Source organism: Rhynchophorus ferrugineus, unplaced genomic scaffold (assembly GCF_030347505.1).
Source record: "Rhynchophorus ferrugineus isolate W39M unplaced genomic scaffold, kcgeb_rfMv2 rfM3, whole genome shotgun sequence".
NCBI lineage: Eukaryota > Metazoa > Arthropoda > Insecta > Coleoptera > Curculionidae > Rhynchophorus > Rhynchophorus ferrugineus.
In genome coordinates, this window is record NW_027472582.1 from 56,080,213 (window position 1) to 56,152,301 (window position 72,089).

General features: G+C 31.5%; 2 protein-coding genes across 3 annotated transcripts in view; both read right to left on the reverse strand.

Moving 5' to 3' along the window:
* Window positions 1-5,961: 5,961 nt before the first annotated feature.
* LOC143194222 (inter-alpha-trypsin inhibitor heavy chain H4-like) lies at window positions 5,962-32,170 on the reverse strand. Its single transcript, XM_076400834.1, is given in 21 exon segments — window positions 5,962-6,268; window positions 6,341-6,506; window positions 6,574-6,684; window positions 9,359-9,382; window positions 9,478-9,489; window positions 9,547-9,567; window positions 12,743-12,769; window positions 12,825-12,863; window positions 13,919-13,939; window positions 13,994-14,032; window positions 15,558-15,679; window positions 19,653-19,836; window positions 19,895-20,180; window positions 22,082-22,309; window positions 22,372-22,541; window positions 22,598-22,703; window positions 24,293-24,556; window positions 26,633-26,836; window positions 26,898-27,137; window positions 27,358-27,498; window positions 32,036-32,170. Coding segments are annotated over 20 exon segments (2,433 nt in total). The 5' UTR covers window positions 27,490-27,498; window positions 32,036-32,170; the 3' UTR covers window positions 5,962-6,231.
* A 7,557-nt stretch (window positions 32,171-39,727) lies between these two features.
* The window catches only part of LOC143194225 (inter-alpha-trypsin inhibitor heavy chain H1), a 52,375-nt gene continuing 20,013 nt past the window's right edge, over window positions 39,728-72,089 (reverse strand). For both annotated transcript variants that reach the window (XM_076400851.1, XM_076400850.1), the window contains 13 exons: window positions 70,648-70,933; window positions 64,058-64,238; window positions 63,883-63,995; window positions 60,300-60,329; window positions 57,658-57,935; window positions 57,398-57,601; window positions 53,959-54,159; window positions 51,101-51,203; window positions 50,897-51,051; window positions 50,597-50,818; window positions 50,317-50,539; window positions 44,298-44,430; window positions 39,728-39,889 (listed from right to left, as the gene is read on the reverse strand). In XM_076400851.1, coding sequence (XP_076256966.1) covers window positions 39,829-39,889; window positions 44,298-44,430; window positions 50,317-50,539; window positions 50,597-50,818; window positions 50,897-51,051; window positions 51,101-51,203; window positions 53,959-54,159; window positions 57,398-57,601; window positions 57,658-57,935; window positions 60,300-60,329; window positions 63,883-63,995; window positions 64,058-64,238; window positions 70,648-70,933 — 2,190 coding nt within the window. In that variant the 3' untranslated portion in view covers window positions 39,728-39,828. The remainder of the gene's footprint in view (window positions 39,890-44,297; window positions 44,431-50,316; window positions 50,540-50,596; window positions 50,819-50,896; window positions 51,052-51,100; window positions 51,204-53,958; window positions 54,160-57,397; window positions 57,602-57,657; window positions 57,936-60,299; window positions 60,330-63,882; window positions 63,996-64,057; window positions 64,239-70,647; window positions 70,934-72,089) is intronic.

The following is a 72,089-nucleotide window of genomic DNA, read 5'->3' on the forward strand; positions in this document are numbered from 1 at the left end:
TGAGTATTTTTAAGGAATATTAAGCTGTCGGAAGGCAGTTGGTGTCGCAATATAAACACAACATATGTTAAAAAGGCTCTCAAAATAACAGGTTAATTGAAAAGTCCCTAGCAGTTTCTTTAGCAAAATTAGTTATTTTTTATTCAACATAACTCTTTTCGACCCTCCGACTTTTCGACACCATTTTTGTAGTACCATATGTCCTCTGCTCCAAATTGGCCTCCGTTTCGGCGACCACCCCTTCGTTCGACGAAAATTTCTTTCCAGCGAGCATTCTTTTGAGATCTGAGAACAAGAAATAGTTGCTGGGGCCAGATCTGAAGAATAAGGTGGGTCAATGAAAATTATTCCATGCGCATCTCAAAATACAGACGCCATAACCTTGCCAGCCGACTGCGTTTTCCCACGCTTTAGAGCGAGTTCATCGTGTGCAGTGCACTCGGATGACTCTCGATTGGACTTCGGAACTGAAATGATGGAGCCATGTTTCGTCCATTGTCACATATTGACGCAGTGACTTCAAACACTGCTCGAGTCATCACCTCGTCGTTGCTTTTGGTTAAAAAGGAGCTCGCGCGGCACCCACTTTACACAGAATGTTCTCATACCCAAATATTCGCGAATGATATGATGTACACATCCAGTTCAAAATCATTTTGTGAATTTTTTAAATGTTTTCGACGGTAACAACCTTTTTTGGGCGTCCACTGCGTTCACAGTCTTCGGCGCTCATTTCACCACGTCTAAACTTAGCATACCAATCCTTGATGGTTGATTTTCCTGGGGCAGTATCCGGAAACTTGGCATCAAGCCAAGTTTTTGCTCAACTATATTTTTTCCCTTCAAAAAAACAATATTTAATCAACATACGAAATTCTTTTTTATCCATTTTTTTCACAGTAAGAAAAGTTGCCTCACTCAAGATGCTATAATTAACAAACTAATGATCCGACAGCTGTCAAATTTATACCCGCATCTTTTGAGGGTTAGGGCTAGCTAAAAAATATACGGATTTAATTCTAGTACCGCCATCTATGTGACAGGCCGGCGACCTTTCAATTATGTTAATACAGACCTGTTATAATAAAAAAGACCATAATAAGATAATATTGTTTTAAATATAAATTTTATTTACTTAAAAGAACTTCAAGAAAAACAAAACAACTAAGTTTATTAATTACTAGAATATATTATACACCTTTGAACATATTATTTTTAAAATTTGACAACTTAACTGCTCTTAACACATACTGTGTTAAATTAAAAAAAAACATTTTAGAATTTAAATTTTAAATTCTAAAACTCTTATGTAAAATGTTCGTAATGAACTCTTGACACTCTTCAACAGTTCATATTATTCCATGACAAACAATTCATATTATAATGTGATAGTAACGGCATCTTATTCGATAATCTGATAAAAAGCGATTGATATAAATATCATACTAATTAATTATAGTAAATACGGCCATGAAGTAATACAAAATAGTAAAATACGCGAGTAAGGTTTATCACTTATTTGTAAATTTGGTAGGATGTTTTGGCTAATCCACAATTTTTTCAAAATTTGAAAGTGGAAAAGTGATAAAAAGTGTTGTTCCTACACGCTGAAAGGAACAATTGATATTACACGAATATCAATGATCAATTGATACTACAAGGACCTCAATCACACTTCATTTAAAAATCAATCAAACGGGGAGCCGGTTCCTTATATCAAAATTCGCTATAATGTTCTACCTCATCTATCATTATAAAGCAAACATGATTATCATTACCCATATAAAGAATCTTTCATTTTTAATATAAGGAGGGTCTTACAAATAAGCCGATGATTTATTCTATTGTGGCTAAGAATCTTTCTTTCTACTTTCTACAAACTACGGTTTGTCCGACACGGATCTACTTAATGTTACTTATCGTAACGTTACCAATCACGTTCCTCAACGTTAGGCCCACAAATTGAGCAATGACCAACTTGGAAACTATCACAAGAGACATCAGGTTTTACCCAGCCTGATGTAATACGTCTTTAAATAGAAAAAAAATATTTTCATAATATATTCCGCCATGTTCTTAGAATTTTATTTCTGTGTTATACTGCATGTTCTTAGATTAGATAATTCTTATCAATAAATATTAATATTTAGCAAAATAAATATTTAATATTTTCGCTCTAAATATATATATGGTATAAACAAATATATTTTATAACTAACACTCTGGCGAAGAATGAGTACTGGATATCGTTAAGTTTTTTTTTAATCCGATATTTTAATTTTAATAACAGATATTAACAGTAATAATGAAAACCTGATAATAATTGTTTTAACACTAAAATTTGGACATTTTATATTTACAATGATTTTAGATAATACAAAATAAGCAAAAAAAAATTATTTATTTAATTAAAAAGCCAATATTACTTATTGTTTTCTACAAAAATAAAAAGATATATAAGGGGGGAATCCTGCAATATAATTTATAAATCATTATATCAATTTCATCTATATATGGTAATTCCAGTACAATGTACTGCTGAAAAATTAATAGTCATCTATTTGAAAAAAGACCAAACCCATCTCACTTGTTCACCATTCAGGTAGCCTTAAACAGATGGTGTTTGCACATGGCCAACAACCAATCAATAAAACAAATTAGGTCATCCATGCTTTGGAAAAATACCCCTAGAGCGCAGATTTCTCGCGCTAGTACGGCAATTCAGGGGGCAAGGCAAAAAAACTGTCAGATGTCAGATAATTAATGTCAGTTCAACATTAAAAAGTTTTCAATTAATGTAGTCTACTGGAACTTGGGCAAAAACTTATAGTTCAGAATGTATTGGAGATTGTAGATACCAGCATTTGGGAAACTATTACCTCCTGGGTATACCGTGGAATTAAGGTTAAAACAGTGTAATTTAGATTATTGAAGGAAACTAGGGAACGAGCGTACATTTTATACTACTCAAAACGAATTTTGCTAATAGTTTAGCTGCCTGCTCTGCCTGGAAGATGTTTATTAATTATATACTAATGAGAGATATGTAAGCTGCAATGAGTGAAGTGTTTACATTAAAAGGGTTTCTATTAGGTGAAAAAATTACTGGGGCAGCGTTATGTATTAAATTAAAAGTTTTTATTTTAAACATTTATACCTCATAACTTGATGATAAAAACAATATATCCAGGCCTTTTTCTACAAAGAGACAACAAATGAGTAACAAGAGCCCACAATATAAAAGAATAACAAAAAATCATACCTATATTCTACTAAATCACAATAATTAGCTAATATGGAACTTATTCATATTTCCTATATTTCCTATATTTAGAACCTATTCTTCGGCAATTTTATAGAGGAGAATGTAAAAACTTTATACCACGTTTTTCCATTCAATTACCCATTATCTTTGAATGGCAATATACAAAACAAATAGATAATTCTCAAGTAATTCGATCGACCAAATTAAATCAATAAAAACAATTCAATTTCTGAAATAAATATAATCTGTAAAAAATATAATATAATATAAATTATGTATGTATATATATATATATATATATATATATATATATATATATATATATATAAACTCTGACAGAGGTGTTAAGTCCATTCTTTTATTGTAGAATAAGTACATTGTGATGTTAAAAATGTAGCAAATTAGGATAAAAAGAAATAAATTGTTAGTGTTAATTTACCAGATCGTTATAATATATTTTTATATACCTCACAGACAACATCTTATTCTTTCAATTCAATTGTTGATTTCAACATCAACTAATCCTTATAGAAAAATAATTAACCATATGTGAAATATAATTACTGTCGTAACTAAAAAAATGTTATTAAGACATTCCGGAGTTCGAATATTACATAATAAGGTTAATGTGTCTTTTATGTATCTATTCAGTCAAATCTCTGATATGACACTACGAAAAAAATTAATAATAGGTATTTCAAGTGAAAAAAAAGCCTGGATGTTTCTGTAAAAAAAAAGTTCTTAGAGAGGGAAAAGATTCCACAGAGGAAAAAAGTTCAACAGAGGAAAAATTTAATATTCTTCGAAGTAATTCTATTTTCAAGCAAGTTTTGTCACTGCTCAAAACAGTTTTCAAAACAGCGATATATCACGAGTAAAATATCTTAACTCTTTTACAAGCCAATACTTTCCTGGTTGTTTCATAATTTAATCTCTAAATCATTTGCAATACGTTTAATTGTATTTCAAAGTCACTTTTTAATCAACCACGATTTATCTGAACTGCGCCTACTTCTTAACGTGGCCTGCGAACGACGGTCTTCGACATTAAGCCTACCTTGTGGGTACTGATTCATTGAGAGGCTATCACAGACGACATCCGGTGGTATTTAGCCTTGTTATTAGCGTTAAAGGGAAATTTATTTCTTATCGGATTTTACACTGTTCCCTAGAAAATACTTTCCTGGTTGTTTCATAATTTAATCTATAAATCATTTGCGTTTAATTATATTTCAAAGTCACTTTTTAATCAACCACGATTTATGTGAACTGTGCCTACTTCTTAACGTGTGCGAACGTTAGCGCCTGCGAACGACAGTCTTCGACATTAAGCCTACCTAGTGGGTACTGATTCATTGAGAGGCTATCACAGACGACATCCGGTGGTATTTAGCCTTGTTATTAGCGTTAGTGGAAATTTATTTCTTATCGGATTTTACACTGTTCCCTAGAGAATACTTTCCTGGTTGTTTCATAATTTAATCTCTAAATCATTTGCGTTTAATTATATTTCAAAGTCACTTTTTAATCAACCACGATTTATGTGAACTGTGCCTACTTCTTAACGTGGCCTGCGAACGACAGTCTTCGACATTAAGCCTACCTAGTGGGTAGGCTTAGCATTAATGGGAAATTTATTTCTTATCGGATTTTACACTGTTCCTTAGAGACATACACAATTTCAAGAGTAAACATAAAGTAAATCCATTTTTCAAGAAAATATCGATATTTTTGGCCGATATTTTTTTGGTCGATAATCTATATTTTTGTAAGCCGATGTTTTTCGATATTTTTTCAAAAAAATTAATTATATTACATCTATAAACCTTTTAAATTGATATTTAATTATAAAGGTTTATATCGATTCTTTTTTAAATATCAATATATTGAAATATCGATTTTTTTTTGGTTTTTGACACCCCTAATTCGAACTGCTGCGACTATCACAGCAGTGTTACACTATTTGTGTTGTTCAGCGTCATAGACAAAGTCAATTTGAACAGTTGAAATATTGATGACCGGTTTCTTCCAGTCATAAGGAAAAGTAACGAATTTAAACACATATTTTGAGAAAAACCTGAATTGAATTTGATATTGTAAATCATCGTTAGCCCCTATTACATTAAAATTAAGGCAAATAGATAATAACTAGTATATAACACCTAATTATAATAATCCATTATAACAATTAATTTTGATTTTATGATATTTTCTAAAAATTAGACCCTTTTGTCAAAATCAAATTTGTTTCTCCATTCATTCCATTCATTTTTTTGTTTTGGATACGAAATAAATTGCTCTGTTTTTTCATTTTTCTCATATATCTTAGGCAAATATAATAAATTTGCAATATTAGTAAATTTTCTTATTTGCGCAAAGGAGCCCAACATCAACATAATCCAAACTTATCAAAACTAGGTAGCGTTGTTAAAGACCCAAGGTACAAATAGTCAGCAAAGAAATATATCGTTTGCGTAAAAGCATCTCTTGGTATTGTGTCAGCAAACAAATGTCTAGGTACTACAGTAGCTCGACAGCAAGTGGGCATACTCGAAGGTGAAAGAGACAAAAACCGTTTAAACTAATACAGATATATTGTGTGAAAACTGTGTCTTGGTTTAAAACTATTTGGACTGCACCATAGAGGAGGAAAAATTACTGGATAGTAAGTTTCTTAGATTAAAAAACACCTAATATGTACATATTATAAATAGTAGAGTTGTATATTTTATTATTTTAAGTAGTATAAATTCAACTCTTAACACTAGAGTTCCTATCCTCAGAGGTACGTTACCTTATATTTAAATAATATGAATCACAAATATAACTTTAATATTTAGAATTATATAGCTTATGTAATAAATACTTCAACAAATATGTTATTTATATCATAGCAAAAACAATACAAAATTTCAGAATTCTTATATTATTTTTCATTTAAGTAGAACTTAACCAAGCATATAACTTTACTGCGTGGCAGATGAACAGCAAACACCTGCATAACTGAAAATAAAAATGCATATTTATATTTTGGACTCGTGTTAAATCGTACCATAATGTTCAATAAAAATGTACCTTTTTTGTTCGCAAAAATATTTCTTATACGTCTCTAAGTCTGTTAAATTGCCATGAACATTTGGGCACTCATGGAGTAATGTACAATGACCAGTAGAATTGTTCACAGAATTGGAACATTCCTGACCCTCTCCCAATGTTTTATTCAATCCTAATATATAATACTCTAAAATAAAAAATATACATACATAAATAAATAATTTTCAAAAAGAAGAATGTAAATTAAAACTTACTTCCATTTATAGAAAGAGTCTCGTTATTATTGAGGACGCTCTGAATCCATGACGGGGTTTCTGAAGTTGATGGTATAGAGGAAGTTGTACGAAATGATAAAAGACCGAAATCTAGTGAATAGATAATAAGTTTCAGATATTTTCTTTAATTAATTAAGAGCCGCAATTTTAGTATTATTATATAGGTTAGTGCAAGCGGAAACATAATATCTACAAATTACAAAGGACTAAGAACTGTCAAAAAATGTAATCTAACTAAAATATTCTCTATTGCCAAATATTACTACAATATCTATTCAACAAAGTACGTCCATGACTATCTATAACTTTCTCCATTTCTCTAGCAATATAGGCGATACCGTGTTTTTTTTCCAACAATATGTTAAAGTTAGTAGACACTTGCAGTAACAGTTTCATTAAGTTCTACTGATTCCCCCTCAGTGTATATGTGGATGACTCTCCATGGATGATCAACTCTTAAGCATCTTAAAAGTTCTTTGATAGTTTTAGTTGGTTGGAGTTAGAGTCTTCCAGGCCGTTGTTCAATCGTTGAAATCAAACCCAATAGTTGGGAAATGATGTGGCAGCATCACCATAAATTTATAAAAATATTTGATGTGGTTCAGCAGAAAATCTCATCAAATCAAACAAAAAAATTTCGAAAAAGTATTCAAAAAGTATTCAAATTAAAGTTTCAAACATCGAAAAAGCAACTCGAAAATATCAATGATATATTATTTCATAAAAATAAACATGTGTGTTATGCTTTTGAAAGGTCAATGTTGTCAATGTCAATGTGAAAGGCCTAACGGTTAATTGAAAAGTCTCCGGCCAGACACATAGATGGCGCTAATAGAATTAAATTCATATGTTTTTTAGTTAGCCCTAACCCTCAAAAGATGCGTATATAAATTTTACAGTTGTCAGATCATTAATTTATGAATTATAGCATTTTGGGTGAAGCAACTTTTGTTATTGTGAAAAAAATGGATAAAAAGGAATTTCGCGTGTTCATAAAATATTGCTTTTTGCAGGGAAAAAATACAGTTGAAGTAAAAACTTGGCTTGATGCTGAGTTTCCGGGCACTGCCCAAGGAAAATCAACCATCAACGATTGGTATGCTAAGTTAATAAGTTAGTAACCTGAAAATGATTCTGAATGACCGTAAATTCAAATTGAATGAAATAGCAGACACTCTAAAAATATATTTGATATTGTACATTTGAACGTGTACATCATATAATTCACGAATATTTGGGTATAAGAAAGCTCTGTGCAAAGTGGGTGCCACGCGAGCTTATTTTTGGCCAAAAACAACGACCAGTTGGTGATTCGGAAGAGTGTTTGAAGATGATCAACCGTAATAAACCCGAGTTTTTGCATCGATATGTGACAGCGGATGAAACCTTGCTGCATCATTTCACTCTGAAGTCCAATCGACAGTCATCCGAGTGGACTGCACACGATGAACCCGCTTCAAAGCTTGGTAAAACGAAACAGTCGGCTGGCAAGATTATGGCGTCTGTATTTTGGGATTCGTATGGAATAATTTTCATTGACTACCTCGAAAAAGGAAGGACCATCAACAGCGACTATTACATAGTTTTATTGGATCGTTTGAAGATCGAAAAACAGCCGCATTTGAAGAAAAAGAAAGTGCTGATTCACCAAGACAATGCACCGTGTCACAAATCAGTGAAAACTATGGCAAAAATCCATGAATTGGGCTTCGAATTGCTTCCTCATCCACAGTATTTTCCATATCTGGCCCCCAGTGACTATTTTCTGTTCTAAGATCTCAAAAGAATGCTCGCTGGGAAGACATTTTCGTCGAATAAAGAGGTGATTGCCGAAACTGAGGCCTATTTTGAAGCAAAGGACAAATCGTATTACAGAAATGGTATCGAAAATTTGAGGGTCGCTATAATCAGTGTCTCACCCTTATAGGAAATTGAATTAAGAAAAATAATTTTGCCAAAAAATGTGTTTCACAATGGTAGGCCGGAGACTTTTCAATTGAAATGTTACGTTAGGGTTAGCTAAACCATAAATTATTTTATAGGCAGCTCTTCTTCTCAGTGTGTACTCCTCTCTATTCGTAATATTCCTCTGACCATCAAGGCACATACTGATAAAATGCATCCAATACTGTCAGATGAGCACCTTATTTTCTGCATTATCGAAATGCCAACAATTTGTTCGTTCCCGTGCATATTCTATTTGTTTTCCTTTGCGTCAATTATTTTAACTTTCCGGAAACTTATTTCTGGACCAACCGCCTATTGATGCATTTTTAATATATCGTGTTTTATGCTAATATTCGATTATGTGCAAACTTTATAAACAATGTGCGTAGACTCTAAAAAGCCCGTAAAGCCAAAAAATTACATAATCGTTCAGAATAATACGATTTACACATAGTATCCTATACGAATTCCAAGAATGAAAAAATATTTCTAAAGCCCTCCGTTCTGAAACCTCTCACAAAGCCTAATCTAAAGCCGTTCACTTATTACCAGGTAACAATAAAGAACTTTGTGAAAAATAACTTGGAAACAGGAATGTTATATAGCTCGACTAATACGGCCCTGGCAACGGACTTTTAATGAATGAAATAAATCTGAGTAAAATGAATTAGAAATCGATCTGAATAAAATGATATCCATAGTATTATATATTCTATAAATTATGATGAATAAATAATTTAATTTTCAATAACCCATACTTTTGAACATACGTATATGATTTTTAATTTGTCACAAAAATCGATATCAAAATATTTACCTGTTTCATCAAAATCAAATGACTCTGAAAAAATAAAATAAAATTTTAATTGTTATAAGATTCCATAAAAATTAAACAATATTTTATATCAAAAATTAAATAAACGGTCGAGTATTTACCGGGCACAGCTTCTGAAAAGAATTAGAAATTATGAAAATCATTTTAAAAAAAGATACTACAACATTTACCTATCAAGTCTCTGGAACGGGCTGAAAATAAAAAATACTCATCAATAAATAACATCAATAATATTCAATATAAATAGAATTATTGATCAAATATAATTAAGATACGCTTATTTAGTAGTATGTCACCGTCTACCTTCTCCTTCTCTATGAATTCCTGCAGCCATTCCACGCTCTCCCTATTTTTAAAGTATCTGTTTGATGGAACAGAATAACTACAGCAAATAATAGACACAAAGGGTACAAGAATTAGAAGCTAAAGCTATCCAACAATAAAAATATTGGCACAAATATAAAAATACACATTTTTTAACTGGTACAGTATATATTAATTAAAGAATTTTCCATTATTTTCTACAGACTTTTCCCGTCTTTGATGCAATAACTATGATTTGGCAGCTATCCATTTTCGTCGACCTATACCACCTTTCCCACTTTGCACATGCGGGCTATGCTCCATCGGTCTGCATAAGAAGGATTTATGTCTGATGAGTAAGCTAAATACAGCAGACTTTCCCATTAAAGCTGCAATAGTGCATCTGCCGTTCTTACAAAGTGTTGTCGAGCATTTTCGTGTTATGGTGAGTACAGACTTGAACGAAGCGAATGTTGGCATAGATTCGGCGAAAATCGCTCCGTTCGCGGGTGGCGGTTTCCATCGTCATGCATCAAATTAATGTAATTATGGCCGCTAACATACTAAAGAAAGACTAAAGAAAGTTATAATAAAGAAGAAAATACGAATGATATTGAAATTCAACTCGTTTAAAGATTATGGTAAGAATATGTCATAAAACTCCTATGTTTATACGACTTTATTATTCTATATTTATATTCCTGCAGAGATTTGAAATATTTACAATTCTGTAATGATTACAAAATACTCCAAAATCACCAGAAGATATATTTAGCCCCAAGAGGGAAGAATGTATACGTGGAGTCATCAGGCAATTCATCCATCAATGATAGAGACAAGAATTATAAAAACAGGTATGAATTTGTATTTACTGTATAGTGTATGATTATATTCTAGAAATTTTATTACTGTTTTGAAGGTGAAATATGTGTTAACTATGTTTAAATTATTTCAGACACAACGGCTAAGTAGTATGAAAAAATAAAAGCTGACGAGTACAAGATAATTTGGACGGAACAGCCACAGTCCTTATAACAGGATCTTATGCTAGTATATTTTGAAATTATAAAGTAAAAAATAAACTTGCTAACAAGCACATTTGAAACATATCTTGGAAGAGATGAAGGGGTAACACCTTGACTTTTTAGGTAGAAAATATGGTAATCTCAAAAACCTCTTTGACTAAATGCCTTTATAACTAGAACAGATGGGAAAGAAGCTAAAAAGCAGTTGTTGAGTGCAATGACGTTAATAAGTGTTACTTTTATATATTGACGTGATATATTTTAAAATGGTAACACTTTTCTATAAAATAAATAAAATTAGTAGTAATACGACACTATTGTATTGTTCCAAACTTTTTTGGATTTATATTTATAATACTTACACAATTTTCAAATATGTTCCGACAATAATGAAGAATAACGTTGCAACAACCCTTGGCAAATTTAATGTGCTATGTTGTAAATAATTATTTTATATAAAAATATTATTGAACATCATTTCCTTCACTACTTGTGAAATGGTTTTTCCCTATTATTTAGCAAGTTTTGCACTACGAAGGATTACGAATAAAGGAATACGTATAAAGAATACAAATAATTTTTTATAAAAGTAATACCCTTCATATCAATGAAAAATAAGACACGCCTTATTAATATTTTGCTTATAAGATATTGCCTTATTTTATGACCCGTTTAATTATATTGATAATTGCCATTTACAAAATAGAATTCTACTAAATTAAATATTATGTCAGATTTCATTTCACAAGACACTTGCCAGGAAAATATACGTATTTAAATGTTTTATCTTTTTAAACATTTTATGTAACTATATATGTATTATTATTAATTAGTAATAAATACTAAACACATATTTATCATTCACAAACATTTTAGTAACAATTAAATTACAAAAATTCATTGAACATGAAACATTTGAACTAAGCAAAGTGAATGCGCTACAATCGATTTTCAAACCTATTCGCCGAATTCAGTTCCGCTTATGCCTATTTAGAATTTTCTGCGTAAATTCGCCTCGAGTACCCATGTCTGTACCCGCTATTAGAAGAGAACTTTGCGTCTTAGTCACTGTTGCTGTTTTTTATTTTAAATTGGTTTTTCAACATCAATCATTTAAACGAAAGATTATTATTCAAATTTGAAAGAAAGACAAACGAGACCGTCACAGGGTAGTATATTGGGACCTATCCTTTACCTTTAGGTAAAACTACAAAGAAGGAGCAATAAAATTGCCAAAGTCAGTAAAATTAACAGTTGAGCCCAGCAATGGAGAATCAATTTTAATTAAATTAAATCTGCTCAAGTAAATTTTACATATAAGAGAAATCAACACATCCTTATTAGAACAGATAATATCCAAGTATCATATGCTACCACAACAATTTATTTAGGAATGATACTGGAAGAGAAGCTGCTCTGGAAAAATCATATAAAGAAGAATAAAGAATTAAATTTATTAAAATCATATTAAAAATATTAAACTGGAAGAAATTAGTCTCTGTCAACATACAGTAAAGAACTGCTGTATGTAGAAATTCTTAATTCTTGTGTGGACATATGACATCAGCAATCTGGATATATTTTGGCGGTTTCAAAACAAAGTACTGTGGAATGCTGTTAATGCCTCATGGTACTTAAAATAGTGATCTTCATAAAGATTTGGAAATGATACATTAACCAGACCATTAAAAACTTGCAGAGAAAATCGTTGAAGTAGTCCGGTTTCTCGACGGTGCGGATCAGATATGAAGACTCAAGATGACTAAACCTTTTAACGTACAATTGCCGCTGCTATTTTTGTAACAAAAAATATTTGAAAATTATCGAAAAATTGTTTTAAAATGTCAACAAATAGTCGCCATTTTTCGACAAAAAATCAACCGTAATTATTTATATAACGTTCAGTATTAATACATTCAGCGAGCTATCACGCTCGTATTCCTTTTACCAGGATTTAAAGATATATACATTTGATAAAGCATCTAAAAATTCTAAAACTCCTTTTTGAACGTATTCAAGGCATTTTAGAAATACTTACTTCTGTCAAAGATATTGTAAGATCTACCTGGAATGGAAATATACATTAATATTATTGCAATAACTATATTTTTATTTATTACCTGCTGACAATGGCTCGAAATAATCTTCTTGCCGGCCACCTTAACAGGGAAGGAAAAAATAACAAGTAAATACATTGCGTACTACTGATTAAAATATTGCATGGTTCTTATAAGAGTCTATTCTGTTTATTAGTTATTTTATAATATAACTTTTAACCCGTTAAAATTAATAAGGGCAACATTACTACTTCTTCTAATTAAACAAGAAAAGTAATACTCTAAGAGCTATCAACGTTTTTGAGAGAGAATTTCAGGTAAGCTTATCATTTGACATATCATCTCTCATCTTCTCAGCACCCGGCCCATCTGGGTGGCGGAAGAGGTTGCGTTTACCATTGCGCATCGTACCTGTACAGGTACTTTTTGATATTTTCGGTTTATTAAAAAAATATCCATATATATTGCAAAAATATATCAATTTTTTTTCCTCCGATATACAAATAAATCAATATTTTTTCAAACATGTCAAAATCGATATACAGATATTTTTTAAAATATCGATAATTTTCTGGGTGGCAGACACCCCTACGGATATGGTGATCATCTGATTAATAATATATAACTCTTTCGACATATCTATTTTAGTTTCCAGACTTAATCAGTGATCTTTATTATTTAACAACAGAACTATTGTCTGGAAAATTAATTTTATGTATTTTGGTACTTAATTAATATCATATAAAAATTACAACCATACTGAAATAATTTGAAAATGTTTTTCTATAAATCAAACGTAGCATTTGGCAAATTATAAATAATCATAAATCCCATCAAAAGTCATTCAAAAATATATTCATTCTTAATTAATTTAAAAATTAAGTCTTTTTACCTGTACAGATACGAGGCGCACTGGTGAACAGAACCCCTGTCGCCAACCATATGGGCTGGGTGCTGACCGAAAGAGTGAATGATATCAAATGTCAAAAGATTAGCTTACCCGAAATTCTTGTTCATTTTATGTTGCTAGCTCCCCTACTATAATGGTTATCGAAAAAAAAATTTGGGAGGTCTACGTTTAGTCCATGTTACCATTCATTAAAGAATAAAATATTAATAATGACAAGTACAACGAACAAGAGGAAAAATATAGTTACCAAAGGGATCCAAAGGCGGAACTAGAAATAATTATGCATTAATGTTGTTGCAATTACTATATTTTCATTTATTACCTGTTGACACTGGCACTTGTAAATATTGTGGCCCAAAATCTTAATAACGGAAAAAAGTTCTAAATAAGCACATTAAACACTATTGAATAAAAATACAGCATATTTCTTATAAGAGCTTGTTCAATTTTTACTTAATTTTATTGACTTATGTAATTTTTTAATACTTATTTTGATTAAATTTTATACAATTTCATATTTCCTTTCTGTTTTCTTTTTGTTATTCAAAGTATTAACCATTTAGTTTTGTACAATTTGTCCATATCTTAGGCAATTCATGAACGCCATTTAAAAAAAAACAGTTTATAAAAAAAAAGATTCATGGAGCGATTTCTTTAACTTCTTCAAAATCGGCGGAATGCAACTCTACAATGGATTACAGTGGATTTTGCTGTATGAGACGGCACGTTATCATACTGTAAAATAATCTTATATGTCTTGATATGAGCGTATTTTTTGAGAGGGTTTTTTGATCAATGCACTGTTTAAGTTTATTATTTGTTGTCGGTGGCGTTCAGTTTTAATTCTTCAGTACTACATATTTTCCGGTTTTAATACTCAGTCTCAGCAGACACAGAGCATAGTTTTACAATTAAAACGATTTGATCTTGCAGAAGATGGGACGACATCGCCAGGTGATAACCATGATTTTTCAATTAGTATTTTCTAAAAAAATCTTTATTTCATTGCCCATTATTATTGGATGGAAAAAACTTCCTTTCATAGCTTTGAAGCGCAGCATTTCACTGACGATTGTTCTATTTTCTAATTGCCTTTCATTCAATTAATCTGACAACGATCTTTCCATCATTTGTATCTTTCCCATCACTTGTGCATCACACATTGCAACTAGAATCACATTCAACTTTTCTGACAATTGTTTTTGAGTTTGTTTTGTATCAGGACATTAATTCATTTAAACGTTGAAATCACCATATTTGAATTATCGAACTCACATTTCACATATTGTTATATTTAGAGGATGCTGATCATATGGCTCCGACAGAAAACGATGATTTTCAGTGACTTTTTTCTTGTGATAAATCAGGAAAAGTAATTTGCGCCGCTGTACACGTTTTCCGCCACAAAACCCAACATTTTCAAAAATCAGTAAGTAACGGAACGTAACTTGTGTACTTTTGAAACATGGGTTGTTTATGGCATAAACAAAATGCATTGTTTCAACAGTATATCCCGGAGGTAAAATATTTTATGATTATTCTAATGTTATAAACATAATACATTTCATTAGTATCCTTATAAAATTTCAGAACGTTGCAATAAAAATACACTTCATGTAAAGTATCGCCTCAAATCCTGATAATCAACGGTATTATGATAACATGATCTTGATTGATCTTTTTCAGCGAAAAGAATAGCTAAATTGCAGAACTCAATGATCCCCTTACGGAAATTTCAATTCTGTTATGGTAACGGTTTTATTGTATCCAAATTATTTCAAAATATTTAGTAATAAAATTACATAAATGTTACGAATAAAATAAAAATTAAACTTAAAAACAACATCAATATGCAATATTTCTATATAGTATAAGAATATCCTTACTCAAAGGTGGGCTCGTACGTGATGAACTCGATGCATCCTCTAGTTCCAGTGTGGAAGTTACGTTCGGTTTCACAACAACCAGTGATGTAATGTCCGTAACAAATGAATATTTCAGTGCTATTCTGAAAAAAAAACAGGTTAACAATAAAAAAAACCGCATTCTTAAGTTTTATTTTCAATAAAAACTAATATTTTTTGAAACTACAATAACGTGTCAGTGCTAAAATCGTACATCAGTATTGTTATAAGTAGATTAATATATTGGTGATTAATATCACAAGGTGACACTTCGAGCATTTTCCTAAGATTATAAATATTATAATTAGAATAAAGAAAATTGTTTTCTTTTTAAAATTCTTAAAAGAAACATATATATATATATATATATATATATATATATATATATATATATATATATATATATATATATATATATATATATATATATACAATTAGTATTGCTTAATTTAAAAAATCTGCTGTCGAAGCCCATCAAACACTTTCAAAAGTTTATGCTGATTCTACTCCATCTTGTAACAATTGTCAGTTTTGATTTCAAAATAGCGAAAGTGGTTGAAAATTGAGACGGAAAATTTTCGAATGACGGAAGGATTTTCTACGGCGTATTCTGACTGCACCTGAAAAGTGGATAAAACATGATATACTTTAAGGCAAAAGTAATGGGTTAGTCTAAGTTAGTCAATATTCATTTCGAGTTTTTCTGGTAAAATCTGGGAAAGTATATTTGAAAAAGGAAGGCTTCGAGTGTCACGAGCCACTAAAATCGAATTAAAATTTTATAGCAGATTTTACCAACGCCAACTGAACAAAAATAGCGAATAACATACGCAAAGTTATCCTCCTGCATGATAACGGTCAGTCATACGTTCCTAGAGCTGTGAAAAGTACATCTTTTCAACCTAAATGGGAGGTTGAACCACACCCAGTGCACTTACCAGATACAGCGCCATTTGATTGCTGATTTTTCAGATTGATGGAGCATAAATTTGCCGGCATACGATTATCAAATGCCTATGAAATTAGAATATGTATGACTAAAATATATTCGCAACCAAATATGAAGGAATCTTCTATATGAAGGCATTGTTAAAGGTCTAAAATTCTTCTGTAAAATATCCTACCAATAAGTAAATTCCAATATAATGACATACGGTCAAATGAAGCAAACAGGAATAACCGTCAGATCGACGATAGAAAGTATGTAAACAAATATTTTAGGATCCACTTTCATTGAACTTGGGCCATCGTTTTTGTTGTGCGTGAATATTGACGCGTAATTTTTTAAAATTAAAATCTGACATTGCTGTTCCACAAAATGCTGGCAGAGGAATTTTAAATCGGGAAAGGTATCCCTACATTTTATATTTAAAATGAAAAGTGAGTGAGTTAAAATATTATTATAAGTTTAAGATATTAAGATTTCGTGTTACTGTCGGTTATTCCCGTATTGTTCGAATTATTAAAAGGTTAATTATAACCATGTATAGTTACATTTTACAATTCTTGTAGAGTGCGCATATTAATGTGTCCGCGTTATCGGAAGGTATATACAGCTGTGAAACCAAAATCCCACGTATACGAAAATGTAAGTCTAATAGTGAGTACAGATTTGAACGAAGCGAACCCTCGGGGTCTGCGTGTGACCATGCGCGAAAATTCGGCATGGATTTGCCAAATATCTCTCCATTCCCGGTGATCGAAATCAATTTGAAAATTGTTTGATGGTTTTCAGAATTTTGTTCGGAGGCGTGTATTCTTTTGTTTATAACTATACTTTTCACAATGGCTTGCCAAAATAGAATGTCTTGTGAATCATTTTTCGACGGTACGTGTAGTGTTCTTTTCCTAAAAAGCAATGTTTACTGCTAAAATAATATGTACCGTCTAAGCGTTTTTAAAAGAGTTACAAATTATTATATGCATGGCTGGTAACATAATAAACCAAGTTATGATAAGGAAGAAAATATGTATGATACTGAAATTCAACTCGTTTGAAGATTATGGTAAGAATATGTCATAAAACTCATATGTTTATGCGATTTTAATATTTTATTTATAGATTCCTGAAAAAATTTCACACATTTACAATTCTGTAAGGATTATAGAATAATTCAAAATCGCTAGAAAATATATTCAATCGCAAGAGAAAAGAATGTATATGTGGAAATTTCACTACGATGTAGACATAATAAAACCTTTAGTTAAGAATATTACCTTTATTTGGTGCCACAACAGGTATAAAAAGATCCGTCAATGATAGAGACAAGAATTATATAAACAAGTTTGTATTTACTTCATTGTGTACTATTATATTCTAGAAATTTTATTACCAGTTGTAAAATATTTTTGCCATATTATTTAACAAATGTTGTACTATAGAGAGCATCATAGAGAGTATAAAAGTAATTCCCTCTAATAAGATATAGGAAAAAGAACTCATATTTTTATGACACATTTTTTTTAAGTACCATTTGAAAAATAGAAATCAAAGTTAAATATTATTTCAGATTTCATAACAAGGTTCCTGCAAGTAAAATATAAATGTTTTAAATTTTCCTGTTTTTTTTTGAGGTTTTTATATTGTGGGTCGCTACTGCTACTGGCCGGCAGCCGTTATTGGGCACGAAAACCCGGCGAAATAACAGATAGTGAAACTAAATATTGATTCGCGAACCTGTGTTAACATACGACTGGATACACTCATATGGGGACAAAAGTTATGACTGCAGCCACAGATGAGATCGTTTCAGCCTGGAAAAGGGGGAGGATGGCGGTGCCGCGGTGCTAAGCTCCCGGCATATAGACCAGCTCGCGAACAAGCGCATATTCATAAGAGCTTGAGCTGAGTTGTTGTTTGTAGAATGATTGAGATACGAAGTGCTTGATTCCTAAAGTGTCAGTGTCCCTATGAATTTAATTATTTCTGACAAATCATGGAGCGTTTCCGATTCTCCTGAGGAGCTTATTTTGGAAAACTTGAAGCCGTTTGGTGTAGAAATTAAGCATTTAATGGAGATGGGAAGTCTGCTAGAAGTGCAGATCAGAGAAGATAGCCTTTGCTATCTGCGAACCTTTCTGGATTGCTTCTGGGATTTGGGAATGCCAACCGAACTGTCGGTCGAAGTGGAGACCTAGGTACGTGACGTTATCCAGCCATGAAATTGTTGCGGTGTCGAAGCTTTAAACTTGGTAAACTTAAAATGACTTTATTTACACCGAAACTTAAACTAAAAAGAATAGACGGGTATAACGATAAGTAATGACAAACTTCACACTCTCAAACTGACACCAACTATTCACTCCTCCAAGACTGTTTGATTACTATTCGGGACTTGTAAAGATTGTGAGTGAATCTTGTATTTAATTATACCAAACACACAAATACATTAGAGGCCTAAACTAATTTCTACAGTTGTGTCTAGTTTATTTTATTAATACGGAACCCCAATAAAAATAAATGTATAACACAATGTAAACAGGACAAAGGACTTAAACCTTTTATAGCTGCTCAAATTCGACTCTGTTTTTCGACTGTTGTTATTTTAAAAATACTTTGCGCTCTTGAAGTTAATCAACAAGGCCAAACGTTTTTATCGGCTAAAATTTTTGAATGTCATTTCTAACTACAAGAGCGCGCGAAATTCAAATTGCATACTGCTACACATATTAAAGCTGTGAAGTTTCAGTTCTGAAAATAATCTTATTTATGATGTTTTTGCTATAATGTTCAGTGGTGTAGTAATTTAAATTAATCAATACTTTGTTGCATTAAATGGATTTTAAAAAGCTTTGTGACTATTATCCCTTGAAATATTTTCCATATATTTTAATATACAGGCATATATTCCTTTATTTAAAATTATATATCAAATATATTTCTGATCTGATGTTGAAAATATTGACAAAACAAGTTTCATAAACCTAACATAATTGTAAATAATCATCTTTACTATATTAGAGTTTACTTTATTTACTCTATATGAGAGATTTGATAAACTCAATAAACCGTGATCGACTTTCGATCATTAGTCACAATTATTGTTCAAATGTAGTAGAACTACACTCTATACTCACGACAAAGCTTTGGCAGTAATAGATTCTTTATCCCTTGCCACTTGTCTTTGTTCTAAAAGCTGTCTAACGGTCAAATAAGCCCATAACCTTTCCAGAGAACCAGCGGATTGATACATTCTTGGTCGTAAGGCTATAGGCCCTCCACCACCAAATGCTTCGACAATTGTCAGCACAAAACCGTCCTCTAATAGTATCAAATTTAAGTCAAAATAAAACGCAATGATTTCTTACTTAAAACATACCCGTAATTCCAGCCGTACACAATTCACCCCCTTTGAATAAAATTGGGAATTGTGTCCTGGTAACATTTTTCACTTTATTTACATATTTAAAGATAACGTCCGTCAATAATGGCGAGGAAATCTCCTGATAGAAATTACGTAACTGTAAACTAGCATCCGTTGCTTCATAAATATGTCTGCTAAATCCTTGGTTCTTCAATGAAATTTTTTGTAAAAATTCTTTATCAGCACCTGATCCAAACGACAAGGCATATATCGGTACTTTATGTTCATTTTGTTGAGTTATCTACAAAATAAATTAATATAAATTTGACTCAATAGTTTTCAATTGTTTAGTTATTAACACGCAATGTTTTTCTTTTATAGTAGTTACTAGCAACTTGGTGAAAAAGTATAGCTAATTTTAGTTTCCATGCCGATATTACGGAAAGAACAAAAAAGTTTTGTAGATGATTGCTACTTTTGCTCGATGAATTTCGTCGGAATAAAAGCAAAAACATAGCACAGTATATCTATCCTGACGTATCATCAGTGTTAAAGCCAGTTTCACGTATTGATAGTGACCCATTGCGAATTTATCTAGGTTCAAGTGTAAAAAATGGCTTAACAACTGCGTCATTACTGGCGATCAATGAATCCGATTTAGTTATAGAAGTAAGAGAATTTTGTAAGAGTTGAATTCGTAAAGCAAATTAAGTAATTCGATTCGCGATTTGACACAAATTTTACAAAATATTTAACTGAAACTGAAACTCGAATGTCTCTCAAAATACATTTTCTGCTTTCACATCTAGATTTTTTCCCACAAAGCTTGGACGACATGAGTGATGAGCAACGAAAAGAGCCACCCAAGATGTAGCGAAAATCGAAAAGCGATATTAAGGATATTGACAAAAGCATGATGTGCGATTACTATCCTCATGCGTAAAACAGATCCCAGATAGTATAAAAGACTCAGTTCAACCTCTGTTCATAACTAATTTATTTTCTTTAATTCAATAAACGGTCGTTAATGGTCAAAAATAGTAAAATAATGAATTAAATTCAATATTTCGAAAACTAAAACCAATTTGAAAACAATCTCCTGATTTGGATTTAGTTCTCTAATTTACCTCATAAACAGCTTTTGATTACTTCGTCAAAAACCGTGTATACTTGTTTAATAAGTATCTTATCAATTATGGAAAAGTATTTATGAAAATTATGTAATTGAGATTTCAAAGTCATGGCGAAGTAACAAACCGGGAGTAGCTATTACATTAATTCGGGTACCTTATGCAAGATGATAAAAACATTTGTCTGAGATGTGAGCAGGTATTCTCCAAGGAGATGTCAGCTGTCCATTACTTTTTAACAAAGCAGTGTTGGAAAAATATTTGAAAGAAGAGATATACTGATAAATATGTTTTATAGATTTTATAGATAACTGCGACTTTTCTGAACGCTTATTTTGATACTTATTCTGTATGGCTCTAAGAATAGGGAACTGTTATCGGGCTGACATATATGCTGCATAAGGCAAAAGCTGCGCGTTTCTATTTGAAGGTGTACCAGAATCTCAGAGTACAATGGTATGGTGTAGGTGTTTGTCTAGTGAATGTTAAACGAATTTCTCTAGATAGATGAAAAATGATCATCTTCTAAAAGCATATTCTAAAACATGGACGGACATATTACACCAACAATTTAGCTTGGAAAATATTCAAATGTTCAAGTCTAAAGGTAACAACGAATACAGAGAAACCTCGAAATGATGTTATTGTGTCGTTATAGCGAAGGTGAGGTTAATAAAATATTTTCGTTTAATCAAACATCCCCAACTTCCTTATGTAAACTGATATATATCTGGACCACATATACTGCTGAGCTCCGAGCAACTTGAAGTTGAATTCAACCCAAAAGACATCCAATTTCTCCCAGCTCAGCCCAGATTACCGACATCATTGCGCTCGCTTCACTCGTCCGTTGCCTAATTCATGAAAATGTATTGTGCCTTAGGTTAGAAATAAGGCAAAACTCCCTGATCTCTTAACTTTTTAAAACTGATACTAGGAAGACAGATTCGCACATCACCTACCTTTAACTCCATAAATGTAAATAATTCATTTTTACATCTAAATCGAAATAATTTTGTTGTTAGCTCAATAATATTATTAAAAGTATAAAAATAGTTTTTAAAAATCTTACTTTAAAAGTGATCTCTTCTGTTGTTCCGTAAGTGGCTTGACCATCTGTTAGGAATACAATGATTGGATGATTTCCCTTGGAATTAAAGAACTTATTAACAATTTCCAGAGCTACTTTTAAACCTCGTTCAATATCAGTACCACCATCAGCCACCAATTTTTGTACTACCCGTTTGGCTTTCTTAACATTTTCACGTGATACCGGAAAAGAATTAGGAAGAACTGTTAACTAAAAAAGAGCGATTAATATAGTTAGATACTTATTGTGAATTATATGTATTTTTTAACTACTTTTTTTCTTGCTGAATAATATGGAGCGCGATCTTGATATTCGATGTTGACTTGCTCGATATTCCATACACTAACCACAGAATTGAAATCAATAATACTGAATGTATCTTCCTCCCTTAATTCATCCAAGATACTTTTCATTGCTTCTTTAAGTTGTTGCATGTTTCTTCCTAGAAATGATAGTGTCAAGATCAACGGAGGTAAGGCATAAAACAACAAATATTACCATACATGCTACCACTTGTATCTAACACAAACAGTATTTATTTATTTAAAGGGGTTAGATCTTTTGGAGCAAAAAAATGAACGAAATAACCACCATCCACAAGAACCTAAAATTATTTAAACATTATACACGTTAAGATATTTAATTTAAATAATACGTTCAGAAATATGATTGTTTCTTAAAATCGGGAAGTTGAATCGAGTTCATTCGAAATCCTTTCAATATCTCAGACAAATGTCCAACCACAAAAGGATGAAAAAATTTAAGATTATCCAAAGTTCGAAATTACTATTAATGTATTTTCATCGATATACTTAAAAAAAAGGTTTGTTTCTTGCTTTTATAGTTTAATATTTTTTACTGGATTTTATGGTTTACAATTACAATCAGCACATTCCTAGCAAATTCTAGAATAAACTTCAAAAAACAACCATAAGTTGAAAATCATGTAGCAGTTTAAAACAATTTTGTAATTTTCAATTTATTTCAGAGAGCGTTTGATCGATTTCCTGTGGAGACACGGCCTGGACTGGGCGTCTGCCGATTGGCAACACTACCGGGGGAGTAGTGTCATTGAAAGGAAATTCTTTGTAGTTAGAAAGTCCTCGGTAGCTGTAAGCTTTTTCATCATTTTATGAGTGAACAGATTCCACCATTCTAATAGGCTAGCCAAGCCATGCTATGTCAATCTAAACAAGTGATAATCAAAAGGCGATACGACTGATCGTTGAATTACTGAACATTTATATGTAACAAGATGACTTTGTATCTATACTCACTATATCTGGTCTTATTTTTAAAGAACCTCTCAATTTTAGTTCTAGTTTTCATCAAAGCTACAACAAGTTATAGAAAAGTCCTATAATTTTGAATGGAAAGCAATGAAACAGCAGTGTTGAAACATTTCTCTCTTTTTGCAAATAAACTTCGGCAAACAATTTACCAACTCATAATAACTGTCCTTAAAGGTTTGCAATTCACGCCATTATTTGTCATTGATATCAAAATAACCACTTTTAAATTATTGAAACTAAAATTGAAATTGAGTATATGACGGTGCATCACCACAATAACGTTTTAAAACTGTTTAAGATTGAATAAGGTTAAGGAAGGAATAAGGTTCTAAAAGTCAGCAGGACATTTCTTAAAATCAAAATTTCAAAGTAACGAATGTCTAAAAGGTAATTTTGAGGTTTTTAAGTCCATGATTAACTAAACAACTCAAAAATACTAAATGTAAAACTGTTATCTTATGTAGAAAGTTATCAGAACCATTACATTTAATAGTTAGGTTTGATTGGCCAACAGATTAAAAATTATAATACTTAAAATAGAAAGAAAATATATGTATATTTAATTTAAAAAATACTAACATATATATCATGCTATAATTATTAAACACAAAACAATTCATATACGTTTTCATATTAAATATGTTCAAGATAATTGCTACAATCGCAGCTTTGGGCTTAGTCGACTGTGATTAGAAATGCTATTAAAATAAACTTTTTCTCTATAAAGAAGTAAACATGAAAAAATGTGATATCGAAAAATGTGATAACATTGATATTGCATGGGTAACTAAAGTTCCCTATTGTCAATAATTGTATCTTGATTGAAAATTATATTATATGTAATATAACTTTACTATGCGGCGGTTAATTCTATATAGCTTCTGAAAAATTCAAAACATACCTCTCCACCCAGTGGATCTCTAGCTACATCATATTGTATGATGAACTGTCCACTCATTCTATCATCTTCTTTACCACCCAGAATGCCAATCAGTAATTTCTGTTTTACTACGTCTGGTTTAAAGGTGACAATGGCAGTTAAATCATTGACCACCTGAATATCTGCTTCAGGATCTGCGTTTTCGTCGTTCTTAGTTAACTCATTTCCTGATCGTAGTGATGGTACTTTCACGAAACTCAGAGGTCGAGATTCTGTTATATTAACCTACAGAAAAGATGTAATTAATAAAAATTAACAATTATGTTTTCAAGATTCAATTCTTGTATAACGGAGCTAAATGCAGTTCTTTATATTGACAGTCTTAATTAAGTACACAAGTAAAAAAATATCTACAGAATATCCAAAGTAGCAATTTAACAACTCAATTTAAGATATCAAAACGTCACAAAGGTGTCGAATTTAACTTTGACTTTTAGTTTATTTTAGCCTTGATATATTGCAAATACAAAAATATCATAAACTATAAGTTATTCTAACGTTATAGTTCATTTTTCAGAATTGCTTATATCTAATATATGATAAACTACCTTAGATTATAATTACATCCATAACGATTGTTAATATGATAACGGTTATGATAGCTATATAAGTATAATAAATTATAAATGAACGCAAAACGTATAAAGATTTCCAGTCAATCCATCTGTTCTTTTCCAAGTTTTGTGTATACGAATGAAAGCTGGATATTTGTATACGACGACTAAAAACACTCTGATATAATGTAAAAATTATGTTATTTCATCAAAACAATGTACTCTGACAGAAAAATCTTACTTCAATGGCTAATAGACAATCAATCATATATGATATTCAATCAATACCCTCAACGTTTCGAATAAACATAAATTTTCGAAGATCTGCAATAGTGATAGAACCCTAACTCAGACCCACAAAGAATGAATAAATAACCTAAAAAACTGTTCACAATTTGTGGAAAATCCAAAAATAAAATACCGTATAAATTAATTTAAATCAATGGGAAATACCAATAAAAAATTCGTAGCAAATGCTGTGTATTTGTCCATCAGACAAATAAGAGGAATGGTGAATTGTAACTGATCATAAAAATTAACTGTGACAATCCAAAAACGAAAAAAATTATGTTCAAAATCATTTGGTGCCAAATCACGGCTGTACAAAGGATAACCCATCAATTCAACCTTTTGGCCAGTCAAATAGTTGTTTCATGCAAAAGTGAATTGTCCCATTCAGAACTCACCGTTTTACGTTCCTCCAATAGCACAGTTGCCGCATGTTCTGTTATTTCAAAGAAGCAGGGGATTATTTTCCTCTAAGTGATTCGCCTTCGAGGCACTTGTAAAGGTTTTGGCTTGGCTTGAAAGACCCATACAGTAGGTTGTTACCTGTCTAGATGTTATACACAGTTTTTGATGCACCACTATATTTCTTAGGCATTTGTTTGCACCAATTGACAGGAGCATCTATTTGAGCTTTTGTCAAATTATATAAACAAATTTTTTGGCAGGTAAATGTTCATGGAATATATTATTGATGATCATCTACTAATGCCTAATAAGAATGTTCAATCTCACAGTAAGACACATGACGATCTTGAAATATCATTTCACGAATTTCGTCTCTGACCGACCTGTGGCTACGATTAAATTTATTATACCAACATTTCTCAGTGACTAAGCCATAAGTCGAAGGAAGTTGATCGATGCACTTTTGATAATCCACGGCAATAGTCGTAAAAAATCATCGCTATAACATGGCTCGTGAACATTAACTCCATCATCACTGACAAAATATTCAAGTGACTGAACAACAAAAGTTGTACTCCAATGACGAAATGTTATGAAGGAGATCATGATAAAGGTCAAACTACCAATCGTAAACGTCAGATGAAACTCAAACTATAAATAACAACTCTCATAATTAATGCATGTATCCTGCATCTTGCATATCCTCCTACATGACAAAACTTGACCACCCATAAAATATTTCAAAATGATTCAATTTCAATTCAAAGGAGAACCTCTCTGATACATGCTTCCCAATTAATTAAATCGACAAAAGCATCATCATTCAATCAACATGATATGACTCACTATTACTGGAAATATAAGAAAATGTTAAAGAAAATTATGGAAAACTAATTCAACATAACAAAAAAATTATAATAATTAATTCCAGTACTGGAAGTACTGTAAACCTATTTCACTGTTAACAATGATAATCGAATAAAACAGTTATTTAAAGTTCTATAAAGCTGACTTTATCATTTAATTTAAAATTGAATATTTTTATAAAACTTACCACAACAGCCAATTTTTTAATAAGTTGCCCTGGATTAATATTTAACACCAGTTCGTATTTTTCAGTTTTTCTTACTAAAAGCTCTTCGTACTGAAGATAAAATGTTGCTTTACATTGTGGCTCTATATTAACCGATACTGTAAACCGATTGGAATCTCTGGCACTAGCTGCAACATGGGCAGCTCCAACTCCACTAGCAACGGCCTAAAATAACCGTAATGATCTTATCAATCATGATAATCATCAAAAAATTAAATATTCTTACACGGTCGTAAGTTTTTTTAGCTTCCGCCTTTTCTTGTACGAATGCTTCATATTTCTTACCATCTATTTCCATGGTAAAACTGGAAATAAAAGCTTTGTCCGGCATCACAATAGAAAAAGTCGTTTCTTGTGCATAAGTGTTCTGATTTTTTACTTTACTAGTAATGAGGGTTTTGGCATAACGGTTAGACACGTTAGTGTGAAGCAGCATTTCATAAATTTGTGGAACACCACTTTCATTCTAGCAAAATTTTTAAATAAATTTTAAAATATTTATATAAAACCCTATTTCATAATATTATATTAAGTTACATGCTCTGTATAATTTACATTTCATTATTTATCATTACCACATTATACGTAACCTAATTAAGAAATTATATTTATAATTCCACACTAATTGTAAGTAATGTGATTATATTTATTTATTCGAACTAATCTTATACAAAAACTGATCGTACCATATTAAAGAAATCTCCTGAAGCATGTGTTTGTTTCTCTGTTGCTACAACATAATCCAGTGTGGTACGAGAGGAAACACAACATATTAGTGCAAAGAACACTAAATATAAACGAAGTCCCTTAAACTCCATTTAAACACCCTGAAACAACAATAAATCGATAGTAATAACTAATATTATTTACGAAAGAGCAATAATAACTTTATAAAATGCAATGATAAATCTAATAATCATAAAACAAGTTCAGATGACCTGTAAATTGTGATTAGTTTTGTAACAAACTTAGAACATGAATCTTTCCATTAAAGGATAACACATACTGCATGCGATAGTCCCACCAACAATAGTGCTTAATTAAATAATTAATCATTTTTATAATCTTTCATTCGCTCACCATATCGATCAACGTCTCTTTATTTTTATATCAACATAAATAACGGGAATCTACATTATATATATAATATATGTATTGGCGTTTTTGCAGTAGAAATTAATATTATTATTTTTATTGTTAAGTTAACACACCCTTTGGAAGATCGAATACATTTAATTATGTTGATATTTATCATGTTCAATAATTCGTTTCACAATTTTAAACATTTATATATTTACTATGTTTAACAACTTTATGAATAATATTTAGTAATAGAATAAAAACGAAAAAGGGTAAGGTAAAAATATAAAATTTGAGTATTTCATCGTAATTGAAAAACAAAATTTAAAAACTACATTTTCATATGTCGTCAGGAGTAATAAAATAGGTACTCAACGGTTTATCATAATAAAATATTTTAAAGAAAATAATTAAACCGACTTCAAAAATAGATAAGAAACTCACTAAAATGTAAAAAAATAATTAAACTTAAACTTTTTTTTCGAAGGACAAACTATCGAATAAAAAATAATTTTAAAAATCGGTCCACTATTGACAGAAAAATCGGCGAACATACATTAAAAAACATACAGCGGAACATAGAACCTTCTCCTTTTTTGAAGTCGGTTAAAAAATTAGACTTAGAAAGGGAAGTTAAATGGAAAAACTTGTGATCAAGTTCCAGTGCGCTTCCCACCAGGAGGAGGAGGGCTGGAAGTATTACAAAAGCAAAAGAGATCTGACAAATTTATTAGAATGTAATGGCGTATATACCCTGCTATACCTACTACTATGCAAAAAAAATCAAACTGTCAATCGTCAATACGTCTCCGAGAGACACCTTCACAAGTCCAAGTGTTCCAATCCAAAAAAGCCCGCGTGTTACTCAATATTCCACGATTTGTGAGAAACGCAAACCAACTGGGAAATCAGGCATCCCGTTCAAGAAAAGCTTCAAGAAAATCATCATGGATGGTGAGGTTCTTCCTTGAGGCCGTGCAACACACAAATCAGCTGATTAACACCCTACCCTCTCATCATTCGTGGTAGGTAATTAAAATTGCTGTATTCCAATTAACTATTCCAAATGTACATTGCTTAACGAAGATAATATTTCCTAATTGAAAGTTAAATAGTCTTAAATATACTCTTTAAATCTAAATTACCTTAAACTATCGAAAATTAAAATATAGCCATATAAGTTCAATATTGAGATCACAGGATCACAGTCCAGAAAAAGAATCAGAAGCACATAAAAATATTTCTGCAAACGAAGTAAGATATGTGAAAACTGAAAATTATAAGATCTGTTCCGTTCCTCCACGGATTCCTTTGAAATAGATAAATCTGCGCCTTAATACAACCCCAAAGTGACCACGATCTAAATGTGTATGTGGTAATAATCTGGTCATAGATGTCTGTCACATGTGTTTCCATATTAAATGTAGAAATGAAACTTTTATAATATTGTTTCTTCATTATTGTTGAACAAAGATGATATGATGTACCTATGTTATATTTAACGTTTTAACGAAATTTTCTATATATTACCATTTAAAATTTTTTATTTGGCTAACGAAAAAAGTTTCATATTTATTTAAATATGTGTAAATCGCAATACTCAAATTAGGTAAAACTTTTTTAATGTGTTTTCCTGATGCTTTCGCGGGTTTTACATGTTGCAGTAGCATTCCAGACTTTGACTGGAGGAACCTTAACCCCTTGACCATTAATTGTCTATCAATGATAAACATTACCAAGAATTGTTAGTATAGCTAACAGGTCAATTGAAAAGTCCTCGGCCTACCACAGTAAAACAGATAATTTTGGCCAAATTAGTTTTTTAAATTCAACATAATTCCCCTCATGGGATACACTGACTATAGCGACCCTCCAACTTTTTGATACCATTTTTGTAGTACGATTTGTCCTTTGCTTCAAAACAGGCTTCAGTTTCGACGATCACCTCTTCATTAGACGAAAATGTCTTCCCAGCGAGCATTCTTTTGAGATCTGAGTACAGAAAATAGTCGCTGGGGGACAGATCTGGAATACAGAAAACGGTCGACGAGGAAGCAACTCGAATCATGGATTTTCAATCCAATTCATGGATTATTGCCATCATTTTCACTAACTTGTGACATGGCATTGCTTTGTCTTGCATTGTCTTGGTGAATCAGCACTTTCTTTTTCTTCAAATGCGGCCGTTTTATCGGCGATTTCGTCCTTCAAACGGTCCAATAATGTTATGTAATAGTCGCTGTTGATGGTCCTTCCTTTTTCAAGTTTTCGTAGTCAATGAAAATTATTCCTTGCGCATCCCAAAATACAGACACTATAACCTTGCCAGCCAACTGTTGCATCTTCCCATGCTTTGGAGCGGGTTCATCGTGTGCAGACCACTCGGATGACTGTCGATTGGACTTCGGACTGAAATGATGGAGCCATGTCACATTGTCACATATCGACGCAAACACTCGGTTTTATAACGCTTGATTTGAAGATAATCCACTGCTCCGAATCATCCACTCGTCGTTGTTTTTGGTCAAAAGTGAGTTCGCGCGGCACCCACTTTGCACAGAGCTTTCTCGTACCCAAATATTCGTGAATGATATGATGTACACGTTCAGTTGATATCTTTAGAGTATCTGCTATTTCATTCAGTTTCAATTTACAGTCATTCAAAATCATTTTGTGGATGTTTTTAATGTTTTCGTCGATAACAACCTCTTTTGGGCGTCCACTGCATTCAATATCTTCGGTGCCCATTTTACCACATCTAAACTTAGCATACTAATCCTTGATGGTTGATTTTCCTGGGGCAGTGTCCGAAAACTCGTTATCAAGCCAAGTTTTTTTCTTACTAAAGTAGCCAAGTTACTTTTTATCCATTTTTCTCAACAATAACAAAAGTTGCTTCAGTCAGAATGCTATAATTCACAAACTAATGATTCGACAGTTGTCAAATCCATACACGCATCTTTTGAGGATTAGGGCTAACTAAAAAACATACGGATTTAATTCTTGTAGCGCCTTCTATGTATCAGGCCGGGGACTTTTCAAATGACCTGTTATAAATCAGGTTGTCACAAACAGATATTCACGATTTAGGCTTTTTTATTATTTAACTGTTAGGAATAAATAGTTAAGAATAATAAACTCCTTCTCAGAAGCTTATTATTCAGATATTATTCCTGGAAAATTTTAAGAATTGTAAACAGTCTCAAACACGTCCTCAATTATAAAAAACTTGAAATAATCTTGAAGCCTGCATAACATAAAATAGTCTTGCAGTAACATTGACTACTTCAAATAAGTTTCAGTAAATTATATGTACTTCAAATACTTCAAATAAGTTTCAGTAAATTATATATTTTCAACAATACCAGCTACAGATATTTTCCATCACTTTTAATAAAGCAGTCAATTTTATTTGAAAACCATTATTGGAACCATTAGTCACACTTACAATTAATTTCTACTGTAACACTTATATCGTCGATATCGTCATCTGACCCCGCACGTGCATTTACAATCCAATGTGCAATGTGAATTGACTAAGACAATCCCAATTCTACAGTACATGCCTTTTTAAACATTTTCCATAACTTTGCCCTGAACCTTATTTATTATATGAGAAAATATATTATATGAAATTATATATTATATTATATGAATATTATTATATGAACAAATATAAATATATTATAGAAAATATATTATATGAGAAATCTTCCAAAATATTTATGAGATTTGTTGCTATATTTGGACATCCATTAATGGCACAAGATTTTATGAAAATATAATATTCAGGTTCTCAGAATGGGGCGGTAGTCCCACCACCTTAGGTTACACACACAGCATCTTCTAGATTCCAGTACCATTTACATTTTAGCAGTCTTGATACAAGATTCATAGTTGATCCCTTATGTTATATATTATCTTCATATTATCTGATATAAAGACCATAAGAATTTTTTGATTACTATGTTTTAATATAATACAACAGACCATTTTAAAAGAATTACCTTGCGCATACTACACTCAAGTAACATGCTTACTTTACAAAACAATTGAAAACTAAGTTTCACCCAACATATTTCCAAAAAAATAACAAACGGTTTTTAAACAATTATAGTTATTTTTATTAGTATTTAATTTAATTTCTATTATATCCTTGCAATATAACTACTTTAAATACATATTTATTATTTAGAAGAGCAATGCTTAAAATATCTATTTAACGACATTAAATAATTATTGAAGCAACATTTTTAAAACAACTAAATAAAATATTAAACTCACTGTTGGCAGTCAGGCGACGGCAAATTAATAACAAGAACCACTATACTACCGAAAATGTTTAACAATCGGCTGACAATATTCAACTGTTGCGTACTAAAGGCTGCGTATCCTACTACTTGATAGACACTTGTTCAAAATAAAGAGACTCAAAATATAACAAAAGAGGCCGTAATAAAACAGCATATTTTTTTAAAACAAATTATTTACTGAAAACAAGACAACTAGTTTTTTTAAATTATTGAAATACAAAGAACACCTGCAAATATATTATTTTCTAGACTTAACAACAAGAATTAATAGTAACAACAAAATAACTGCGTTGAAACACATGTGTTATATTAAATTATAAATCTGTTAATAATACTCTTAAGTAAACACTACCTACGTAAATTAAACTATAAACAATCGACAAGCTGCAATATTGGAATAAAAGGATGACTATAAATTACAGGAATCTATACTTAACTAAAGCAGCAACAACTAGAATATAAGTAAAATGAAAGTGAAAGAACGTAATAAAAAATGATGAAATCAATAATTCAGATTACAAGGGCATTAATATATTAGTTTATAATCTATTAAAGGACCGATTTATACAAATATCATAACAATTAATAATAAGTTAGATAAACTTTTACATAGAAACATAATTAGATAACGCAATTGTGAATTACACGAGAAAGATTGCTCACATTTCTAAATTTGTTAGGATATTCTGGCTCATTGGAACTGGAAAAGTGATGCAGAAGTTTATACGAAATCACTAAAATGAATAATTCATATTAAAAGGACATCAGTGAATTAATTAATCAACTAAATGACTTATTCAATAATCAATCACACGACTGATTGATTTAAATATCATAACAATGATTTAGAGAAAGAAATTTTTAAGATTAAGCTCGGTCCCTTGTTTCTAAATTTGCTGAATGTTCTAACTCATCCACCATTATAAAAAAAACATGATTATCGCTAAGCGTATAAGATATCTTTCGTTTTTAGTCTAACAAATAAAAACGATGTTTTACTCTATTGTGTTATAGAATAATCTTTCTAGCAACTAAGGTTTGTAATATATGGACCTACTTAACATGAGTGACTAACCACAATCCTCAACACTGTTAAGCCTATCAAAGGCAGTAATTGAGATGGTTGTTCCTTATCAGATTTTAAATACTTGCCTATAGACATAGACAATCACAAAAAAAAGACAGACATAGAAATGTAACAAAGATAAAGTATATAATTGTGGCTACCAAGCCGATTTATTACCACGAAGATGCCAAGAAGTTATCTAATTACACTGATATATCATAATACATCGAGCAAATATTTTAGCAAATATTATGTTCTTAGAGTAGATAATTCTTAATAAATATTTAAGTTTTTGCGCTCTAAATATATATATGGCATCAACAAATATATTTATAATCCACACTCTGACGATGAATGTATACTGGATATCGTTTAAAAAACATTTAATACGATATTTTAATTTTAATGACATATATCAAAGCTAAAATGCGTACACTTTATATTTACAATTTTTAAAAAAATACTAAATGAAGGGAAAATTATTTATATAATTCAGATTCGTAGATCTGAATAGTTCTCAACGGAATGCCCCATTTTTGTACCAAAACATCCGTCAATTTCTTCAATGACTTTAGAGATGAAAATCTACTCCTCCATATTGCTTCAATTATGTTGAGGTTTATCGAGTGTGGTGACCAGCAAAGATATTTGAGGATATCCTGATGCTCCTCAAGCCATACTGAAACTTCTTGGTGGTGCAAGTCCGCATTGTCATCTTGAAATATGACAGTCTTTGTTAGCAATATGCTGTCAGAATAAAAACCTTATTATTGAGGATGTTAAGATATTCATTATCAGCAATCCAGTCAGTTATGTAAATGAAAGGACTAACTGAACACCACAATATGGCCCAAATCGTAACTAATCATAGGTTTCTTTTCAACTTCTTCATTCAAAAACCCGACCGTTTGTAACAATCAGTATAAAAATTATTCTTTGGACCATACCACATTCTTCCAGAAATCATCAAGTATCCAGGTTTCATGATCGCTGCGCCACTTCTTTCGCAGCTTAGCGTTAGCGTTGGCTTCCATTATAAAGGGTTTTACAATGCCAATTCTTCCATGTATGTTAATTTCGTAGAGCTCTAGCCGTTCTTGTCGAAACAGTATTACTCCAGCAAGTGTTGACTTTGCTGTTATTTTGCAGAAGTACTTTTAGGCCATAATCCTGTTTAATTGTAATTCTTTTGCCACTTCGAAATCAAAAAATGCACACACTTCACCAATCGCTTGCTTTAACCTGAAATATAACCTACAAGGCTTGGCATGTAAATTGAGTAATACATACGCGTCACACTATTTACACTGAAGCAGTGATGCCAACATGCCAACATACATACTCGTATTCTGTGTATATAATTAATAATAACTTAATTAATGAATTAATTCCTACATACAATATATAAGTTATTTTGTGCATACATCGTCTAAATTTATGACGTCAAAATGTCGCAATATTGCCGTATCAACTCTGAGTTTTAGTTCAGTTTGGTCTTGACATACAACAATTTCTAATCTAAATAAAATAATTAAACAAAAATATTGTTCTCAAATATATTTTTTTAACATTATAGCAAATCTAATGCATATATTATTAAAGTACATAAAACTACGATAACTTTGTAGGTTAGGGTTGTGTTTGATTATATTTACATTGAACTCTACCAACTATGAATTCTAGGCGCGTTTGTAGTTGTATCCCCTAGGGGCCTAATCCACCTAATTAACTTGTGTATATATTAGTAATATATATTACTTTCATTAGAGAGTATATTTACTTTTTATGATAAGTTCTTCTGTCCTACAGTACAGTGTTTCCTTGTAAAGACATTTTGATATAACTGTATTTCTCATTCGTTTGTTCTGTTAATACTTGTATACATCCTTCTTGAAAAAAATTAAATCTATTTTCACTAAATGCAGTTGCCATATCTGCAAAAAAGTTACTATTCTTTCTCTCATGACACATTTCAACCAAATTCTTATGTATGTGAGCATCCATCCTGTATCAGAACAATTAGCGATAACAACGATCTGAATTGGTCTTTGTAAATAGTATGGTATTCCCCAGGAGGCAAAAGGATTTTACAGAATTATGGAATTCCCGACAGAACAAAAGAGAAAACACCCAACTCCCGCCCTCAATCGAGGACTCAACGATGAAGCTGAACCTATAAAAACCCCGACACAGATTTAGGCAGTCTCTATTTCTCCAGGCTCTCTCGAGTAGCTATGTTGTCAACTATAAATTGTCAATCACACGAATAAACCATAAATAATCCCGTTAGTTTCTATTATTTTACCACGTGCACATCATCAATTCTCACATGTATATTCTGAACAGTTACACACATATCTGTACACATTTTTTACAGTTATATTATATTAATTATATAGTCACCTTTAGTTGTTTCCATTCTCATAACCCTGTCTTAGGATTTGGCAGCATTACATCATGTCATATTCAGAAAGTTTCATACAAGTGAATAAGTAAGCTATTAATTACCAATTTTTTGTAATTTCATCAAGTTTTGTTGTCATAACACTATTTTTATCATCATTTTGCCATGAGTGACCGTTGGGTATATTGGTCCTATTTTAAAATTTCCAACTCTCATCTAAATACATAAATTGAAATAATAAGCCTTCCTTCATTTTATTATATGCTTTTAAAAATTTTATTCTTTTATTATTATTATTAATAACACTTATATACTTATTTATTTTTTATTAATTTGTCCTCTTCTATACTTTTTAGACTAACGTTTTCCTTTGAAATAATTGTATTAAATTATGTGGCTTAAATTATTGTTTTTTTTTATACAAAACACTTTGGATAGACTATACACAGTTTTTCACGCCATTACAGTTCACACACTAGATTTGTTTACCATTCTCGGTTATTCTTGTTTTGAAGTTATTTATCATTCCATCATTTTATTCGCAATAATTCTATTCAGGTGAATTTTAAAACTTTATTGTAAACTTTCCCTTTATCTTCTTCATCTGACTAGCAAGATACAAAGCAAATCGATATTTATATGGCAAATATTTAATTGTTACCTTCTAGGCTACATTTTTGTTATTTTTATGCATTCCACTACTTCATCATAGTAATAAACGTTGAGAGTTTGGAAATTGTGTTATTATCTCGACCGAATTAATTTCATATCAATACATAGCAAAATCACAGCGGAAGATCATAAAACTACATGATTAAAGGGCATCACTTTAGCTAAACATCAAACAAAACTATTCTCCAGTGACTTTAAGAAAAATATTAAAAGGATGTTTAACATTATGGGCGATAGTAGTATTCTACATCATTGTGATGCTGTATCAAAAGTAGAGATTAATGGGTAAAGTGAATGTAGTTGAAAAGCGAGTTGAAGAAATTGAGATTGATTTTCTTCAAATTATTGAACACGCACATATTATTTATAGCTAAAACATAACAAAGTGTTGTGTTGTATTTTATGGCATGATACAACTGATGAAATCAGTTGATGTTTTCAATACTTGAAGCGCTATTTTGAAAAAGGTTTAAGGTTATTTCAATATACAATATACATTAGCCAAAAATCAGTTTTAAGAATGATGCAATGAAGGTTACCTGAATACCGAAAACTGCTAAATAAATATATTTTACCATTAAAAATACATTTGACAATTATTTTCAGATATGTATAACTCCGTATTCCATAATGAATCAATGTTTTATCGACAGTTATAAATAATTTTAATTGATATTGTTATTAGATTAGTTAATCAAGGTGACACCCATGTGTGCTTATTATTATCAGAAATCACCAACAAAAACTAGTAATATATCTTCATACCAGTTGAAAAATAAAAAATTATCACTTTAATTTTAAAAGATTATACGACTGATGTCATGCAATTTTCTTTTTTGATTTTTTACCGATATCGCTCAATACATTTAATATATATATACATACATACATATACATATATATACATCTTGAGATCATATATATCAGGAGAAATTGTATCCATTTTTTCTCAAAATAATTTAGCCCATATTCTTCAATATCCTTATATACTTTCAGTTAATGAAAATAAAAGAAATCGTAATACAGCATGGAACTTGGCAGCATACATTTAACTATATGTTTATTATTCGGTCACTGATGATAAAATAGTATGACACTTTAGTACGTAGCATGTTACTTTACATGCCAGGTCTTCTTCAACTTCAGAAACTTCCACATAAGCAACTTGCTGAACTATGCAACTTAATGAACTCTATTCTGAGACAGCAGCACTTTCCCTCTTTATGTAAAAATGAGCTTATCGCAGTCAAAACACACAGTTGATGTGAATAGCTTGGAACGGTCCTTTTGAACTTAACCAAAGCCTTTGACATGAAGTTTGGCATGAAGGTCTAGTAGCAAAACGCGTCCATTTGGGTTTACTCGAAAATCTAACCTTATCAAATCCTTATCAGGTCAGTCCCTTCAGGTTAAAATTAAGGATATAATCTCCAGTTGGAAATCTATCGATTCAAAAGTTCCACAAGGTTAACCGTCAGCACCCGCGCTTTTTAACTTCTTTCTATTAGACCTCCCGAGAAGACCCCAAGTTGAAACAGCATTTAACGCAAATAATACTGCCTATTTCACTTACTTGAGAGTAACAGTGTGAATCCAAGATATAATTTAAAAACAGCTCGATGAGGTGGTCCAGTGGTTGAAATTCTGGACGTTGCAAGTCAACCCTCAGCAAACCCAAGCCTTCTTACAAAACAAATGTTTTGCACCGTGCTTCTAGCGCCTTAAAATCGAAAACGCGTCCATTCCATGGCCGGAAGAAGTCACCTATTCCAAGAAGTCTTCTCTTTGACCGTAAGTTTAAGTGGAATATTAGGCTTCAGAAGTCCCCTCAGAAAAGTCAAGGCATCATCAACTTATTGTTCCTGCTCATCAATCGGGCCAACAGACTCCCGATCTCCATCAAGACTATCTTGTATAAGACGCTGGTTCGATCAGTTCTGTTATACGTCTCGCCCAGTCTGATAGAACGTCTCCAAACCTTCCAATAATGCCCTTTGGTTCGTTAGGAACAACCACATTCATCGTGAACTAGATGTCGTCCTACTCGAGATATTCCTACACTCCTCGTCTCTCGAACAACAGATGTGTTACCGAGTTGCTCGATAGTTTAGGCCATTAATTCGTCTAGCTCTTCGTGGTCTTATTCTGTCGCAGCCGAAAGTTCCCCGTCGTGCTCATAATTCCATTCGTCTCAACCTACTCCGTCGAAGGATTAACTCAAGTTCGTGAGCTGTTTGATGTGATAACGACATCAGACTCTCATACCTCCTAACAGTGTCACCAATTACGGTCAATTACCTGATAGGGTAGGGTTTAAAAAGAAGCCAAGAGGTAATCTTCACATAGCCTTGTCCAACTCGCACCAGCATGTCTTCCTGACTAGGTATCTGTAACAGGATTGCCCAACCCGGTTTTAGGTTAAAAAAGATGCCAGGTCTTGTAAGATATATTTTAGTATATGTACGCTTTACACCGTGATGGTTAAAAAAAGAAGTCGGTGAAATTACCTCTCAGATTGCAAAAGAAAAAAAACAGCTGAGTTATTTTAATTATCACTAGCGATAGTATCGACGTTAATAACAACTTACACGGTATATGATAAAACATCATAGACGAAGAGAAATACTGGCCTAAACTTAAAATTAGCTAACAAAGACTCATGAACATTAAACACCGTTAAGATTTGTGCTGCAATATAGCGTTGTTCAATTATTCCTCTCAATCAAAATACTGAATGGATTCATGCAAATGGATATTTCGAAATCCTCAATGATAAAATTCGTACTATGACTAACATATTGCTTCCAAACGCTACCATAATTCAAGATGATAATTCCCCCAAACACACAGCCAAAAAAACTCAATTTTGATATGAGGGGCACCAGTATATCATGAAATATCTTCTCTAGCTAGTACAATTGCCAGGCCTTAGCATAATTGAACCATTAGGTTCTAGAGTAGAGATTTAGGAGTAAATCCATCTCTAACAGCACTGAAGCAACTGACACTTGTTTTCGTACAAGAATGGGTCAACAATCCGTTAGAAACAGTTCAAATATTAAATGAATCTATTCCGCGACTAATTACAGACGTTTTAAAAGCAAATGACACCTCACTACCTTATTCATAAATAAATATTGTGTATGTGTCATATGTTCACCAGTTATCCATAAATCCGGATATTTAGCTAGTGGCGTTGATCAGTACTTTTACCAGCCCATCAGCGGCGAGAGATAAAGTTCCATGGCAGCCAATTTTTTCATTAACTTGATGGATGCAAGACATCTAACGCTACACAACTAGGTGAGAAGCCACAATGAATATTTTAAAGATATCATATTTCATATCTCACCCAACTTCTTTCGTTCTATTTCAGAATATATCGTATATTATTGAAAAAGTATATATAACACTAATGTTTTAAAATAATAATCATTACACAAAATCATTACAGGGATAAAATAAAAGAGATTTCTAAGTCTGACAGTAAATTGTCCATAAAATTATATATTAATAGATAGTATAAATAGATACAACATTACAACAACATATTTAGATAATTTGAATTAAAAGGCGAATAATATGTATCATGTAAGTTCAGTTTAAAACCTGCAGTTATTCTTCACAATCTGGCCATAATGAATGCAGTAATATCGGTAACAACAGAATATTTGAACTCTAGCCTGTAAGACAAATATAAATAAGCTATTATAAAATAAATTAAAATTGAAAATGCTACTCAATAGTTATACATACTTGATAATATTATTTAATTGTAAATAATTTCTTGTTTAAACTTTCTGTAATCTGTATATATAAAGATGAATTGCTGTTCATTATAGGGTTGTTGGCCACCGAAAAAATATCGATATTTGGACATATCGATATTTTAAAAAAAAACGATATATCAAAGAAAAGAAGAATCGATATTGTTTTACAAAATATATTGATATTTTAATAAACCATTACAATTAAGTACCAAAAATAAATTAAGTACCAATTTAAAGAATTTCTAAAAAATTATTAAATGGTTTTTTATAATGTTTAAGAAATATAATTAATTTTCTTGCAAAAATATCGAAAAATATCAGCTTACAAAAATATCGATATGTCGATATATCGGTCAAGAAAATATCAAGAAAATATAATATTTTTTCGGCATCCCTAGTTATATACTCTCGCTAAAACTCGAGAATAGCTGGCCAGATTTTGTTAGATTCAGTTTTGAAATATTTATGAAAGCACAGGAAAGATTTATATGGTGAGAACATAATTTCTGACCATTTACTGCTTTACTATGATTTATATTTCATTGATTTGATAACGTGAAAATCAATGAAATAATTGAATATATGTCAATACGATGTTAGTATGAAATAACAGTGATTTCGAGCCGTATTCTAATTGTGGTCGATTAAACATTTACCAAGAATATAATTAAAATATGTAGTGAAATATAAGTATATGTTTATGATAAAACATACTTTGTAAATTTAGTTTACGAGAACTTTCTTTTACTTTTACTACACATATTAATAATACCAAGGAAAACGACCCAACTTAAATATTCGGAATCAATCAAATATGTAACGAGCTATCTCATGTGCTTTATGATAACTTAAATCTAGATATATAACTATGAGAACACATCGGCCCTATCTCAGTCTCTGGTGAAATAATGTTTATACATGTCACTGCTGTATCTTTTAATATATGCACCTCACTACACAACACTACACAAGATCAGATGGTTTGATTCTTTTGAATCTGTGTCCTGTTCTGGTGGTATCCAAAAGCAGCAATACTTCAATATTTTCATGAAAATGGAGTCTTTGTTCATGCCGCCTTGGAAATCTCTTGATTTCTTGAATTACTGTGGGTATCTGAAGGTCTCGATGTAGGTAATCAATCCTATAACATTTGGGTGCGCCCACAATACCTCTCAGGACTTTGTTCTGAAAAATTTGTATTTTGTTTATGTTACTCTTTGCAGAATATCCCCATAATTAAACTCCGTATGTCCATATAGGTTTCAGTATTTGCTTATATAATACCAATTTCTTATGTACTGATAATTGTGATTTTCTTCGATTTAGCCAGTATATTTTCCTATATTTCAATTCCAGTTCTTTTCTTTTCTTCTTTATATGTTCCTTGTAGCGAAGTTTTGCATCAATTCGAGATATTTAGCGTTGTTGCTATATGGAATGATAGTATTATTTAATGTTATTGGTGCTTGTATGGTCTGATTGTAGGTGAACTGCACATGCACAGATTTACTTTCATTCATTTTCATTTTCCAAGCTTGTGTCCAATTATTTATATTGTCACTTGCCCGTTGTAATTTTCGTGAGTCTTCTTCACCATTGTCTCCAACAGCTAAAATCGCAGTATCATTAGCAAATGTAGCCATCGTAATATTGTCCATTTGTGGTATATCACAAGTGTAGAGTAGATAAAGTATTGGCCCCAGTACACTTCCTTGTGGTACCCTGCTTTAGCTTGTTTTATTGTAGAGTAAGCTTCTTCTTGTTTGGCTCTAAACATTCTGGTTGTAATTTACGATTTTAATAGTTTGGTGTGTTTGGTGTAACATTTTCTGTAGTTTATGAACAAGGCCTTCATTCCAAATCTTATCGAAAGCTTGTGCTACATCTCAGAATATAGCTGAGCATACTTTTTTATTTTCGTAGGCTTTTTCAATAACATCTGTTATTCTGTGGACCTGGTCAATTGTTGAATTCTTGTTAATAAACCCAAACTGGTATGTTGGTATTAGGTTTTTTCTCTATATGAAGCAAGAAACATAAATGATAATTATTGTACTGATATATCACAATTGCAACAAATAGTCCCACTATCAGATCCATCCGCTCATTGCTTTCTATGATGGAAAATTAGTCTAAATACTCCTTGGCCAATATTTAAATAAATAATTGTTGTTTCCAAATAACATCATTTGATTCAATACATATCGGACAGATCTCCATCACGTCCAAGGTATTATAGAATAAAAATATTTCGGTAACATTCAAATTTCTGTCAGAGATAAGTTAACAAAACCTTAAACAATTACAATATAGGACAAAATGCATCACATACTAAGAGCTCAGTTAACACAACCAGATGTAAATCATTAATTCTTACAAACGTATTCTATCGGCAATCCGTATGCGGATATTGATACTTGTGCAAGGAACCGACGATCTTCATCTAGTTGTCTATAAATATTGATACGCACTCAACACAACTGAACGAAGTGTATATGTGAACGAGTGGTTAAATTGTTGTAGTCATCGAATTAAGTTGTACACGATCTCAAAAATCTCTCAACGATTCTCTTATCGTAAACTTATTAGGAATATTTTCAAGCATTTCTGAAGTGACAATGCTCAAGAATATCTGAGCGATCTTTATCACAAATATTAATACTTCATCTATCAATTGTTTCCTAACAAGTTTCGGGAAGATGTTTATAAACATCATATAAATGAGACATCCAAGAAATTGCGAGCCGACTACCCGAGAAGAGCGAGTGGACACAACCGCAGTTGTATAAATCTGTAAAAAGTTGTAAAATTATAGGTTAGACGGCAACCAATGTAATACATAAATTAAAAATGGAAAAATATTAAAAGCATGCGCGCTCAACTGGCCTTTCACATTTTGTTTACTTACCTGTATCTTGCTGCCATGACTTCTCTACCAGTATTTACCATTTACAATAGTTTACGATAGATAGTCTTATTAGATTATATTACGTCCAACATAAAATAGATAAATAGTAGCAAAAACATCACATTTATTATAATTCTATTTAACAATTAACTTTTATCGTCCAATACAACAATCGGGCTGAGCCCCAGACTTAACACATATATGGCGCTAGGCTTTTGTTGCATTTACCGCTTTTTCAGTTAGTAGTAACCTTCAAAAGAAAGCTGTTGAAATATTCTACTCATAAATTTGTGAGTTAATGTGCTAAGAGTAACACTACTTTTCTTATTTTAAAAACAATGGATTAAAAACAATTTCATGTTTAATTTTACACTGAACATTGATGGAATAAAATACCGTTTAAGCGAAGTAATATCTTAAAAAACGAACTCGGCTCTATCAGAAGCAGCAACAAAACATTGGATTGCTGGCCGCAAACGTGGTCGTAGAAACACTGATCATGCAGTGGACATCTAAATGAGGTGGTAACACCAGAAAACATTTTAAAAATCCACAAAATCGTTTTGAATAATCGAAAAGTCAAGTTGCGTGAGTTAGCTAACATGTGCTGACAGCATGAGCATTTGACTATGATAGTGAGTGACAATGCTCAAGAATATCTGAGCGATCTTTATCACAAATATTAATACTTCATCTATCAATTGTTTCCTAACAAGTTTCGGAAAGATGTTTATAAACATCATATAAATGAGACATCCAAGAAATTGCGAGCCGACTACCCGAGAAGAGCGAGTGGACACAACCGCAGTTGTATAAATAGGGTTTTTGCACATTCGCCAATTTATGGAGGAAGGTTTCAGAAATGGAGGTCTTCTTCTCTTTTGGGGAGTCTTTTTTATTGACTTTATATCTACATATACGTCTGTCTTCGCTTTGAGCTACAATGGCAGCTGAACATGTTCCATTGAAATTTGTTAACTATTAAATTATAACAATAAATATAACTAATTTATAACAATTATATATTATTAAGTATCAATTAAATGTATTATTTTTTTAACTTCTTCAGGCTTCTTATGATGGTTCCATTACAAGTACGCGAGTACGAAATGATTTGTTTACACAACATAGTGATGGATGCAGTTAGGCGCAAATTATTTAATTTTGTAATATTTAATTCAATGATTTTACAGCTTCTTCGTGGAAGGTTATATTTCATTCATAGTTAAATAAGCGCATTTCATTATATGTAAAGTACCCAAAGTGCACTACGCAATAACTATCAATTTCTAAAACAACGGCAAATACAATAGGCAATAATTTAAAAAATCAAGTTCGAATACGACTCGAGAACAAATGTTTTAATACAAAACTTACCTACAATTACATTAATTACCAGTAAAAATACATTACCCAGAAATGCGCGCGGAGCTAGATGAAGCCAGTCGCTGTTTCATCTCCTTGCGTATCAACTCAACAGCAGTGTAAAGTTCCCTCCTTGTATATAACGTTGGTACAGGTATATAAGGTGGAAGTACACCTATAACTGTAATAATTAAAAATAAATGTGCAAGAATATTCAATTTCAATCGACGATATGTGAATGAACATAATCGGATTTATAGATGCCATTGCTTTGATACCGAAATATATCAAATTTGACATGAATTATATTTCGTATGTTTCATTTATATTAATTTTTAATTATATAATTCAGTTAAAAGATAACAATAAGTAACGATTGATACAAGGTTGGATTTATTTTGTGTTAAGCTTTCCAATTTTCAATTTCACTAATTCAACTAATTAGTGAATAACAGATGTAATTGAAAAAGTCTATGAAGGTAAAAAGGTATGTTCTTAGATATAGCGCAAGCCTTCGATAAAGTATTGCCTCATCATCTTGTTCATAAATTACAGAAAATTTCACCGAATTAACAAACTGAACCATTGAAATCTTCTTACTTTACAGCCAGAATGTTTTGAATCCAACAAGAGGAAGACTACTCTACAATAAAAGAAGCTAAGGCAGGTGTACCACAAGGAAGTGTATTGCAGATAATGTTTTAGTTACCTTACACATATGCTATACCACAAATAGAAAATATCGCGATGGTTGCTGATGCCCATGGTCAGCTATATTTGCTGAAGACACTACAATGTTTGCTGTCAGGGACAATAGCAAAGAAGCCACACGAAAATTACAGCAAGCAACTGACAATATAAATAATTGAACCCAAACTTGGAAAGTAATAATTAACGTAATTATGTGCATGTGAAGTTCATGTATAATCGGACCGCACAAGCATCAATGACAATAAAAAATACTATTATGCCATATAGCAACAACACCTAAATTTAAGTTATTGTAAAGACAAATTATAGGTTAGACGGCAACCAATGTAATACATAAATTAAAAATGGAAAAATATTAAAAACATGCGCGCTCAACTGGCCTTTCATATTTTGTTTACTTACCTGTATCTTGCTGCCATGACTTCTCTACCAGTATATGAGCATTTACAATAGTTTACGATAGATTATATTACTTATATTACGAGTCTTATACGTAATATAATCTTATTAGATTATATTACGTCCAACATAAAATAGATAAATAGTAGCAAAAACATCACATTTATTATAATTCTATTTAACAATTAACTTTTATCGTCCAATACAACAATCGGGCTGAGCCCCAGACTTAACACATATATGGCGCTAGGCTTTTGTTGCATTTACCGCTTTTTCAGTTGGTAGTAACCTTCAAAAGAAACCTGTTGAAATATTCTACTCATAAATTTGTGAGTTAATGTGCTAAGAGTAACACTACTTTTCTTATTTTAAAAACAATGGATTAAAAACAATTTCATGTTTAATTTTACACTGAACGTTGATGGAATAAAATACCGTTTAAGCGAAGTAATATCTTTAAAAAAGAACTCGGCTCTATCAGAAGCAGCAACAAAACATTGGATTGCTGGCCGCAAACGTGGTCGTAGAAACACTGATCATGCAGTGGACATCTAAATGAGGTGGTAACACCAGAAAACATTTTAAAAATCCACAAAATCATTTTGAATAATCGAAAAGTCAAGTTGCGTGAGTTAGCTAACATGTGCTGACAGCATGAGCATTTGACTATGATAAAGCTAATAGGAAAATTGAAAAGTCCCCAGCCTACCATTCTAAAATACATTTATTTGGAAAAATCAGTTTTTTTTATTCAAAATAATACCCTTCAAGATACACTGATTATAGCCACGCTCCAACTTTTCGATACCATTTTTGTAGTACGATTTGTCTTTTGCTTCAAAATAGGCCTCAGTTTCGTCGATCACCATTTCATTCGACGAAAATTTCTTCCCAGCGAGCATTCTTTTGAGATCTGAGAACAGAAAATAGTCGCAAGGGTCAGATCTGGAGAATACGGTGGATAAGGAAGTAATTCGAAGCCCAATTCATGGATTTTTGACACAGTGCATTGTCTTGGCGAAGCAGCACTTTCTTTTTCTCTAGACGCTGTGTAATAGTCGCTGTTGATGGTCCTTCCTTTTTCAAGGTAGTCAATGAAAATTATTCCATGCGCATCCCAAGATATAGACGCCATAACCTTGCCAGCCGACTGTTTTTTTCCCACGCTTTGAAGCGGGTTCATCGTGTGCAGTCCACTCGGATGACTGTCGATTGGACTTCGGAGTGAAATGATGGAGCCATGTTTCATTCATTGTTACATATGGACGCAAAAACTCGGATTTATTATGCTTGATCATCTTCAAACACTGCACCCATCTTGCACAGAGCTTTCTCATACACAAATATTCGTGAATGATATGATGCACACGTCCAGTTGATATCTCTAGATTGTCTGCTATTTCATTCAATTTCAATTTACGGTCATTCAAAATCATTTTGTGGATTTTTTAAATGTTTTGGTCGGTAACAACCTCTTTTGGGCGTCCACTGCTTTCACCACCTTCGGTGCTCGTTTCACCACGTCCAAACTTAGCATACTAATCCTTGATGATTGATTTTCCTGGAGTAGCATCCGGAAACTCGGTATCAAGCCAAGTTTTTGCTTCAACTGTATTTTTTCCCTTCAAAAAGCAATATTTTATCAACACGCGAAATTCCTTTTTATACATTTTTTTTCATGATAACAAAGGTGGCTTCACTCAAAATACTATAATTCACAATCTAATGATTCGGCAGCTGTCAAATTTATACACATATCTTTTGACGATTAGTGCTAACTAAAAAAATGGATTTAATTCTAGTAGCGCCATCTATGTGTCAGGCCGGGGACTTTTCAATGGACCTGTTATGCTCAAAGCGGATGCCGCGTTTGCTCGCCAAAAAAAGAACGTGTTAATGATTCTGAGCAGTGTTTAGTCATGTTTAAACGTAACAAACCGAAATTTTTACGTCGATATGTAACAATGGATGAAACATGCACTTTACTTGGGAAACAAAGCGATCGTCATCTAAGTGGACAGCAACTGGTGATAGGCCTATTTTGAAGCAAAAGATAAAATATTCTACAAACTGGTATTAAAATGTCACAACGGTGTTGGAATGATTATGTAGCTCTGGATAGAGATTACGTTGATGAATAAAACCAATTTTTAATAATAAAGACGTTTTCTTTGTTACGAAATTTAAAAATATCTATTATTTTTATATCTATATTTTTATCTATTATCTATTTTTTACTAAACGTTATTCAAGAGTAAATTTATTGAATCCTCCTTTAAATCATTTTATCAAATAATATATTTTGATTATTTTTTTAAATTATTATTCTCCTACCATTCCACAGTCTGCTCTAAGGGTAATAAGTATCTGCTGAGATTTATGTTATAAAATAACATATAAAAAATCGCCTCAATAAGTGATCTCCTGTACAAACTTATGTTATATTATAGTTAATTGTGTTATACTTAATTTAAATTCCATGCTATGTTATTCTAAAAACCATTTCATGCGTTCATGTCATGGTAGTCAAGTCATGACTAAAATAAAAATGTTTTAACGTCAATAATATGCCAATTTTCAGCTTGTTTATGACTTCTTTGGGAATTCCTAACCATTTTACCGCCTTTATATTTCTACCTAAAGACCCAAAGACGTCTATTAATGGAGCAATTTACTCAAGTGCTACACTAAAACACTAACTAACGCCTTGTGATTACCACTTGTTGATTGAAGTACCGAATTGCACAATATGGCAAACTACAGAGATTGATAGAATTGGCTATATTACGCTTTCTCTTTCCTCATCTACAATGCAGAATCGACCATTTTAAAATTAATCGTATTAAATTGATCGAGTGAAAACAAATAATCTAGAATATTAGGATTTTATGATGCGTTAACAAATTTATAACAATAATAATTAAATTGTTATGTTATTCTTAGTATTATAACATACATTGGTTTTAAAATATGAAAGAACAAAGCCAAGAACGGAATGTAAGGTATGTTTTATAGTGCCAAATTATCCAAACGGAACATCCCTTTTTACCTTATAATCAGTTTAGTAGTTGATTCATTACTGGGGTTTGTCCATCAAAAATAGTAACCAAAATTGCGATAACTAATAAAAATTACAATTATTATTAGATTAATATTTACTTCAATCATGATATATTTTAGTATCGATAAAGAAAAATTTTCTTTTATTGGTGAAATTGTTGAGCCAAGCTTATGAAAGTTACTTATGAAATTAGAAAAATCGAAAAAACATAGGATTTTACAGGATGCAAGAATAGTAGAGAACGATACTTTGAAAAGATCAAATTTACCAGTAAGGGTTGACCTGAATCGAATAAACAAAACATATAACATTAATTATCAATGACACCCTAACGATCTAATGACTACTACTCTGAAGTGAAACAATCAAGGAAAAAAAGAATATATTTTTATTAAGTAGCATAGTTAAACAAATTATTGCTTCGTAAAAATAATGATATTGACTGTATGTATTAACTGTATTGACTGGTGACCTATTTCAGGTGAAAAATACGATAGTGTGCAAGTTGAAAATTTTGTTTTGAGATACATGAATTACATATACAAATATGGTTTCCGGACTTTTTGTAAAAAATATTTCAATATGATGCCTTTATGTAAATATGGTGCATGGACTTGATGTAAACATACATATGTAAACAATGTTGTTTTTAATGGTGTTTTTAAAGTTTTATAATAAAATTCCCTGATAAAATATGACTTTTTATTTTCAAATTTTTCCCAATTTTTTTTACTCATATATCAAAATTACTCAAAAAAAAAACACTCAATTATTAAAATGTACATTTAATTTACAATATTTCATAAAAAATTAATGATAATTTCCATATTACTATCTTTACTATTCTTTAAATGAGTTCCCGGCACTTTGTTTACTATTATAATATGTTTAATTATTGCTTTTTTATTCCATAGGACACCTCCGTTGTGAAACGTTATGCAAAGCAAAATATATTAGAGGAAAATTTTAAACACCAGGTACAAAAAAAAAATTTGCGCTTGAAAAAAGAACTCTATTAATTCAAATAAATGAAAATACTCATGTGCTAAAGTGAAATTTCCTTCAGTTTATACTATCGTACGATTTACAGGAAATTTCGTTTTCTGATGTTGACACAATTGTTATCTGTCAAAATACAAATAATATCCCATTTCAACGTTGACTAGGGTGAAGAATTTCCTAGTATGCTTATGCTTGACAGAATTGATTAGTAAAATAGATTGCTTTGAGATGTTCAAATGTCAAATGTAAAGTTTGTCAATATGGTACGAAATGTGTAAATTCCATCAATTCATTTCATCAAATATTTTATTAAATGTTTGGTGGAAAGATGATTTTCTCATGGCAAAAACTATTTGACTGCCTCTTGGTATTATTTTGTTTCTACATATATGTTACAACTCGGGCTTAGTTATGTATTGGAATGACTGAAAAATTAGAATAATAGGTGATTTTCTCTGAGCATATAGTTGAGTAAGAGTCTGCTGCTTTCGTCTACTGGACCTATAATATTATCGATTAAAAATGGAACACACAGTGAAGGAGTACACCAATACAAAATAAAAACAGTATGAAAGAAGATGGATTCAACAATATTTAACATTCTATGACCCTGATTAAACAGAATAGATTGATATTTGATAAAAATTTTGGACCAAAGTTACAGAACTTAAGTTAGGGTATCCATATATAATCAACAGCAATGGGTTCTGATAACTGCTCCTGAAGAGCAAAAGATAGGAGAAATGTTCTCTGCCATATTCCTTATTTCTTAATCAAAATGTACAGTTTTCAAACACAAACAATTATGGGAAATGGAAAACAATTATAAAACCTTCTAATGGGGCGTAAGTAAAATTAGTTGATAGCTTAAATTACATGTGTATTTGTACTTACAATCAATTGTGCTAGTATGTTCTCTAAAGGTCAGGTTTAATCGTAATGCCACTAGTATATGATTATAAAAATCATTAATCTGCTGATCGCTATCCAAAATGTTAAACAATCTTTTAGCATAGCCCTTATTATTGGCACAAAGTTTCTGAATCATAAACGAAGGCCGATATTCTCCCTCTATTAAGGCAAACATAGGAATTCTGGACTTATTCAAGCTAGTAATCTAAAAGTAAGTAAAAACATACTAAAAAATGATTATATCATATATTTGAATTATTACTCTATTCATTTGTTCCTCCTCAATCCGTGTCATACCTGGCTCTATATTCTTTATTAATATAATTACAGGTTTGTTGACCGCCGACTTATTTCCGTTCACTGATTTTAAAGCTACATCCAATGTCAGTTCGATATCAGATTCGGGAACAGTTTTGAAAATATCAACTAACATTTTTGCTCTCTTCATATTTTTCTTCGTTGCTTTAATCGGTTGCGGAATAACCTTATATTAGAAGAGGGCGTATAAGAATATGTTCATTTAAATTGTGATGCCCGGTGGCAAGTCTAGATTAGTACTCACTTGATTATTCGGTGAATTATATTGACTTCGTTGAAAAGAAATTCTTGAGGTTTCCACATCCCATATTGAAATTTCACCACCAGAGTGTATAATGGTAAACTGATCCTCTGGTTCCAGTCGACTTAACAATTTTTTAAAATAGCTTCTAACGTTTCCTAAAATATATTTTGTTTTTTATTTTATTTTTAAATACTTAGGAATTACCTGGTGCGGATGTTGTATCTAAAACGAAAACCACATGTTTTTTAAATGAAGGTATATCCACAGGTTCGAAAGGAAAGGTAAAATACCCGTCATCAATCATCACCTGTACATAAAAGGAAAAATAAAATATTAACTATAACTTATATATAGGATCTAAAATATATCTAATTGTATTTTAGAGATATACATAGTACATCTAGAGCTTTTACTTAAATAGGCGAAACCGAGGAAATGTTTTGCGTGGTCCTGGCTCTGAGACCACTTTTTTGATTGGTTCATTTGAATTTGTTTTTGCAATTTGCATTTAATTGGCTAATTTCTATAACCTGATTGTTTGGTTCTATGGTTTGTTTATGAGGCAATTTGATGTGTCGGACAAAAATGCTTATCGTACTAAATCAGCATTTTTGTGCCTTTATTGAATATATATATATATATATATATATATATATATATATATATATATATATTTTTTTTTTTTTTTTGATAATATATTGTTATTTAAAAGAATACAACAGAAGAAATCATGGAAATATCACCTACACTTTAAGACCAAAATGTACCAAAATTGCGCGATGGCAAAATCACATTGAAGGTTCAATAAACTAAAAACTTAATTCTTCGAAGGCGTTCATTTAATTGAAACAAATGTATACTGGTAATTAGATAATTATAATTAGTCATCATTAATCAGATGCTTAACCGGCATAAGCTTTTCAACAAGGATGTTAAAAAATACATAAATATAAAATAAAATAATAGAATTTGTAGACCAATAAGATGGGCTTGATTTTTTAGACAAAAGATTATCTCATGATTGTTTTATTATACTGTTAATAGATCATTAAGCTGCCTATTTAATTCCACGATTTTACCATAATAAGAACACTTCAGTAATTTTGAGAAAACAGATCAATTGAAGTCCCCGGCTTGACACCACTGACGCCACTAGAATTAAATCCATATATTTTTTAGTTAGCCGTAATCATCAAAAGATGCATGTATAAATTTGACAGCTGTCGGATCATTGTCTGTCAATTATAGCATTTTGAGTGAAGCAACTTTTGTTATTGTGAAAAAAATTGATAAAAAGGAGTTTCGTGTGTTGATAAAATATTGCTTTTTGAAGGAAAAAATACAGTTGAAGCAAAAACTCGGCTTAATGCCTAGTTTTCAGGAAAATCAACCATCAAGGATTGGTCTGTTAAGTTTACCCAAAAGGGGTTGCTACCGACGAAAACATTAAAAAAATCCATAAAATTATTTTGAATGACCGTAAATTGAAATTGAATGAAACAGCAGACACTCTAAAGATATCAACTGAACGTGTACATCAAATCATTCACGAGTATTTGGGTATGAGAAAGCTATGTGCAAAGTGGGTGCCGCGCGAGTTCACTTTTGACCAAAAAGAAGGACGAGTTGATGATTCGGAGCAGTGTTTGAAGATGAGCAAGCATAATAAACCCGAGTTTTTGCGTTGATATGTGACAATGGAAGAAACATGGCTCCATCATTTCACTCCGAAGTCCAATCATCAGTCATCCAAAATGAACTGCACAAAATGAACCCGCCCCAAAGCGTGGGAAAATGTAACAGTCGGCTGGCAAGTTTATGGCGTCTGTTTGGGATGGGCATGGAATAATTTTCATTGACTACCTTAAAAAAGAAAGTTACCAAGACAATACACCGAATGAATTGGGCTTCAAACTGCCTCCTTATTCACCGTATTCTCCAGATCTGGCCCCAGTGACTATTTCCTGTTCTCAGATCTCAAAAGAATGCTCGCTGGGAAGAATTTTTCGTCGAATGAAGAGGTGATCGACGCAACTGAGGCCTATTTTGAAGCAAAGGACAAATCGTACTACAAAGATGGTATCGAAAAGTTGGAGGGTCGCTATAATCAGTGTATCATCCTTGAAGGGATATGTTGAATATAAAAAACCAATTTTGCAAAAATTTTTTATTTTACTATGGTAAGCCGGGGTTTTTCAATTGACCTGTTATATATCATACATTTTAATTTTTTGTTGCTGTTCTTTAAAGTATTACTTTTTGGTATGTTTTTTCCATTTTGACGTATATCATACTATTTAACAATTTTAATTATGCATTCCACAATTTTCTAAATAACATGTAAAAATAATTATAACTTTCTCAAAATATGTTTCTGTTAAACAAGTAAGCAAAGCATAGACAGACACAGACTTCCATCCGTACTGCTCTACTTTCAGTATGAGGGAACAAAAATATAGAAACTTCTTATTTATATATCATATATCTTGTTTAAATTGATATCACCAATGGAATATGAAAAAACGAAAAAGCACTATATACAATTTTGATTATATTTGCCAGGAGATATATTATGTTTTCAATTAGATTGCAGCCGTTTATATTCACATTGAATTATATGTATGAAATGACGTTCTCACAGCCTTTTTGCTGAGATTTCTTGCTAACACTCTATATGTTACTCTATGGAGATATTTATTTTTATATTTTTATTGATTTTTTTTTTAATTTAAATATCATTATTCAGTGAAGGACACGACTGTCACGTACAGCAATTTATCGTTCTAAACTTTATCATAGAACCATTCACTTGTATTCACAGCAAAATGTAGATTTAAACTGGCCAGTAAAATTACTTGAATACACGTCTTCTCCAGAGACCCCTTTTAACATTTCCCTCTGTCACTCTACGTAGTGTACTTACCAAAGCATCATCATCATAGGCATTAATATAAATAATTTGTATTTAAATATATCTGATGATTCTAATTCTTAATGATCTAATTTACCTTATTTTTCTTTTGTAGCAATGTTACACGTAAAAGATTAACTCAAATATGTACCTCGCCATTAAAGGGATCATGTTCGAAGTCATATCGCACCCCAAATTTAGGTCCGTTGGGAAAATCTTTCAAAACTTCCTCTTTTAATATTCCTTGATAAAAACAGAATTTTGTCCGTGTCGGCCTTATTTTCATTTCTGTAACTTCCAAATCACCTGTTACTTCAGCAGATATCACAGGACGGAGGGTATTTACAGTGACCTGAAAATACAAAAAATATATAAAAGCTTTATCGAAGTTATGTTGAAAAGCTGAAAAATAGTTCAGAAATACTTTTGCAATAAAACCAAAGGAACGATCTATAGTTTGTCCAAAATAGCAGAGAACTCACGTCATAACGACGTCGAATTTGGTCGAATTGCAGTTCATACAATCGTTGTAAAATCAGACAGTATTTTTCTTCTAAAAGATATACGCCGATGCCTGATGCGTCCAAACATGATACCGAATTATGCTATAAAATTCTACAAAATTCTTTAAAACGTTAGTGATGGCAATTAAAAGTTATATAACCAATAAATTGTCATAATTCGAAAAAATTAACTATCAAATCAATTACTTCAAACAGGAACAAGATAATGAAGTGTTTTTGTTCCTTTGCGGCTAGGTGGTTTGAAGTTTAAATTTGGCGGCAAAGCTAAATTTGACATAATCAGTGTTCAGAAGACTTCTAGATGATAAGAAATCGTTGAGTACGTGTGTTTATATTTGGTGGAAATAATTAAGAAGTTACTGGATCTTTTGGACTTTTTCGGTTTTTATATAGTTTATATAGAAACAATTTGATTTATATACAAAGAATTTCGGTTTAGTTTTTTTCGACAAAGCTTTTGTTGAAAGCGTCTCTTTCGAATTGGATGCATTTTTCAACATGCTGACAAAGCAAACTTATAAGCTTACGTGTTAAATATTCTTTTTTTTTGTTAACTGTGTTTTTATAGTTCTTTTTTAGTTAAAATGATTTGTTTAAATCCGAAGATATCTCAGATGTTGCGTCCGACGATGTAGTGCCGTTTCAAATAGAATGGACAGCTTTTCCAGGGATCCTGCTCTAAGTCAGAAATGGCTTTCGGCAATAAATAATGAAAAACTGATGGGAACCTTTTGAGTGGTTTTAAATAAGAGCAAAAGGGTTTGTAGTGTACATTTTACACAGATTAACTACAAACCGAAATGTTAACATTGCCGAGAATTGCTCGATGGGATGAGGTTTCCAGCTATTTAAATTGTGTCTTTTTAATGTTAACTATATGCAACTGATTTGGAAAATTAAACATGCCTCTATTTTAACTGTGGCATGGCGTTATTGAATTGAACAGTGAAGTATTGAAACCTGCCAGTATAATAGATCTAATTTGACAAAGCCTGGGACTTTTTCTACTTTGTTGGTAAATGATGTCCCAACTGTACTATTTAATTCCCACATTATGCACAAAACTTCTGCAAAAACAATTGACTATCGACTGTTTTGCGACTATTTTCAGTCGATAGTTCCCAACGCTACTATTTTGTATTAGTTTGGAATAAATCGTTGACTAGTTTAAACCTTTTATTTTAATTATTGATATATTAGTGAATTCATTGATAATCAAAAATGTATCCATATATGTTGTTTCCAATTAACATCGTTTGGCGTAACCAATTGTCACTAGCCCACAAAAGCATTTTGATAACATTCAAATTTGAATCATATATTTTCAAACAATTTCAGAAATAAGAAAATATGTGTCACTTACTAGGAACGTTATGGCACCACCAGATACATAATATTAATTCTTACTTATTTATTCTTTGGGCAATCCAGATATGCAAATATATAGCCATTATACTCACAACCTAGCGGTAAAGCGACAATAGTTCGCTACGAGTAAACGCTACACTAGCAGCAAACAACTAGCAGCTACAACTAGCGACAAAAACTACACATGTTTCCTCATAAGAACAATAATTTAATTAAAATATTGAAAATTGCATTAGATGCGATCTAACAGCAATAATATCGCCATCAAACCTGACAACACACTTAACAGCAGTTGTAACAATTATCGGAAAAAATTGTAGCTAGATGTAAGTGATTCAAAGCTCACTGGATCATCTAATAATTTATTTAAATTATTTCAGAGGAAACTGGTAATCTGGGAAGTGTTTTGGTAATCTGGAAGGGAAAAAACGAACGTATTTTACTTTTTTTTTCACTATAGATAAGATGGTAGAAAAACACAATCATAGAGTATTACGCTTATTATCATTGCATATATAATCCTATCGAATTGAAATAGGTGACAATAAATTATTATAATAATTTATAATAGTCATCACGGATATATAAAGAAGAACTGTTTGGACTGGTAAAAAGAAGCGTTATCTTCAATAACACCTTCACTTTGCATGAACTTCATCAGACATACAGAAGAACAGTGAATCAGATAGTGAAAGTGGCAGTGACTGAACATAACTTCCCTGATGTGCGCTTGCACACTTACAAACACTGGCAAATCCATAGGGGGAATGCAATGATTTAGAACATAACATATCGGTAAAATTTTGCAAAATAAATATATACAGATAATATCAGAAGAAAATTTGGAGAAATATACTAGTATCAAAAAAAAAAACATGAGATGTAAATACAGCTACGAATGAAACAGGAACTAAACGTAATAAAATATTTTTTACAAAAAAAATTTACCAACAGCACTATAATACGAGAAACAAACTATTTGTATATATTCAAAGTGATCAGTTAGTAGTAGTTAAAATAATTATAATAGATAGATAGATAGATAATATAAATTAATACCTACTATTATTAAATAATAGTAGGTATTAAGCTAAATTGGGTACATATAGTAGTTAGGTTAAATAAGGTTTTTGATTACTTTTATTTAGCTATTACAATGATTGTTATTAAAAAAACATAAATTAAAGTTTTATTATTTTTTAATTTTTAGAGTTCCTTATTTGTTTTTTGGAGTCGGTTCAATTTTTTTTGTTAGAAATATTTTATTTTTCTCTTTTTAGTGTTAGGTATTTACTCAATAAATTATGGAGTTATTTTGTTAAAAATTACAATGGGTAAGCCAAATAAAGGTGCAGCACGTATGAGGAAAAATAGGAATAATGAAACAATGATTGAAAATAAGGGACGCTTCAGCCCACAGGGTCCGCTATCTAACCTAGGTTAACGATAAATGTTCTAACCAAAGTAGAACAACAACAAAAAGTCGTTGCTTCTACCGGGAATCGAACCCGCGACTTGCAGAAGGCTCTAATCACTACACCATAGAAGTTGTTACCTGAAATATTTCTACGGCTTTTTATATAAGATGGTTAGTGCTTAAAAAGCAAACTGAACAGCTTTTGCACTGAACGACTTCCGGTCTTCCGTTACATACATAAATACTAAGTTATCATCCACTTAAAATTAATATATACTTACACTGGCAACTACAACGTCGCCAATTAGTTCGGGTAGAATATTAAATTCAAGATGAAATTTGCCATTAATCCTAGGAATCAATCTTTCGTAGCCTATTTGAACAACAGCTCTAGTGGATGGTGGAAGATATATGGTTATCATATATTTATTCTGTGGTTCATCTGTCAAGCATATAAAACATGCTTCTTTTAAATTAATTTTGGCCTAAAATGCGCGAACATTAAAATAATTAATCATTAACTAGCCTGTATGGTACCTACGTGATGCAGCAAACTTAGGGCGGTGTATTTCGGTTGTATATAAGTCATATATTTGTGGTTCCCAACCTCAATAAAACCACCTGTGATAACAGCACCAATGGGTAATATTAAAGGCAAATTGGATAAGGCTTCATTAGTTGCATCGCTATTTACCACGCTGAATTTAACTTTAGTGATTTCATAACAATTCAAAGCAGTTGGCTCAATAGACACTTGGTCGATTTGTACGCCACGCTCTGACATCAGTGGGTTCAAAACATCTTCTGTATTTCTAGATACTTAAGTTTACAACAAGGTATGAGACATTAATTACTACAAGACAACTATTATTCAAATTTCAACATGTATTAGTTTTGTTATTTGGTTTGAAAAAGTTTGCTGTCAAAGCTCATCAATCTTAATGATGATTTCATGCCAATGAGAACGGCCTGGTGGATCAAAATAGCTCAACGATAATGAATCACAATACTTATTGGAGGAACACTCACTTCAAACTCCCAAAAAACATTTAAACAGCTAACCAGCTATTGAATCTATTAGTATCAAACTCTTATATGCATGAGATAGAAGAGACTAGCCTGAGAAGATCCAAAAGGCTAGCACAAATAATAAAAGTTATTTGTATTATATTGTGACCATCAACAAAAAGTAAATATACTACAATAATGCCAAACGTAAGAAGTCATGAGAAAAGCTAGGTGCGCCATGTCCAGCTACGCTGAAGTGGATTATATATGGTCATAAAGTCTTGGTGTGCATATGGTGGGATCAACAATCTGTAGCTTATTACGAGCTGTTAAAACCGAATAGTGAGTTGTAAAGTTGTAACTCTATTGTAATGAGAAATGCTTCCATTCTCAACATGCATTGACCCTTCTGATTACAACTTGTTCAGATTAGTGAACGATGGTTTCGAAATATAAAATAACTGACAATACAACGGCATTCTTCCTACACGCGCCATCACCAAGCTTTCAGAAATATAGGAAAAGGTGATAGTTATATAAAATATTTTAATTAACATATCGTATAATGTTTCATCATATATGCATTTTTAAAGTGAAAAAATTATCAGAATACATGCAATCCCCTAATACTTAAAACCAATAGAGCAATTATTAGTATTGTATAGAGTTGAAATTATATTACAAAATGCTATTATGATTTTGTCTAGTTTCTTTGATCTAAACAATCAAGCACAATTTACTAAAAATGTTTGTAAAAACTTTAAAAAGGTATTATAAGTATGCCAGCATGAACTATAATGTAAATGGAAATATTCTCAAATTAAATTCAAAGTTTTAGTGAATTAATAATTAATTCGAATTTATCATTAGTGTCATATCTAATTTGTCACTAAATCCATTAGTGCGATATCTAATTTGCGGTACCCTACTATTTATCACATTTTTTTCTTATAGGGTATTTTCAAATTGTTGGGTTAGATATCTTACTGATTTTTGATCATAATAATATATTCATGCAAAAATAGAAAGTAAACCTTATTCTTTGGAAGCCATTCTTTCTTTCGCTCAAACAGCTTCCCATTTTTTTCAAATTCAAATAATGCCATTGAAAAGAAGCGGTAGATATGCCAACAGGTTTTTATAGAACTGCGATTAAATTCACATTAAACATATTTTGAAAGTGAATAGAAAAAATAAAGGTAGAATAAAACAAGAAAAACAATAATCATGCCTGTTTTCATCAAAAAATTGATTATGTTCAATTTCTTCGCATCCTTATATCCTTTTTAAAACATACTCTGTGGTATTTTTCTCTGGACCATAGCTATTACATAATTATTGATATCTTAGTAAACATACTATCATTATTAAAAAAATATAACAGATCAATCAAACTAAAAAAAGTTCTATTATGTTGACAATCAAGGTTACAAATAATTAATGTATTTAAGATTTTTTTATATAAATATATATGATTTAGCTTGTTTAAATTAATATGTGATTTAATTTGTAATAATTAGCTAATTTTAATTAATTAAATTACAATAAATCAACATAGAATTTCATTAGTGGTGTGTAATATTATACATATGTACATAATTATATACATACTATGTATAATTATGTACATATATATATATTAGATGGCTATTAGGTCATTCAATTTGTCAAGTGAAATCGGTAGGCATGTGCAGTAGCATTTTCATTCGGCTTTAGCAGCTCTAAATACACCTTGATAACCCCAATTATATACACAGAAATATTACATAATATTCAAACAAAAACCGATAAAGCAGCACCATCACTTCCTAAAAATATTTAACAAGTTTCGACTGTAGATTTCATTCAACCAAACCGAAGTATATATCGAGGAAAGGTAATATTGAAAGTTTCATGGTTAGTGTCTATATATAGAGAATAATCTATAAACTAACTATATAAAGTAACATTAAATGGAAATCGCGACAGATATCTGATTATCAACAATCTGGGCCACGGCATATTTAATAGATATTCTTTTTTCTCACACACACCTAGTCATTTTAGATGTCAGAAAGTTTAATTTTCTTTAAAAAAATCTTACAGAAATCTAATATAATTTATGATAATAGATTAATAATAAAAAATTCTATTAATAATAATATACCTAATATAAGAATTATGAAAAGAAATTACCACTTTTAAGTTCTAAAATTGGGCCAAATCCTGAAACAAAATAACATACTATTAATATATTTTATATCAACAGTATCAACTTCATTAATTTCGAAATCAATGAATGAATGCATTATGACTTTTAAAATGAGTTATAAGTTGTTTCTTTTTATATAGAATCTCTGTTAACTAACAATTTTTTTTAAATCAGTTATATAATAGGAAGTTTAAAAAGATTCATATATAATTTATTAATTAGTTCTTTTAACAGTTACCGTAAATAAAAATATAAATTAAAAAAATGTATCTCCTAATTTTTTGAAACAAAAAACTTAAAATATGAAGGAAAGTGCTCACAGCTTCTCCTTACTTCTCCTCTTCCAAATGAAAATCATAAAATGAACCTAATAAAGTATTCATGCTCTTTAAAAAAAAATCGATAATTCATTTTTTAAAAATGTTAGTTTTATACGCAAATAAAATAATAGGTTTAATTATCTTAACACATGGGCTGAAAAGTCCAAGGCGTAACAAAGAAAACGCGGTTTTTTGTTCAAAATTGGCTTTATTCATCTACGTAATCTCGATCAAGAGCCACACAATCATTCCAACGCCTCTCTAACATTTCAATACCACTTTTGTAGAACGATTTATCTTTTGTTGTCTCCAATTGCTGTCCAGTTAGATGACGATCGTTTTGATTCCGGAGTGAAGTGATGGATCCATCTTTCATCCATTGTCACTTTTACTATTGATTATTACGTTTAAACATGGCCAAACATTGTTCAGAAAAATCAACACTTCTTCTTGTTCTTGTTTTTGGTCCACAGTGATCAAACGCAGCTCACTTTGAACAGAGCTTTCTTATAGTTAAATGCTCATGCAATATAAAATCAACACGTTTTTTGATATCTTACCATGTTAGGTAACTCACGCAACTTCATTTTTTTATCATTCAAAACGATTTTGTAAATTTTCTCATGTTTTTTGATGTTACCACCTCTTTTGGACGTCCACTGAGTTCTGCATTATCGGAGTCTCTACGACCACGTTTGTAGTCAGCAAGCCAACGTTTTATTGTTGTTTCTGATGGAGCGGAGACTTTATAACAATTTTCAAGCCATTGATTTGCTTTAACGATATTTTTTCCCATCAAGAAGCAATGTAAAATTAAAACACGAAATTGTTTTTGATCCATTATTTTGAAAATAACAAAAGTAGTGTCACTCTTAGCACAATAACTCACAAACTTATGAATAAAATATCATGAAATTTTAAAGGCTTTCTTTTCAACGCTAGTATTGACTAATTTCTATGTGTTAGGTCCGAAACTTCTCAGCCCATGTCTTGTAATGACGGTATTGCATCTACATTCCAGAAAATTGAATATAATTTATTAAATATATGGGAGTAAAAAGTAAAAATAAAAATTGTAAAAGTTCATTTAAAGTTAGTGTAGTACATCACTATAAAATACCTATTACTTTTCTTTTACTTCCTTACGAGACATACTATCAATAAATTGTTGAAATAGAATATTGTGATCGCACAATTTTGCAGGCTAGAAAGCGTAAAATAATACAGATAAAACTCAATAGATGTCTCTGGAGAAACGTTTCGCAACTTCCAATATTCCGATGGTACTATAATTGCCACTGATTGGTTAGTTTAAATTTGTATTATAGGGGCCCATGATTTATTCTTTTGTGAAAACATTTGATTGGTTCAAAAGCATATATTGTAAAATTTAAATAAAAAAGTAAAGTTAATTTACTTGAAAGTCCAATTCAAATTTATAAAATATAAACATTATATATGAGGGAGATAGACTATAGAAACGTGTTATGTTTATGAGTATATATACCAGGTAAAAACAATGCCCGCCACATATGTTTAATCCAGTTAATTTTGGATTTTTAACATGATCAAGTTATTTTTAAATAAAGGAAGCTTCTTAACAGGAAAATAATGTATCATTTCTTTGCTTAAAGTTATTAAAACTGACATTAAACAAAGGAAATCACCAGGCTATTATTAAATAACAGGGGATAATTACTGCAAAAACTACCAAGAAAGAGAATTATAAAACTCACCAACTTGATCAATACAGCATTTAGATTAAAACATGTCCCAAGCATTTGGGAGATGGCGGAAATTATAATGATCCCAAGATCTAGGAAGTCACCAAATGAAGTGAAGGCCTATAAACCCATATCACTGCTACCAGTAATAACTAAGGTTTTTTAAAAACTCCTGTTGCAAAGAATAAAAGCGATCATAGAGAGGACAAAACCTAATATCAACACATCAGTTTGGGTATATTAACAAGCATTCAACAATTGACTAGGTCGACGGAATAACAGATATTGAAAAAGCCTACGAAAGTAAAAAAGTATGCTCAGCTATATTCTTAGATGTATCACAAGGCTTCGATAAGACATGAAGGCCTTGTTCGTAAATTACAGAAAATGTTACCAATACAACACACCGAACTATTAAAATCGTACATTACAACCAGATGTTTAGAGTCAAACAAGAAGAAGCTTACTCTACAATAAAAGAAGCTAAACCAGGTGTACCACAAGGAAGTGTACTGAGAGCAATGCTTTATCCACTCTTCACGTATGATATACCACAAATGAATAATATCACGATGGCTACATTTGCTGATGATGATGCGATTATAACTGTCGGAGATAATAGTGAATAAGCCTCACGAAAATTACAACAGGCAAGTGACAATATAAATAATTGCACACAAGCTTGGAAAATAAAAATTAATGAAAGTAAATCTGTGCATGTGCAGTTCACCTACAATCAGACCGTACAAGCACCAATAACATTAAATAATACTATCATTCCATATAGCAAAAACACTAAATATCTCGGAATGAATCTTGATGCAAAACTTCGCTGGAAGGAACATATAAAGAAGAAAAGCTTATTATGCTATTATAAAAGCAAATACTGAAACCTATATGCACATATGGAGTTCAATTATGGGGATGTTCTGCAAAGAGTAACATAAATAAAATACAAATATTTCAGAACAAAGTCCTGAAAGTTATTGTGGGTGCACTGAAATATTATAGGAATGATTGAAGTATTTCAGCTTTTGAATACCACCAGAACAGGACACAGACTCAAAAGAATAAAACCATCTGATCTTGTGTAGTGTTGTGTAGTGAGGTACATATAATAAAAAATACATGTATAAACATTATTTCAGCAGATACTGAGATAGGGTCGATGGGTCCTCCTAGTTATATACCCAGATTTAAGTTATCATAAAGACAAACTGTAGGTTAGTCGGAAACGACGAAAAAAATTTTTATTTGCTTTCTGTAGAGCCAATTATACAACACTTAGAACGAATATACATTTTAACGGACTAATTTTGATTATAATTTAGTCGCGAAACCGTGGAGAAATACTAAAAAAATTCTTCTTTGCGAAATCATCAATTAATTGAACCAATCAAATGCCTTTGCGGCTTTATTAGCGCAACGGTTCGTTTGCGAAACATTTAGCCAAATTTACGAATAATGCTAAATCTTTATTATCTGATACAACAATATTTAATATAAAAAATTAATATATTTACTTGGAAAATGCTTGCTTTTCGACATATCTTCTGCGTCGAAAATTAGAATAGAATCTGGCTTTGCTAATACGAAGGGGGTGACTTCAGTGAGAAAAGAATAGTTCATAGCCAATCTATACAATAATAACAGCGCTGTTATACATAAATATTTATTTAATAAATCACGAAACCATACTGGGAAGCTGCCTCCTTTAGTTCCGCGTTAACATTAGCTTTGTCATCCTGAAGGAGACTCTTTATTGTTAAAAAAGCCCAAACGCGTTCTAAACTGGTTGACACCATAATTATGCGTGTTCTCAATTTCCTCACTCCTGAATCCACCAAGCCGACCACAGCCGGTGCTTGAAATCCTTCACCTAAAAAAAATTTGTGAATTAAATATAATAATTAAATAAAAATAGACTGGGAATCAGTTTAGTGAATTTTCATATAAGTTGCGGTCGCCATATTTCATCCTTGAACCCAATTTCATCTTCTGTCGTATCTTTCCCGCTAACTAACGCTATGTATAATCTATCCAAAGTTATTTTGTGCATAAGTCATCAATATATTTAATGTATTACCTGCCGCAATTTGTAAATTTGATTTAGAATCAGAAATTTTTTTTCCTTTTGAACGTATAACCGAACTAGCCTGTTCTAAAATCTCCTCCGGTTGTCAAGCGTATGCAAAATTTGTCAAAACAATAGCGATGAGATTGATAAATTGCGATACATTTCAAACCGCTGATTATTATTACTCCGAGTGAAAATTCCAAAACCAGACAGGACATATTGCGTCTCTAATCAGTTACTTAGCATTTTTAATACTTAATATTAATTTCCTGCGATATTTATTGAAAATATATTTTAGCCTATTGCAGCTGCACTGAATATTAGTATAGAAACGTTCACTGAAATATCTCTAAAATTAAAAAATATAATCAAGATCAGCTTCATCTCATCTTATTTTTATTGAAAAAATATTTTTTGGCATGTTGCAGCTGTACTGAATATTAATATGGACACGGTCACTGAAATATCTTAGCTCTGTCAAATATTAAATATATTAAATATTATTAGGTATAAAAATGGTTAGTAGTTTTTCAATACAGACATAATTTAATACTATTATTTCAAAGGAAACTCTTAGCCCGAAAAGTATCCAAGAGGTCAATTGGAACTTTACAGACACTGAACAACAGAATGGTCACTCGTGGAAAGTTGACAATAAACATAGTGAAATGACAACAAAAGTTTATGGAAAAAGGTAAACGTTGGAATAACAACTCACTAGATTTTATTAGTCATAACATTTATTAATAATTAATTGCCGATATATTGTCTTAGTAATATTAGCTAGATTAATTAATAGCTCGTTAATAATTAGTTAATAATAATTAATAGCTTAGTTATTCACTTGAATGAAACTTTCTGAATATGATTCAATACTGCCAGTTTCTACGACAAGGTGATGAGAGTGGAGTGTTAGTGCTAGTTATTCTAAATGTATCTTTTATGTGCACAGGTATGTGTGTAATTGTTCAGAACATACATGAGAATTTTGTTAAAATGTATCAATAGAGAAAGAATAATAACTGTTTTTCAGATACGGCAACTCTAACTCGTAGGTGATACGGAAAAGAGTTCAATGCAAATATAATCAAACATAACCCCAACCTATGCACTTTTATAGCCGTGTTCTTAATTGTAGTTTCAAGTGCTTCGATAATATTTATTTAGATTTACTATAATGTTAAAATAAATTATATTTGATAACAGTATTTTTGTTTAATTATTTTATATAGATTAGAATTTTGTTGGATGTCAAAGCCAAACTGACCTAAAACTCATAATCGATACGGCAACATAGCCACGTTTTATCGTCACAAATTTAAGCGACGTATATAAAAAATAACTTTCACTAAAAATAACTATATAACTATAACTAAAATAACTATATTCAGCTACGTTAGTCATTGTAAATACACCACCTCTCAAACAGAACATATACTGACTAACAAAGCAATAAATAAAATGGTATACGCCCAAATAGCACGATAAAATTAAGATCGCTCAAAGCAACCAGATCTGAACCATCCCTAATCCAAATTATGCTGGAGATGAAAAATGCAATAGATGAAGTCTAAACTAGAACTGATTAACTAGAAACCAAGAACAGCGGATAAGATCTAAAAGGTCAATGGAAAAGTCCCCCGCCTGACACATAGATGGCGCTACTAGAATTAAATCCATACATTTTTTAGTTAGCCCTAACCCTCAAATGATGCGTGTAAAAATTTGACAGCTGTCGGATCATTAATTTATGAATTATAACATTTTGAATGAAGCAACTTTTGTTATTGGTAAAAAAAGGATAAAAAGGAATGTCGGGTGTTGATAAAATATTTCTTTTTGAAAGGAAAAACTACAGTTGAAGCAAAAACTTGGCTTGATGCCGAGTTTCCGGACACTGCCCCAGGAAAATCAACCTTCAAGGATTGGTATGCTAAGTTTAGAGGTGAGAAATGAGCACCGAAAACGATGAACACAGTGGACGCCCAAAATAGGTTGCTACCGACGAAAACATTAAAAAAATCCACAACATGATTTTGAATGATCGTAAATTGTAATTGAATGAAATAGCAGACACTCTTAAGATATCAACTGAACGTGTACATCATATCATTCATAAAGATTTGGGTATGAGAAGGTTCTGTGCAGAGTGGGTCGCTTTTAACCATAAACAACGACGAATTGATGATTCAAAGCAGTGTTTGAAGATCATTAAGCGTAATAAACCCGAAGTTTTTGGTCGATATGTGACAATGGATGAAACATTGCTCCATTATTTCACTCCCAAGTCCAATCGACAGTCATCCGCGTAGACTGCACATGATGAACCCGCTCCAAGGCGTGGGAAAACGCAACAGTCGGCTGGCAAGGTTATGGCGTCTGTATTTTGGGATGCGCATGGAATATTTTTCATTGACTACCTTGAAAAAGGAAGAACCATCAACATTATAACATAGCGTTATTGAAGTACGAAATCGCCGAAAAACGGTCACATTTGAAGAAAAAGAAAGTGCTGTTTCACCAAGACAGTGCACCGTGTCATAAGTCAGTGAAAACGATGGCAAAAATACATGAATTGGGCTTCGAATTGCTTCGTAATCCACCGTATTCTCCAGATCTGGCCTCTAGCGACTATTTCCTGTTATCATATCTCAAACAATGCTCGCTGGGAATAAATGTTCGTCAAATGATCAGGTATCACCCTTAAAGGGAGTTGTTGAATAAAAAAAACTAATTTTGCCAAAAAAATGTGCCGGACACTTTTCAATTGTTTTGTTAATAGATGAAAATAATATAAGGAGCAAATATATTTACGTGTTGCAGGTTAGAATGCCAACGGTATTCTGAATAACGTAAATAGCCGTGAAATATATCTAAATAACCAGCAAAATGTCTTATCTCTGAGGTGCACATGCCACATTAATCATTCCTTAAATTAACAGGCTACTAAAGATATTTTTTGTAATACATCCGGATAATAAGGCAAAAAAAATTGTAAGAAGAAATACAATAAGGCCCCATGAAGAAATACAACTGTACACCTGATATGTATATATATTTCATTGACCTGAAAACTAGTCTTAAAACCATTTAGAGCAGAAAGTTAAAAACTTTACGAGGGTTATTCAAACAGCAGTATACCGAAAGTCCAACGTGCCTACAACAACATACGTGGCAACAACCGACATAACTACCCAGCATAAATTCGAGAACTAATTAAAAAATTAAAAACCAGGAAAAATTATAACAAACTGCGGATAATAAACACCTATATTCAAGAACTATTTGCCTATAAAGGGGCATTGGAGAGCAATCAAGAACATCATCTCAGGCATATAGCATCTATCTCACCTTTAAGAATCAACACCAAACCAAAACATGGGCCAGAGACAATACACAAAAAACAAAACTCCTTGCTGAACATCTAGCTGAAGTTTGTAGTCCCAATCGCGATCAGATGAACCACGTCATAAGTAGCCCTAAGAGGACTAACCGATAAGATAAGAATAAACCTGAATCCAAAATAGATGACTAGAGAGATCCTAAAACAACTGCTTAGAAAACCTTGCTAATTTTTTTAACGTAGCTTTTTAGACTAAAATGTATGTCAGCATATTCGAAAGTAGCGGAAGTAATGATACAAACCCTGCTAAAATATTTAATGATGTAAAATCGTATAAACCTATTTCTCTATCGATTGTGTCAAAACCTTTCGAGGAAACATTACTCAAGAGAGTCCTAATATAAGTCCTATAATAAAGCAAAGCAACCTAATTGTGGACTATCAGTTTGAACATTCAGAAATCGACCAAGTTCATAGAATAATGGATATCATTGAACGCTCTTGGGAAGAAAAACAAATATACTTTGCCTTCGATAATTTTTGACACCAGGGCTTGATATATAAACTAAGTAAAATGCTGCCAAAGCAATATGTAGAGATATTAACATCATATATCTCCAACAGATCTTTCAGAATTAAACAGGAAGTAGAGTATTCTCAACTCTCAACAAAGGAAACAAAGCGTCGACCTACTTTTGATCTCTGCTGGTAAAGAAGATAGTTGCTTTTTCCAAGACAAAAAGCGGAGAAAATGAATTAAATCTAATGGTTGGATCATTGAATTAGACGATCTAAGTCAGAGCGTCTTCTCTTTGGCATTGTTAATAACAAAATTAAAAGCACTGAATGTGTGAATAAATCATAACAAATGTAGAATACATTTACAAAATATGGTTTACCATAAACAGTCACTCCATATTTCATGTTTATTCTTGGTAAATGGTTGTTTGAGCCAAATTAGATTCATATTTGCAAATATGTTATTATTTTTCACGCTATCAAATCGATGATCATATTCGATCTGCTGTAAAAGAAGCTACCCCGACATCAAGAAAGAAATTAGAATATGAGGTAAATTACCCCCTTAAAATTAGGGAATTGATAAAAGTGACGATAAGCTAGAAGAGTATGGCACAGAAGCCATAGACAAAACAAAATATTTAATTGAATTAGTAATCAGACAAATCAAAAGATTAAAGAATATAAACAGAGTTACTTCGAAAAATATGCAAGTGAATTAAACCCGGAAGCAGATTAAATTTACTGGCTACGGGAACCAATTCGGAGATTTAAAAGACCAATTTTTAGTGTACCGCCTATTAAAAATAATCAAAATGAATGAGTTCAACGCAACGATAGAAAAACTGAATTATTCGCAGAACATTTAACTAACGTATTCCAACGAAATTCCGGTTTGGATTTCAGAATTACCATCCGACAATCGACCAAGTGCACAGAATAACAGCGGTTGTTGAAAAGGCATTCGAAGAAAAGAAATACTGCCCTGCAATATTCCCAGATGTCTCACAAGCTTTTGACAGAATATGGCATTTGGGATTAACCTACAAAATGAGCAAATTACTATCGACTGCTGTATTCTGAACTCCTAAACCCATTTCACCAGTATTTCCCTCCCCATGGACCACTCCTATATCTACTTTATACTGCTAATGGGGCTTTACTGACAACAACAAAAGAAACAGTACTTGAAACATTTACTGACGATACAGTTATAATAACAAAATATGTATATCTGTCTAAATCTATAGAAAAAATACAAATAGCGCTCAACAAATTCTACAAATAGACTGAAGACTGGAAAATACAACTTCATTGCTCCAAATATGTCCATGTTTAATTACGTCACTTGACGAATGCCCGATTCCTCAAGCAAAATCAGCTAAATACCTCGGAATATATCCCGATGGCAGGTTAAACTGGAAACATCATGTTAAACAAAAGCACAGCAGATTAGACTCAAAATCAAGTCCACTGGTTAGTCGGATGATACTCTCAAATTTACCTAAACTCAAATGTATAAAGGATGGAATGTATCAATCATTCATAATTATTAGTCAATTATTCATATTATATTATTATTCATATTATTATTATTCATATTATTATAATTCATATTAGTGAATCATAAAGTCTATTTGGACCTGTGGGGTGCAAATATGGAGTAACACTAAAACATCAAACCAACTAGTAATCCAACGCATCCAAAATAAAGTTCTACGATTAATTACCAATGTTTATCGCCGTGTAACAAAAAAAGAGCTCCACGATGACCTCGGAATCAAATATATACCCGAAGTTATCCAAGATTTCGCCCTAAAACATAAATAACGTTACTAAATCACAGCGACGTGCAAGCAACACAGTTACTGAACAACGAGCGAGAAATTAGAAGATTGAAACGAACCAAATCACATGATCTTATTTACTGCATAAATATACTTTTAGCTTTAGCTAATTTGGGAAAGAAATACTAACGTATTAATCCCGTACTGGCCTTATTTGTAAATTAATGCAAGTACAACAGGATAGTAGTAATAAATTAATTTGTAAATTAAGATTTTGAACTAAGCATATCTAATGTAAGATCTAATTAACAAAAAAATATAAAATAAATATTAATATCAGTATTCAGTTTTAATCAGTATTCAACATTTTTAGTCACAAAATATGTTTCCCAATGCACCCATTTATATTTGAAAACCAACAAAAATGTCGATCCCTTGTGACAGTGACTATTGATGGCACGGACAGTGGAAAATTTCATTGCTGAAAAATTCTTGCCTTTATTATTTTCTTCACAATTATTCCACATTTTCTCATCATATAAACATCATTCTTATAACTTACCTCCAATTCCGTTTACGAACAATTCGCGTCCTTTAAACAGGACTGGAAAGGTTATTCTAGTATCCGTATGCTCATTATTGATATAAATGAAGTGAACATTCCTAATCAATGGTGACGAGAATCCTTTGTAGAATTCTTCCAGTTGAGTTGGCACACCAACGCCTTCATAAATATGTTTACTAATGCCGCAATTTCTTATCGAGAGTCTCTCTAAAAATTCTCTATCGCACTTATCTCCAAATGTTAGACCAAATATAGGCACTTTATCTACATTAATTCTGGTTATCTGAAACAAATTTAAATTACTTATTAACGTACATGTTAAATACTAATAAATGTTATTAGATGCTCTGATAACTTTTTTACTTTAAAAAATATTTATTGTACTGTATACCAGCCAAACCACGCTGCATCGATCTGAAGAAGTGGCAATCAGAAGGTGCTATATCTAGTAAGTAGCAAAAACAATTATTCACGGGTCCTATAGGCATCTACAATGACAGTTTCACTCGGTTTTAGCATTTCGCAATACACCTAGCTGATCCCACCATATGCACCGCTTTATTTTATGGCCATGAATATTCCGCTTCAGTGACGATTTGAATGGCTCTCCTGTACTAGTTCACGGCTTTTTATATTTCAAATTAATTATATAGTTAATTCGTTTAAGATGCGACAATCAGTGCGCATTCGAGGAACCAATCCACACACCCAGAATACAATTTGCTAAAAGGCGGACCAATTCAGCTCCAAAAAATATGTTATATTAACAATGCTGCAATCCATAAAGACAAAGTTGAAGCCAGTATCGTCACTAATCACGTCCTGCAAAATTTTATTCAATATCTTTTTTTATTGCAACTGTTTTCATGCTAATTTGAGTTAATTCTTTTTTAAGAAATTTAATTAATTTAATTTTAAATTTAATTTAATTTAATATAACTTATTTTTAATTCAAAGAATGTTGATCCCACCAGATCACATCTAATAATCACAGAATAACTATGTGATTAGTTAGGCCTGGAATTTATTCAGCGATGCCTTAACAATCTTTTCTCAACATGTTTAACTTTTAACTCCTCAATTCTCATCATCATGTCCAAAAAGGAAAGGAAATATTGGCTACGTTTATAACTCGGTATATTGGAAAAACAAAACACTCGCAAATTAACGACAAACCCTATAACAGTTAACTTTTGTACTTCTTAAATATGGCTACATCAGATATTAAGAATATTGCTAACTATCGTTAATATGTAGTTTTTGTAAATAAATAACTTTAAGAAGAGCAATTTAGCATAATCAACAAAAATCAACATAAGACCGCAAGAAACAAGTCGAGAAAGAGAAAGAGTTAAAATACAGGAGCCGCGCAGGATCCCCAAAAGCTGCAGAGGAGTTGTTGAAAGAGTACACACTGTACACTACACTAGAATGCATCG